Genomic DNA, 72,089 nt, shown 5'->3' with positions numbered 1-72,089 from the left:
AGAAGAAATGGCTGGAGAAGTAGGAAGAGATCCTGAGGAGAGCAGCCTTTCCAAAGCCAGGGAAAAAAGAATTTCAAGAGGAATGATCAGCAAGCCAAGAGCTGAGAGTGTGTGCCTTCAGTCATGGAATGTTACTGATGACCTTGGGAAGGGCTGTTCCAGTGGTCTTGGAGCAAAAACCAAACTTGTGTTGATGTAGAATCAGTGGGAGGTAAGAAGGTGAAGATGCTTTGGAAACGCTGGCTGTGAACAGCAGAGGTGTGTAAGGTGGTAGCTAAAGAGGATTGTGGACTACAGGGAGGGCCCGTGTATTATTTAGGGTTCTACAGGACAAGTATGGTAATATAATGGATTATGAAGGTGTAGAAGTTTCATGATCTGCTGTCTGAAATCTGGAGACCCAGCAACTCTGCTGATGCACTTCAGATTCATTCTCTCTCTCTCTCTCTCTCTCTCTCTCTCTCTCTCTCTCTCTCTCTCTCTCTCGTAGAAACTAGGATTAGATCCAGGGGCATTCTACCTCTGATCTATACCACCAGCAGCCTCCAAAGTACTGGGATTACAAATGTTGGCCACCATACCAGGTTTTATTTTTTATTTTGAAATAGGGTCTTGCTAAGCTTCTGTAGCTTTCTTGGAATCTGTGATTCTTCCGTCTCAGCCTCCCAAGTGCTGGGATAATAGGTATGTGCCACCACAGCTCCTTTGTACTTCAGTCCTGAATCTGAAGACCAGAGAACTTGAAGAGCTGTTGGTGTGAGCCCCGGAATCTGAAGGCCGGAGAATCGGAGCTCCAATGTCTAAGCTCTAGAGACTGCTCTTTCTGATCAAGGGGGAGAGAGTAAATTCCCTCTTTCTTTGCCTTTTTATTCTACCAGGCCTTGCAATGGATTAGATGATGACCACCCACCTTGTTGAAGGTACATCTTCTTTACTCTATCTATAGATTTAAATGTTAATCTCTAGAAATGCCCTTACAGACACACCAGGTTCTACCAGCTATCTAGGCATCCTTAGTGTAGTAAAAAAAAAAAAAAAAAAAAAAAAGACAGAATTATCACTGCCAGTGTGATTGTTTTATTATTTTATTTTATTTTATTTTATTTTATTTTATTTTTGCAGTACTAGGCATGGAACTCAAGAGGCATTCCAACTCAGAGCTAAATCCCCCAGCCATTTTTTTTATTCTTTTATTTTGAAACAGGGTCTCACTGAGTTGCAAAGGGCCTCAACCAAGTAGCTGAGGCGGTCCATGAACCATGATCCTCCTGTTTCAGCTAATCCCTAATGATGGAATTACAAGCATGCACCACCATGCCTGACTTTGTTTTATTTTTAATGGAGGAGACTTGAGTATATGTGTGTCCTCAGGGGAAATAGATAGGAAGAGGTACACATGGAGATCACAGGGGAATTAGTGATGGGGAGAAATTCCTGATATGGTAGCAGGACATGGGACCTGAGCACAGGTGGGAAGTAAGGTAAGCCTTGGACAGGAGAGGGCCCTTTCTTTGCCTGCAGACTGCATCTAGCAACAACTCTTAGACAAGGAGAATGACCAGAGAAGTGTCGGGTGGCACATCAGTGGCCCACAGTCTAACATTTGGCAGAGGTGATCCACACAGACAAATTAGAGTTGCCTGAACTTGAAATAGCTAAAATAATGAAACTCTCAAAGCAGCATTTTGGGGGGCTCTGACACACATTCGTGGTGACCCGTGATGGTTCGGGTGGGATTGCTGGTGACCCTGAAGTGCTACAATATGCTACTTGCCTAGTACTAGTGAAGATGGCACTGGTGCCTGGAGAACAGGACCACTTGGGAGGTGCTCTTCTCCCCAGGGGGTACTGGGCAGGGGTTCCACTTTGGGGACTGACTGCAAGCCTCCCTTGATGGGGCCTTTCCTTGCTGGCTACCATTTTTCTTCATTATTTCTGCTATATCACCCGTCATGTTGTCAGTTTCCTCTCAGAACCGCGATAAATGGCGCCTCTCATGTGGTGTCCTGAGGGGACACCTGTTATTTATTTCGATGATGGGCAAGATGCCATGGATAATTAAGAAAAATTGTGGGCTGCCCACAGCCAATCCGCAATTCTTGTCAGCTCAGCCCCACAGTCCTTCACCCCACGTTGTGGCCATTTCCCCCGCTTAGAGCTCTTGAGGCCTGGAGACAAAGAATGGGTATCACTCATGTCCCTTATCCTAAAAACCATCCCACCTGCTCTTTCAGCTCCAGTACCTGGGGAGTCATAGGCCTGAGCTGAAACACCTCTTCTCAGTCTCAGTCCTTCAGAAGCGACACTTAGTCTTCCCCTTCCATCCACCCTAAGACACTTAGAGACACCAGCAGAGTGGTTCTCCCTCATGTCTTGGCAGGAAAGGAAAGGCCACTTCTCTGGCCAGGGCTGCCCGGGCACAGTGACCTACATAACCCAAAAGTGCTTTGCTTGCACCTGATGACCAAACTGAGTTTAGAGTGAGTTTTCTCAAAACAACACCTGTCCTCAGGGGCGTGGTGACACACATTTGTAACCCTCAAACCTGGGAGGCTGAGACAGGAAGATTGCAGGTTCGAGGTCAGCCCCACAAGTTAGCAAGACCCTCAGTAACTAAGTGAGATTGTGCTTCAAAATAAAAGATAAAAAGGGTCGGGGGTGTAGCTAAGAGGCAGAATGTTCCTGGGCTTAATTCCCATACCAAAAATAAATAAATAAATAAATAAATAAATAAATAAATAAATAAGTCCCATGTCTCAGGCTACACCTAGTCTGTTTCTTTGGAATTCCTCCCATATTTCCAGGCTACCTTATGAAAGGTGGTGGGAAGATTTTGTGCCTGGGTAGATAAAATCTTTGTAGGAGAGGCAACCTCCTGTCTCTGGGACCCAAATGGTAGGAAAAGGGATGCCGGATGGAATTGGAAGGATGATATGGAAGTAGGGGACATTGGTGTGAGATACTGAGGGGTCTGCTTGAGTTTTTCTCTTCCAGGCTTTCTTAACAGAGGGGAACTTGAACTTCTGGGAGGCTTACCCAGATATTTCCTGTGATTGTGGTATCTTGGGTATTTTGGAATTCCTGGCAGAAGTTTTCTTTGAACTTCAGGTGACCCAATTGCCTGGGTGCCTAGTGGATTCTTCCTGGTCCTGGATAAAGGATGCAAAAGCTGGAACTCCAGAGCAGGGGGAGGGGTGGAATAGGTTTGTCTGGAGGTTGATTTGAACACAGAGTGAAGGCGGCAGTGGTGTGTGCTCCTAGGTGAAGATCAGAAATGGAGCACCCAGCCTGGAACTGAGAAATCAGGCCCATCACACCTTCTCCCGCTGCCAGAGCTGCACAGCTCCTAGCCCTTACTGCTGGCCAGACTATCAGGTGCTGCCCTAGAAGAAATTACATTGTATGGCAGACTGGATAACTTCAGAGCAGGCTGTTTTCTTCACACTAGGACACACTACAGCCACCCTCTACTATCTCCTCTTGGATTTCACATTGTGCCTGCTCTAACACACAGCCCAGGACAAAAGTCCACTGTGTGTGGCTCCCTCCTCCTGCTCACCCCTGGCACCACTCCCTGCCCCCATCCAGCCAGGACACACTCCGGGCAGACACCCGCCCAACCAACCACAGAGATGTGATCTGAGGTTGGCATTCCAAGGACGACTGCTTCAGGAATTGCAAATGTCTCTGATTAAAACCAGCGGGGTTAATCTGAGCCCATGTTGCTACAGTACTGAAGGAAATAACAGTTTGCCGGGTCTGTCTGACTCCCCAGGTCCAGGAAAAGAAATATTCACAGGAAGAAAAGGAACTAAGGATCTAGGGAAAGCGAGATCCCTCCCATGAATGTGCGCACTTAGACTCCATTCTGCCTAGGCTCGCCCAGTTCTGATGACATACAGCCTCCTGCTCATCCACACCTACACCTGATCTCACATCTGCATGGCTTCTAGGGCAGATGCAACTTCTAGAAATCACTGAGAAATCTCAGTAGCATTCTGACATTCTAGACTCATCGTTGAGATTAAGGTTACTCCCACCAGAGTCATGACCAGCCCAGGTAGGTCCTGCCGCCTGGGATCAGGAGTCTTCAGGCAAGAAGGGCATGCTCAGGATGAGAAAAGAGCCCCTTACCATCCTTCCATGCCTAAACCTTCTGAAACCTGCACCCACTACATTCTAGTGTTTAGACAATGTTGCCTCTAAACAGTGGCCAGTTCTTGGGAGGTCAATTGTTAGGCTGAACCGGTTTATAGAGAACAAAGGGAAGGAAACATACCAGAGATGGACCCAGATGCAGGCACCCAATGTGCCTGGACAATTCTAGAGTCAGAGACTCATCTGGGGGGCCTGAGACTGTGCTTCCCATTGTCATGAGTTTTTTTTTTTTTTTTTTTTTTCAGTACTGGGGATAGAACCCAGGGACATTCTACTTCTGACCTACACTCCCAGACCTATTTTTATTCTTTATTTTGAAACAAAGTCTCACTAAGTAGCTGAAGCTGTCCTTGAAACACAATTCTCTTGTCTCAGCCTCCCAAATGCTGGGATTACAAGCCTGCACTATCATGCCTGGCTTCCTCATGAGTTTTTGGCATAAGTAATACAGAGTGCAGGGGAGCGCATAGTACAGTAGTACAGTCCCTTTCTGGCATCTGTCCTGTCCCAGAGTGAGCCTCCAAATTCCCCAGGCTGCAGGGATAGTTCCCTGGCCTCTCTCTGCCATTCTGAGCTTCTAGGATACCAGTGGCCTGGTGGGTATAGCCATGCTTAACCAGTAGGAAGTTCTCCCAATAGCTTCCCCGAGATCCAGCCTGCTTTATAGCCTTCATGAACATCTGTGTGATAACAGTGTACACAGGGTCACAATTTAGGTGTAGATGCAGAGTCCTCTTGGATAATTTTCTGCATCTCCATTTTTCTGGAAAAGTTTCTCCAGATTTGGGATTCCCCATCTAAGTCCCTCATTTCTTCTCTCTTAAAGAAATCTGTATCCTAGCCAAGCATGGTGGCACACACTTGTAATCTCAGCACTTGGGGGGTTGAGACAGGAGGATCCTAGGTTCAAAGCAGCCTCAGCAATTTAGTGAGACACTCAGCAACTTAACATGATTCTGTTTTAAAAATATAAAAATAAAAAAGGCTAGGGTATAGCTCGGAGGTTGAAAAACACCAGGGTTTAATCCCTAGTATAATACCAAAAAGAAAAGAAAGAAGGAAAGAAGGAAAGAAAGAAGTCTGTCTTCTTCTCTCGGTGGGGTTCAGTTTCAGAGAGAAGATGAAAATTGAAGTAGGCCTTCACATGTATCTAAGAGTCCACTGGGTAGATGGTATTTATTCTCCCATCATTCGCACACATTCATGCCTGATTCTGAATGCCAAGTATGGTGCAGGCCTTGGATTTACAAAGATGAGGTCACTGACTTCAAGGAAGATACAATTTAATGCAGGCGACAGACAGAAAAAAATTAACTATGATAGAAGGCTGGATGGAATATGGGCTAAACAGCAGCATTTGAAATGGCTTCTGCCTTGAGATTCAGTATGCTGCTGTCTGTGTCTAGGCTGAGCCTCTGGCTACCTGAGGAGGTGCCTGTTGCTCTTTAGTCTTTCTGAATTTACTCAATATAACTCAGCCTTTAATTCTTCCTTGGAGAGTCTGTTGTATTCCTATGCCAAGAAGGCCTGGATGTGGTCTTCTTTCAACCAAATGACAATAATTGTCATTCGTAAATGCCTAGTACTTCACAAATATCGTTGGACCTTGGAGAAGTCATTGTGTTAATAAGTGAGAGAACCTGGACTTATACCCACATATGTCTCATCTTACATGCTCTTACCACTATATCATTTTGTTTCTGTGTTTCTGAAAACACTTTGGGGTTGAATTTACTCAAAACCAGTTTGGAATGAGATGGGGTATATATGATCATTTTAAAAGTCTCCTTTAATCTTTATAGCGATCTTATGAGTTAGAGAATGATAAATACCTTCTTGGAAGAGTTGAGACTTATCTTGTTTAAAATTGAAAGAATGATAGTAATGCCATAGTGCTTTAAATTTGCCAAAGAGCTTGCACACACATTATACTACTTTATCCACTTAACCACTTACATATACAGTCAGGTGGCACCCACATTAGTTACCCCAAATATATCATCCATTTAAATAACTCTTATTCATGGCAGGCATTCTTCTAAGTACTTTACATATATTAATTCATGAGAACTTATAAGGAGTCATAATTATGATTACCATTTTAAGGATAAGGAAATGGAGACAAAGAAGGGTTAAGTAACTTGTCTTGAATTACAGAACCGGTGAATGCCAAGCTGGGATTTGAACTCAGGCTGTCTGCCTCTTAGTGTTCTGTGGTACTGAGGAATATTCCTTCAGCTGCTTTTTGAGTCAGGTTTCCTGGCTATAAAGGTCAAGTTTTTTATTCTTGTTTCCAGCTAGCTAAAGATCCGAAGCTTGTATGCTTGACTTACTTCTGAGGCATTTCCAGGGACAAGATGGACTGTATAAGTTCTGAATAATTACCTACCAGACAGGGAGAGAGATAGAGATAGAGATAGAGATAGAGATAGAGATAGAGATAGATAGAGAGAGAGAGAGAGAGAGAGAGAGAGAGGGAATATTAGGCATAAAGTTGTATAAAAGCATGATAGTAGGGGAAGCAGTATTCAGTAGGATTGGCTGTGTTTGCAAAGGCTAAAATAACAGAGTATGGAATATAACTTGGAATCAGATTGGACACATCTTTCGTGATGCTAAGAAATGATCGAGTTGCACTGAAGGATTTTAAGAAGGAAGTTGGCATTACCAAGACTTTTATTGTTTAGGAAGATTATTCTTGAGTTAGTAATGGAGGATGAAACAGCAGAGGGGAGCAGGCTGGCAGCCATTATGAACCTTTTGCAATGGTTTAAACAAGAAACAATGATATTCGGGCATGAGGGTGTGATACCCTCAAACCAAGGTAGTTGTGCAGAGGATGAGCAGAGGGGCCTGACTCTAAGGCTATTAAGGAGTAAATGGACAAGATTTTATAACTGGATTTGAAGAGAAGGAGAAGGAGATGTGCTTGTGTCTCAAGTTTTTGTCTTGGCTAACTTGAGAGATGGTGATACTATTAACTATGGGACTACAGGTGTAATGAGTTTAATGGAGGAGATAATCAGTTCGGCTTTGGAAATTTTGATCTTGAAGTGCTCTGGGGAAATCTAGTTATGTGTACTTAGGAATTGTAGGTGTTTCTTACAAATCAATAAACCAAAGAACATCTTTATGCAATAAAATCAACAAAGAAAAAAATGCATTTTTCAAGGGACAATAAACAAATAAATGATTAACTTAAAATCATAAAATGCCACTGAAATGATGTGAAAAAAAACAATAGATGAAAATAAAAACAGTGCTATTACTCTTTTTGTAAGTGTTTGGAACAACAAGTACTCTCATCCACTGCTGGTGGGGAAATGGATTGGTACAACCTTTTTCAAGGGTAATTCAACAATATTTATGAGCAACCTTTAATATATACTGAAACCCAGATATTTAGCCACAGGTGCCCATTGTCATGTTGTTTATGATAGTAGAAAATACTGTACCAAGGCAAATATTAAAAAATTAGAAGAAATTAATATAATTTTGATAGTCATTATGAAATGCTGCAGAACCATTAAAATGATATTGTACAATTATATTTAGTGATTTGGAAGACAAAAAAGAGCTGCCAAGAAGTACACAGAATATGACTACCATTTTAGTGAAAGAGATAAATTTTTACCAAAAATTCAATACATTTGCACAGAAGAATTCTAAAAGGTTAACTGTATCTCAAACTATTATTAGTGATTATCTCTTTGGAAGTTGAAATTTCAGGATTTTACCCTTTGGAATTTTTTCTTTCTCTTTCATACTGGGGATTGAACCTGGGGAATTCTACCTCCGAGCTACATACCCTGACCTTTTTCTACTTTATTTAACAGGGTCCTGCTAAGTTGCTGAAGCTGGCCTCATGCCTGTGATCCTCCTGTCTCAGCTTCCCAAGTACTGGCAGTACAGCTGTGTGCCACTGCACTGTGTCCTGCTCTTTCTTTTCCTTCTTCCCCCTCCCCCTTCCTCCCTCTTTTTTTCTCTGTTGTTGTTTGTTGTAATCCTCCTCCTCCTCTTTTCTTTTTCTTCTTGCTTATCTACACTTCTCACTTTTCTATAAAAAACGTATAATTAAAAAATAATTTAAAAATCCAAAGTATGAGGTGATCAAAGCTACTTTTACAAAATGAAAGGATAGGAAGCTGAGGAGGTGGTGAGTGCTGAAGATGAGGAGATGGAAATCACTGGCCTACATACAGAGTGAATGAAATCAATCGGGGAGAGAGCGAGTCCTGGAGAAGAGCAAGATAGCAGAGTCAGTGAAGGAGCCGGAATGGTGTGAGAAATAATGGTAGAACTGTCATGTCCTGTGACAAAGATTGACTTCTTAAAGAAAGAAGTGATACACCAAGTGCCATGGGCATGCAAGTTCCTAACACTCTGAGCCTCATTATGATGTGTAATTACAATACATATATACATACACACATATATACATATATATGTGTATATATAATGTGATCAACTGTGTGGAGGACAAAGAAGAGATCCAGTATGCTGAAAGCTAAAGGGTAGTCACTGGACATTCAAATGAGCAGGTCAGAGCATCCTTAAATGGAGTTTGAAGAGCATTTGGAGGCAGAAGCCACATGAGTCTGGGATGACTGGCAAGTACATAGAGAGGACTTGGAGATAGCAGGTAAAGACTAGTCTTTGAAAGATCTTGGCAGGCAAGAAGCAAGAGGTCAGTACCTTGTAGGGGAGGCAGAGCTGATCAGTGGGATTTTTTTGTGTGTGTGTGGTCCTAGGGATGGAACCCAGGGGCCTCTACCTCTGGGCTACACCCCCAACCTATTTTATATTTTTATTTTGAAACAGGGTCTCATTAAGTTGCTGAGAGCCTCACTAAGTAGCTGAGGTTGGCTTCGAACCTGTGCGATCCTCCTGTCTCAGCCTCCCAGGTACTGGGATTACAACCATGTGCTACCACGCCCAGTCTAGGATATTTTTTAATAGAAAGAAACACAGGTATGTTTTTTTTTTTTTTTTTTTTTGTTAAGTTGAAGGAACTGTCATCAGAGAAGAAACTGAAGATGTCAGTGAAAGTGAGAGTAATTAACTGGACAAGATTTGAGGGTAGAGGGAGAGAAAAGAATAAGAAACATAAGTGAAGGATTGGCCCAGGCTGGTGGAGGGTTTGTCTTGGAAGAGGGAAGGGTTATCCCTTTTCCAGGGTTCCATCCAGGAAGGCATCCTGGAGGCTGGGCTGAGCTGCCCACTTCCTCCCTTCAGGACTGCAGGATTTACTGTCCCAGTTACTGGGCATTTTCCTCTCCTCTGAGAATGGCCTCTGTTGCAAAGAGTTACCTCAAGCAAGGCCACAGCCCTTCCTGGGGCTGTCAGCGTCTTGCTCTCAGAAGGATCCGATACTTGCTTAAAAGCTCTGTTGGCTCCAGTCTTGGGATCCTGAATATTTTTTCTTTTGAACTTGTACTTTACTACATCTGATGGAACCATGGAACATCTGTGTGAGCAGAGGAAGCAGGAGCAGGTGCACGTGGCCCACCCTGGCTGCCTCATTTGGATACAGCCTCCATGGCTATTACACAGCTTCCAAACCTGCTTTATTTGTACTCACTCGGAACCTTGCTTAGCTCTTCTGCACCGTGGGTCAACACACTTCATACCAACGTGACCATAACTGAGTAAGCGGGACACTGACAACCCAACCTGGCCTTACTTTCCCTTCAACCAGAAACTGCACTGGGCCCAGAAAGAAGACAATGGCATCATGAGAAACAAAACAACCAAGAAACCCTATCATAGCAGCTTTCTTTACTCCCATTGCTTTTCTAGACTAGCCACCCACTTCTGCAGGAATGATGACTGTGGAGAGTGGAGAAAGGCAGGGTGACCTGTACTTCCTTTTACTTTCAGTCCTTCCTTACCACTGACCTGAATGTAAGGAGTGGTGATTGAAATGCATACCAACAAATAAAATTTAAAAAAACAATTTGTTTTGTGCAGCATTCCACTATTCTGATAAGAACAAGTACAAAAGTACATACAAGCTACGAAGTACCAGTGATTTTGTGCACGTCTGCATGTTTAAAGTTGCATTTAAAACTGGAAATGTGGCCAGGCCTGGTGGTGCACGCTTGTAATCCCAGTGCTTGGGAGGCTGAGACAGGAGGATCGCACAGGTTGGAAGCCAGCCTCAGCTACTTAGTAAGGCTCTCGGCAACTTAGTGAGACCCTGTTTCCAAATAAATTATAAAAAATAGGGCTGGGAGTATAGCCCGGAGGTAGAAAGCCCCTGGGTTCCACCCTCCAGTACCACAGAAAAAATAAAACTGGAAATGTGAAATATAAAGATAAAGTCTGTGCTAATAATTACAAATGCTGACTTAGAATAACAATTGCCCTTGGTTTGTCTTATAAGTAATAAAAAAAAGTTGAAAAGGGGTCCTGAAGATTGAACCCAGGGCCATTCTACCTCTGATTTATATCCCCAGCCCTTTTTACTTTTTATTTTGAAGGAGAGACTTGCTAAGTTGATGAGAGTCTTGCTAAACTGCTGAAGCTAGCCTTGAACCTGTGAGCCTCCAGTCTCGGTTCCCCATGTACTGAAATTACAAGTGTGTGCCACCATGCTCAGCTAATAAAATATTTTTAAAGAAAGTTTTTGTGTAGCAATATGTGTAGTGGCATCTCCCCTGCTTCTTGAACAAGGGCTCTGCAGTTTCATTTTGCACCAAGCCCTGTAAATCATGTGCCTGGCCCTGGCTGGACAAATTACTCAGCCTCCTGTGCACACTGATGAAAAGATGAGAAAAATTAGTACACATGCAAGCCTTCCATAGGGCTTAGCACACGTGATGCTCTGTGTTTGCACCTGGATTAGGGAAATGGCTAGAGGGCTGACTCTGGAGCAAAAGGAAGGACCGGAAGGGCTGACAAGAGAAGACTGACAGGGTTGGAGAGACTGGAAGCCGTGAGCAGGGAGTCGTGGTGGACAGATCACAACTTGGGGTAGGAGACAAGTTTATTTGGCCTGAAAGGGCTTGCCAGTGGGACAGTTTTCAATGATGAGAAGATCTGTGGTGTTGCCAAGGAAGTGGGTCACTTACACAGAATGGAAGTTCAATTTGTTGAAGCAAAGGAAATCAAGAGCCCAGGAGTTTCAGTTATTAGATGAGTCATCCACTTGGAGAACCACAGCCATTTGGGATGACGACAGAGATTCGGGTGGAGAGAAGACTTAGGAGTGCAGGGCTGAAGGTCCACAGGCATCTGTGAGGGTGATGGGGGTCTGGAAGTGGTGACAACGCAGGATGGGAGAGTGTCTCAAGAATGGAGGATGCTGGATCTCAAAAGGCTCTAAGGGGGAGGAGCTATTCAATAGGGCTATTTGTTCCAGCAGGAAACCTGGCTTCAAAAGGCTGAAAACAAGAGAAGATAAAATCCAAGAGAGGAGATGGCTACAGAGGCGCACACCTATAATCCCAGTATGTGGGAACCTATGACAGGAGGATCATGGGTTCCAGGCCAGCCTCGGCAATCCAGCAAGACCCTGTTTCAAAATAAAAAATAAAAGGGCTGAGGGTATAAGGTAGAACACTGGTGGGCTCAATTCCCAGTACTAAACAACAATAGCAGCAACAATTACAGCAATATGTACCCAGAACATTTTGGGGGGTATAAATAAAATTAAAATTGGTTTGAGATTGCCAAGTTCTATCTAATGTTTTTAGGGTATCTTTACATTTAGTCAACACTCACTTGGGTTTCCCAGGTCTGAGAGGGGAGGTGAAGACTGAGCAGCCTGGTCTTCAGTCTGTTGTTGCCACCTGGGAGTTCCCTATGGGTGAGCCCATGTGGATGAGCTGATACCATCAGTGCCAGGTCAGCTCAGGAGACCTTCTCGAGGGTGACTGAGGCCCTGGTCAGTGTGTTCAGTTCTCTCTAGCACACAGAGCCCTCCCTCTGCAGAGGATCCATTTTCTCTGAGCTCAGGAATCTCCTTTCCTCCTGCCTTCCTGAGAAGCTGGCTGTTCTCTCCTGAGTCAGAGGCAGGCCCTCCTCAATTAGCCCTTTCCTTCTCAAATCCTCCTCTATAAAGCCACCAAGCTTCTCCCCCACATGAAAAGTCCTATGTAATTGTCTCTAAGTTTGTTGTTATTGTTTGCATGCCTATAATTCCAGTACTAGGGAGGCTGAGACAGGAGGATATGAGGTTTGAGACCAGCTTTAGCAACCTAGTAAGACCATCCCCCATATACTTAGTGAGACCCTGCTTCAAAAGGACTGGGGGGGGGGGCGCCAGGCATAGTGGCACACGCTTGTAATCCCCGTGCTTGGGAAGTGGAGACAGGAGGATGGAAGCCAGCCGTGTGGCTTAAGAGACCCTGTTTCCAAATAAAAAAGTATAAAAATAGGTCCGGTAGTGTAGCCTGGAGGTAGAAGGGTTTCCAGGAACCCCAGTACCACCAAAAAAAATAGGACTGGGGGTGTTGTTCAGGGATAGAATACCCCTGGGTTTGTTCCCCAGTACTGAGAGAGAGAGAGAGAGAGAGAGAGAGAGAGAGAGAGAAAGAGAGAGAGAGAAAGAAGAAGAAGAAGAAGAAGAAGAAGAAGAAGAAGAAGAAGAAGAAGAAGAGGAAGAAGGAGGCAGCAACCTGGCAACTTCTCCTTTCTGCTATTTTTATGTGTATTTCACATATTCATATATTTGTATATTTTCATTTATTCCTATTTCATATTATTTTCATACAGAGTTTAATGATACTAACTGAGTAAAGAAATATAGATCTCAAAGACACAAAATCTAAGAGAAGAGACAGAGGAGGGCTAGGAGGAGGGAAGGAAACACCTTTTCATACCTTTGTGCTGAGCCAACTGCAGAGAAACACAAGACACAGGTAAGTTCTGAGTGGTTAGCCTGCTCCTTTAATGTCTCCATAAATTGCCCTGCTATGTACAGATTCTCTGGAATGGGGCATGGTGTTGGTAGATCGGGGACTCACTTGGGAGGGGAATGTAAGAGAGCCTTGGAACTTCTTAGGCGTCACAGGAGCCTGCCACTGTGGTGGGAACAAGGCTGCTGAGCCCCAGACAGGAGGGAGAAGACCAGACCTCCACCATGGGCTCCCTTAGAGGAGCCAAGTTCTCACCACGCCCAGTGACCTTCCTGCAGATCCCCAGAAAATGACATTAAGGCCTATGGCTCTCTGTGCTTGGGCATACAAATGGGTATTGGAAAGCCTCTGCCTGAGGTTGGGGATGATAAAGAAAATGTGTTTCTGAGCTAAATGCAATGTGCAAAGTGCACCAGCCTTCTCAGGATTACTTAGGACCCAAGGGAGAAGGCAGCTGGGGACGGGGATGGGTAGAGGAACTGGTGCTGGGAGGCCTGCGGCCACAAACTCAGGGCGGACCCTGCGCTTTCTTCTCACTTTGGGTTATGACACAGAAAAGTCAAAACACTCTTTTGTCTCTTTTTTCTTGTTTTAATGGGAAAAACATCCCCCGTGGGTTTCTATCTCCTAGTTAACACGTACCATACTACCTGAGCTCTTAAATCAGGGCCAGGGTCAGGGAGAGACTAGAATCATTGCAACTGCTGCTGCCTTTGCCCCAAAGCCACATCTTTCATTTTTTATTTTTGCTCCATTTATTTTCAGGAGTGGTAGCAGGTGTGTGCTTTTTTTTTTTTTGTGGCTGCGTGTGTGTGTGTGTGTGTGTGTGTGTATGTGTGTGTGTATGTGTGCTCACGAGTTCACGTGTGCATGTGTGTGTCTTACAACTCTGGCAAGGGGCATTAGTGGGGAAATCAATATTTGTTTCAAATGTGAAATTTACAGGAGGGGCCTGGGGGAGGACAGCTAAGTCCAGGCAGATGATTGGAGCATTTGGAACTAGGGCCCTCCTTGGAGAACAGCCAATATGCACCTGTAGGGGGAGGGTGTACCCCAAAGGAGGGCTGTTCCTCTGGTTCCTCTGGCACAGATTGAGGCCCAGCAAACTGGGAATAGTACCCCAGAGGGCTACACAGAAACTGGCGAGGAGCCTGTGGGCAGGTGGGGAGCTCAGGTGAGGCTGGTAGGTGTATTGGGCAGGCCTAGAGGATTTCATTTGGAGAAATGAAGGGGTCAGTAACTCTAAACTTCCTAAAGGATGAAGACTGGCACTGGGCTGGGATCAATATTCAAATCTGGACCTCGCAGACAGTGGGGCCCCTTGACATAAGTTAGGAGGTAGACTTTACTTCAGTAAGACTCTGGTACTTTGACACAGAACTCCCTGCAGAGACACAGATCCAGGGACAGGTTCCTTCTTAGAGGGAGGGACCAAGGAAGCCCACAAGGTCACTGGAAGATGTTGGAAGCCCGGCCTTGCGGGCAAAGGTCTGGGCCATTCCAGCAGAAAACCAAAGTGAGCATCTGTCATGCTGCCTGGGTGAGCATAAGTGGGGCCATGGATCCTGGGGAGCAGAGGACCTGAGTTTAGCAGATGCCCAAGCGTGGTATTCGGACCATGCTTCCTGGGACCTGTGGGGCTCTCACTGCCCCACAGCAGGGTCACTCCCAGTCAGCCTCTAGGAAGCACAGGCATGCAGATTAAAGGCCTTTCTCTGAATAGGACTAAAAGCAGGAGGGGCTGATAGAGCCAGGGAGAGGCCTCATCAAGAAGGAATGACAGGAATCCGTGTCCCTTCTACAGGTGGAGCGGAAGAGCATGGAACTTGGCAGTAGCAGTCCTGAGCTCTGCCCCTGGCCAATTCCAAAGTCACTTTGGAATCTTCAGAAAATAATTTAACCGGAGCATACCTCAGTTTCTGTATCTTAGGAACATCATATTTCATGGAGATGAATCTCTAATTTAGGTACATAAAAATACTCTAAAGAATTATTTGAATCCAGTTTTGAGTTCTCATTCTTCTCAGCAAGTTGAAAATTTAATCTTAGTCATCAATGGAGACTCTTTACCTTGGGGCTGTGCAAAGGCTCTGGGGTTTTACACAGTGCTAAGGATAAGCCTTTTATTCATTCAATGAATAGTTTCTTGGCACCTACTTGATCCAAACACTGCTCTAGATGTAAAAATATATGAACAAAAGAGGTAGAGTCATGCAGGTATGATGACATTCATCTGTAATTAGTGAGACTCTGTTTAAAAATAAACAGTAAAAAGGGCTGAGGGTATAACTTAGAAGTAGAATGACCTTGGGTTCAAGCCATAGAGAGAGGGGGGGGTTTGAGATCATGGTCTCCAGGAGTTTACATTCTTTAGGGGATGGTAGGGAAAGGAGGTGCTAGTTTATGGGGACAGGCAATAGATATATAAACAAATGAATCAACCAATAAATACAGGATGATGATTTCAGGAAGAGGTAAATATTGCAGGTCTGCAGAGTCCAATAAAGAACATAACTGTTCCCAGCCTGCGCTCTGAACCACTGGAGAGACAGATATATGAGTCAGGCAGTGGGGCCCCGAATGCCAGCTTTATGGCTAATCAAAGCTAGGCTGGAGGATGTGACTCAGGAATACAGCAGCCGTGGGTTTCAGGGCGCTGCACCCTGGAATTAGACCGATCTGCATATCCTGTCTTAGGCAGGATGATCAATCAACCACAGGCCTCCCCCACAGGGGCAGAACCTTCGTGCCAAGCCTTCTTCTTTGTCCACAGCAGATCATCTTGAAACAGACCCCTCTGAATGAGGGAGAGCCCAGCCATGGAAACCCAGCACCTTCTCTGAACCTGTCAGTCAGAGAAGACACCCTGCCCTGCAGAGGAGCCAGACAGGCTGGGGAGAGACCAATCCTTCAACTGGAAAAATCTCAGGAGTGGCCCTCCTGACCCTATGGAGTGGACAGTGTGGAATAACAGGCTGGAGTGAGGTGGAGGATGTGGTGGACATTTTCACCAGAGTGGGTGGGAAAGGCTCTCTGAGAAGGTGACATCTGATCAGAGATGTATCTGACCATGTGAATGCAGTATCCCTCAGCATCTGCCAGGATTGGTCTCAGGACCCACATGGGTACCCAAATCTACAGATGCTTAAATTCCTTATATATAAAATGTCATCATAGCTGGGTGTGGTGGCACACACCTGTAATCCCAGTACTTGGGAGGCTGAGATAGGAGGATCTAAGGCTCAAGGCCAGCCTGAGCAACTTAGCAAGACCTTGCTTTGAAATAAAAAATAAAAAGAGTTGGGGTATAGCTCAGAAGTAGAATAGCCCTGGATTCGATTCCCAGTATGAAAAAAAGTCTTTGTGTTTGCATGTAACCTGTGCAACCCTCCCATATACTGTAAAGCACTTCTAGATTACTTATAATACCTAATACAATGTCAGTGTTATACTGTATTGTTAAGAGAATAATGACAAGAAAAAAAATCTTGTACAGAAGCAATTTTTAAAACATTTCCAGTTCGTGGTTGGTTGAATCTGTGGGTGGGGAATCTGCAGATAAGGAAGGCCCACTCTGTGTGGAAAGAGCTCGAAAGACGTGGCTGGAAGTGCAGGGACAGTGAGGGCAAAGCCTCTAAGGAGGGAGAAAACTTGGTTTTGTTCAAGGAGTAAAACCCCAGGCAGTGTCTCTGGAGTAACAAAGCAGGGGGGACAGAGGACAGACTCAGAAGGCCGGAGCTGGCCCAGGTGGGCTCTCCCTGAGCCCAAGAGGAGTCTGGAAACGACTCTAATTGAAACCGCAGCCCCTATGTAAAAGCCCAAGTACAGTGAAACAGTCCTATAATCCCAGTACTTAAGAGGCTGAGACAGGAGGATTGCAGGTTTGAGACCAGCCTCAGCAATTTAGTGAAACTGTTTCAAAATAACAATTAAAAAATTATAAAGGGAAGCTGGAAACTTAGCTCATGTGTAGAGTGCCCCTGGGTTCAATCCCCAGTATCCCCCCCCCCAAAAAAAATGCAGCCCCTTGGATGTTCTAAGTGGGAGAGAGTCTAGGGCTGGGGAAAGAGCCATCCTAGAAGAGAGTTCCTGTTTCTCAATTCCTGGTCTAGTGTTCTTTGTATTACCATGTTGTTTCCACATGCCGTCTTTCCCCAAAGGAGAGGGCCTCGCTCTCCCTGCCCTGTCTTGCTCCAGCAGTTGTGCTAAAGATGAAAAGGCAGAGGCTGGGATGGCGCTTTGCCAAATAAACCACACCTTGCCAGCCCTTGCTTGGTTGTTACAGGTTGTGGCCAGAGGCTGAACCTGAGGCTGAGCAGCCTCAGAAGTAGGAAAAGGAGGAGGAGATCAGAGACTCAAGAACTGAAAGACACCCCAGAGATATAGAATCCAGCCAATATCCCCATTTACAGGGGTTCCCCACCCAGCAAGGCAGCCTGGACAGATAGTGGAAGACTTCGGGTCCCTAGTTTAAAGTTCTTTCCATTGCACTATGTTAAGATATCCTTGTTTTTCTAACATAGATGCCATCCCCTTAAAGACAAATAATGCATAAACAAATGAGTATCATAGCTAGCACATGCTGGTCATTCCAGGGTCTCAGGAGGCCAAGGCAGAGGATCAAGATTTGGGGGCCAGTGTGGACAATTCAGTAAGATCCTGTCTTGAAACAAAATAAAAAGGGCTGGGATGTAGCTCAGCAGTAGAGTGCTCGCCTAAGCTGTGTAAAGAAAGCCCTGGGCTCACTCCCCAGTACTGCAACACCCCCTTCCCCTCAGTAAAACCCATAAGCCTTCAAGGAGTATCTGTTATGTTTAAAGATTTTCTATTTGTCCGGTCTCCACACTCCCTACCTTATATATTTTCTTTTTTCTCTCCCCTCTCTTTCTCCTTTCCTCCCTTTTTCTTTTTTAATCCACTCAGTGTGGAGTTTAGACAGGGGATCTTGAGTCCCTCTGATTCTCAGTTTCCCTTTCTATAAACAAGCCAGGTAATTGTCCTCTCTGTGGCTGGGTGGTTGTGAGCCTTAAAAGAGATAACAAATGCAGAACTCTCTGTAAACTGTAAGGTTTTACTTAGCTCTAAGGAGACCTGTTTTTATCATTAGCTGATGGCAGATAGGAACTCTGCAGGCAGGACGAGCAGGCCCTGCTTACCGAATACCCTCTGCACTTCTTGCCCGGCCCTCTCCCCCACCCAGCTCCCAGCTTGCAGCCCTGGCACACATCTTTCTGCCTTTGTCTTCTTTTTCCCCATTCTGCCTGGACAGTCCCAGTCTGAGGAAGCTCAGCCCAGACACAGCCAGCTGCTGATAGTCAGCAAAGTGCCTGGTTTTTGAACCCAGTTATCTCAGTGAGCTTGCCTGGGGCCCAGAGAGCAGGACAAGTTTGGTCCTCTCAAAATAGGCGGCCCCTCTGACACTCTGGCTGACCCCACCTTATGCAGGATTTCAAATCTATGCAAGAAAGCCAAGAGGAGAAATTAAAAATAAAGTAGAGCCAGGTGTGGCGGTGCATGCCTGTAATGCCAGTATTCAGGAGGCTGGAGCAGGAGGATCACAGGTTGGCAGCCAGCCTCAGCAACTTAGTGAGGCCCTCTGCAACTTACTGAGACCCTGTATGAAAAAAATAAATAAATAAATAGAGCTGGGGAGTGTAGCTCGGAGGTAGAATGCCCCTGGGTTCAGTCACACACACACACACACACACACACACACACACACACTCACTCTCAACCTACTCTAATTTGGTTTGGATAGATTCTTTGTTGGAGTGGGGGGAGGGGTGTTTCCAGCACTGCAGGATGTTTAGTAAGATGCCTGGTCACTAGATGCCATGTTTGCGGAAAGCAAAACTTTCTAGAGAAACTGCCAAATATCCCTTGGGGTGAGAACCCCCAGTGGAGAACCATGGGCTAAGAGTGGCGTAGTTGCAAATGCAATAGCAAAGTAAATGCCCATCTCAACCATGGGTGTATATTTAAACTTTTTTTTTTTTTTTTTTTTTTTTTTTGCTGCTGCACTGGGGCTTGAACCCAGGGGTATTCTACCTCTGAGCTACACTCCCAGCCCTATTTTTTTTTTTTTTTTTTTTTTTTTTGCGGATCTGGGGATGGAACCCAGAGGCATTTGACCTCCAAGCTACACCCCTGCCCATTTTTTTTTTTTTTTATTCTTTAGTTTGAAACAGAGTCTCACTGAGTTGCAGAGGGCTTCACTAAGTAGCTGAGGCTGTACTCGAACCGCAATCCTCTGGCCTCAGCCTCCCAAATGCTGGGATTACAAGCATGCGCCACCACTCCTGACTCCCAGCCCTACTTTTTATTCTTTATTTTGAAACAGGGTCTCACTGAGTTGCAAAGGGCCTCACTAAGTAGCTGAGGCTGTCGGTGAACCGCAATCTTCTGGTCTCAGCCTCTGTATGCTGAGATTACAAACGTGCGCCATCACTTGTGGAATAAACTGTGTTCCTAATGTGGTGTGTGTGTGTGTGTGTGTGTGTGTGTGTGTGTGTGTGTGTGTACGTGCTCGCTCATGTGTATGTGTGCAATGAGTGGTAAATGACGGCAAGAGTTTCCCTAATGGAATGCAGATTTGTTCCAATGTGATCATTAGTGAATAATTTGAGCATAGTGCAGATTTTGCATTTGCTTATATATAATTTTGCCCCCCCCAAAACACTAGGTGAATAGAGAAAGTGGAACCCAGCTGCACTGAGACCCAGACAGCACACACAACACACACAAGAGTGCCTTCCTTTAGGGCATAAAAGAAACCACATCCTTTTTACAATCGGCCCCCTGTCCTTTCCTTTCCTTTGCTGAGTAGGTGGGGATGGTCTGGAGGCAGAGAGGCTGGGTGGAATTGAGTCTGAGGACCAAGAGACTCTCTGGATTATTAGGGAACTAGGATGAGGTGATGAAGGAATTAGTGGTAGGTGGTAAAAATGGATGTCTTAAACCAAGTGGTTGGAAATGAGAAATCCCAAGAGGATTTTTTAACAATTAGAGCAACAGTGGGATGGGCTGCCTAGAAAGAGTGAGTTTCTCATTTCTAGATGAACTCAAGAAATGAGAGTGTAGTAGACGGGAGAATAGAAATGAGTAGGAATTTTGACTCAAAGGCCCACCTGGTTTTTTCTGACTTGAAGATCTTATATTTTAGTTGGGCACAGTGGTAGAAACCTATAATGCCAGTACTTGGGAGGCTAAGACAGGAGGATAGAATCAAAGGTTTGAGGCCAGTCAGAGCAACTTAGTGAGACTCTGTTTCAAAATAAAAAAATAAAAGCCAGGTGTGGTGGCGCACGCTTGTAATCCTCGCGCTTGGGAGGTGGAGACAGGAGGATCTCGCAGGTTCGAAATAAGCCGCGCTGGCTTAAGAGACCCTGTTTCCAAATAAAAATATAAAAAATAGGTCTGGGAGTGTAGCCTGGAGGTAGAAGGGCTTCCAGGAACCCCAGTACCACCAAAAATAAATAAATAAATAAATAGGGCTGAGGGTATAGCTCAGAGGCAGAACACCCCTGGATCCAATTTCTAATAACACACACACACACACACACACACACACACACACACACACACATGCACATGTCCTATAGTTTCATGAAAGTTGCTGGAGGTGATGGCAGTTGTGAACTGGATATTAGGAGGACTAACTTGGGAGGTCTGAGAGTTCATTGAAGAGGTGGTAGGAAGACTTACAAAGGAGAAGACTCTAGAAGACTTGTAGAGGAGAAGACTCTTGCACTAAAAACCTAGTGCTAAAATATTGGGGACCTAAATTTGAATGCTGAGGTCAAGAGTCAGAAAGAGTGGGTCAAGGGATGTTAAGGAAGATGAATCTGCAGGATTTGGGACTGATCAGGCTCAGAGGCAAGGGAGGAGACAATGAAGACACACAAGGCAAACAAACAAAGACAACCTCACTGTTAGCTGGGCGTGGTGGCTCACGCTAGTAATCCCAGAATTTGGGAGGCTGAGACTGGAGGATCACGGTTCAGGACAACCTCAGTTACTTAGTGAGGCTCTTTGCAATTCAGTGAGACCCTGTTTCTAAATAACAAATAAAAATGTAGGGCTAGGGGTGTAGCTCAAAGGTAGAATGGCCCTGGGTTCCATCTCTAGTACCGTAAAAAAAAAAAAAAAAGAAAAGAAAACCTCACTGTCACACCACAGATGACTACAAAGAGTGTCAGCTGTGTGTGTGTGGGGGGGGAGGGATGATGACGAGTCTGGTTTTGTGCTATAGAATTTTGGGGATGAAATAGAATGCAATCTGCATATATACATATACATATATATTCTCCAAAAGGTGTGCAGTTCACATCTTGGGACTCTAGATAACTTTCTAGTGGGAAAAAAAAAAAATCTATGTGACATTCTATTAGAAGCCAGGTCAGGGTAGAGGTGTGGAATCATGGGAGAGGAATTTAAGAGTCTATCAAGATAATAGTATCTGTAGCTCATTTTGTACCAAGGTGGCACTCCTAGGGTCTACACACAATGAATGCTGCAGGATGGGAAGGCACCCAAGTAGAAACATCCAGAAGGCAGTTGGAGACACCAGACTGGAGCCAAGGAGAGAAGCCAGACTGGAGCCTGGCATGCATATGACAACATATTTCAAAGATAAGGGGGTGCACAGGGAAAAACAGGGGCCACCCCTGAGCCTTGGGCAGGCAAGGTGGGAGAAGAAGACAGCAGGCAGGAGGGAGGAGAGGCTGCTGTCACATGCTGCAGGAGGTCCAGGGGAAGAGCTCTGAGAGCCTGGCCTGCCCTGAGGTTTGGATGGCAGGCAAGACAGGGAGTGTAATTTTACAGATCGGAGAGGACAGAGTCTGTGCAGCAGCGTGCCACCAAATCAGCGGGCAGGAAGGAGACAGAAGCAGGGGGCAAAATTGACAATCTGTGAATGTAAGGTGAAATTTGGAGGTGTGTGGTTAAAATAAGTGGTTTAGAATGAGAGGTCTCGAAAAATATAGACGAGCTGTTTGGGGAAGATGTCTTAAAGGAGATTGAATTTGAGTCGGTCCTGGTCCTAAAACCAGAATGAGACCTGGCTGGGCAGAGAGAGGTAGGTGGGAATTAACATGTGTGTATCTGCTTTTTGATAAACTTTGGGAATCCCCGGGTCTGCAAACTTGACTTGAAAGGCCAAGCTTTTGGAACCAAATAAGTTAAAGTGGAGGAAAATGTTTTGGATTTAACCTAATGCTTTCTGCCTTCGGGGGTCCTCTGAAAGTTGGAAGAAAGTTAAATAGTAGTTAGTGATTATCAGTTGATGACATGCAAATTGTCAGGTGGTTGAAAGGTCAGCCTTTGGGGTCACTTAGGGTGCTGGGAGTAAGGCCTGGGGCCCTTTCCTGCCAGAGTGTGATGCATAACAATACCTCTTTCAAAGGGTTATTGGGGGTTAATGAGATAAGGTATGTAAAATCATTGGTGCAAATGACCATCAGACCACCCAGCTATATACTAACTTTTGAGAGAGAGAAAGTGAGCTGTAAGTGAGGCTGCTTAGCTGGGGTGGAGCAGAGCAGAGCAAAACGCCTCCTCCCCCAGCCTACTTTTTAAGGGTTGAACGCAAGGCTGTGCCTGTAGTGCATTCTCTCTCCTCCCTCTCCCTCTCCCTCTCCCTCTCCCTCTCCCTCTCCCTCTCCCTCTCCCTCTCCCTCTCCCTCTCCTCTCCTCTCCTCCCTCTCCCTCCCTCTCTCTCTCTCTCTCTCTCTCTCTCTCTCTCTCTCTCTCTCTCTCTCCTCTCTCCAGATTCACATTAGGTGGGAGTGGGGTGGAGAGAAGGGCACAGAGATAAATAAGGCATGGCTTCTGTCCTTGAAGTGCCCATGCTCCTGGCTGGTGGGAAAGGTACTATGTAGACAGGTAATTAAAATAAAATGTGATAAGTACCAGAATAGACTATAAACAGACTGTCATGGAGGCACAGAATGAGAGAAACTATCCCTGGGAACTTGGGAAGGGCTGCGGAGAAGAGGCGGTGTCTTCCTGGGTCCTGAAGAGTACAGTGATGTTTGTCAGGTGGAGAGTGGGCGGGGAGAAGGTGCTCCTGGTGTCAATCACAGGCTGCAGAGGCGTGGAGACCTCTGGCAGCCAGGCATGGCTATTTAGAAACAGGCAGACTCCTAGCTCATCACTTAGGGAGCTTACCAAGAAAAGTGGAGCCGGGCGTGGTAGCACACCTGTAATCCCAGAATTGGGACAGGAAGATAGCAGGTTCGTGGCCAGCTCTTGATAACTTAGTAAGTCCCTGTTTCAAAATAAAATGAGTCTGGGGATGTAACTCAGAGGTAGACCACTCTTGGGTCTAATCCTCAGTACCATAAAAACCAAAATAGAGTGGGAGATAAAACTGAAAAACAGCAGGGCTGAACAGCCATGGAATGTTTGAGTAGCAGCCCAAGGAGCTTGAAATTCATTTTCAGCAGAAGTCATTTGGGAGGAGAGTGAGATTTAACTTTATTTCTATTCATTGGGATATAATTCATATATTCACAATCCACCCATTCAGAGTACATGATTCACCCCAGCACAGTGCCACATGCTTGTAATCCCAATACTTGGGAGGCTGAGGCAGGAGGGATTGCAAGTTCAAGGCCGGCATCCGTGGGGAACTTTAGCGAGACCCTGTTTCAAAGTAAAAAATAAAAAGGGCTGGAGGTGTAAGCTCAGTGGTAGAATGCCACTGGATATAATTTGCAGAACCATAAAACAAGATGAAAACCAAAGCATACAATTCAGTGATCTTAAGTGTACTCACTGAATTGTTCACCCATCACCACAGTCAATTTTTAGGACATTTTCATCACCTCCAAAAGAAAACTGTAGCCTTTAGTGGTAAAACACCCTTTGTTCCAGCCCCACATCTCTGCCCTAGTCCTCGATAACCACTAATCTATTTTCTATAGCTTTGCCTGCACTGGACATTTCATAGAAATGGAGCCGCATATCAGGTGGCCTTTTGTGGTTGCCTTTCTTCACTTAATAAAGTGCTTTTAGTGCTTCTCCATGTTGTACCACATATCAGCCAGTGCTTTCTTCTTTTTTTATTGCTGAATAATATTCCATTGCACGGACAGGCCACATTTTGATTATCCATTCATCAGTTGGTGAGCAGTTGGTTTGTATTGGCCTTTTGGCTATTATAAATGATGTTGCAGTTGATGTTCATGTACAAGCTGTAATGTGTTTGTTTTCATTTCTTTGGAGTATATATCTAGGAGTGGAGTGGATTGGTGGATCGTATGGTGACCCTGCTGAATCGTTTGAGAACCTTACCCAAAACAGCTTCAGTATTTCTACCCCCACCAGCAATGCAGAAGTAAGTCTAACTTCTACACACCCTCGCCCACTCTTATCATCTATCATAGGTGTCTTTCAGGAGTGTTGCTGGGGCAGCGGGTTGAAGGTAAGCAGGAGTAGGGAGAGATGGACTAGGAGGCTGTTGCAATAACCCAGCAGGAGCAGGAGAGGCAGCTGGCCTGGCTCACGCTGTGCCTGCCTGACCCTCTGTGTCCTCACATGGGGATGCAGGGGAGCCTCCGACTGTGAGGAAGCTTCCATGGGTGGTAGCAGGTGCCCTTGGGGACCCTTTGAGGCCAGCAGAAAAGGATTGCAATCCAAGAAGAAATATATTTCTGGTGACTACTGGAGACTCTTCTCCAGGCCCAGCCGGCAGCTGTGTGGCCCTGGCTTCGCTGTGTGACAAGCTTTTCCTCCTTTCACAGTGTGCCTGTGTTGGGGGGTGGGGATTAAATAGCATTCCCTTTGAGCAAGAATGAAACCAGTCTATACTCATTAACAATGGAGAGCAGGATGCTGAATTCCATCTGATGGGCTCAAGGCCAGTGAATGACACTCCCTGGGCTGGCTGAGGGGAGACTCAAAAGCAGCAGCTTCAAATGTATAAAGCTCAGTGCAGAGAGGTCCTGGCTGTTGCGGGAGCCGGAAGAAGAGTGCCGCTCTCCTCTGAAGTCCTCGCTGCCTTGCCAGGATTCTCCACGGCCCTGGGGTGGTCCCAGTGTCTCCTCTGTGCAGCGGGCACATGACGGTTTTCTGTTCATCCACAGATTTCTCTCTCCCTGCATAGAAGATGCCCGGGAGATGGAGCAGTGTCACTCTCAGCATTCATTCATTCAACAGATAGTTACGGATTCTCCACCATGTGTTGTGTGCTTTGTGCTAGGTCCTCCAGATGCACTGAGCAAATCTAACAAAGCCCCCGCTGCCTGTCAGACGACTTGCAGTCCATCCAGGTAGCAGCTCTGTAAAGGGAGGGGAAGAGGGAGAGGCAGACACGGACAAGATCCGGTGGAGGGAGCAGGAAAGGAGGGGGGACGTGCATGTGAGGATTCAGGCTTGGGATGTAAGGCAGTCACTTGCCCTTGAATTAGTTAGAATTCTTTGGCAAAACCGTGCTCCTAGGAGCATCAAAGGGCTGTGAGGCTAGAGGGCAGACTTTCCCCTCATGAAACAAAATGGAAGAGCCTATGCGTGTACTTGCGTGATCAAGCGCATGGGTGGGGGGATTCCCTCCAGACATGAAAAGCCAGAGGTTCCTAAAACCCTTTCCCTTCCACCTCCATCCCCCCCCCCCACCTGCCAGAATATCTAGCAGGACAAAGGGAAAGGAAAGGAAAAGGAAATTGTGGGTCAGCAAAATCCCAAGTTTATAACAATAAAGCACACGCCAATGCAATGAAGTGTGTAAGACAAAGACTTCCCTTTAGAAGTGAGAGTTAGAAAGTGCAGGGGATCACAAAAAACAAGGGAGCGACGCTTCTCTCCCAATTATTGTGCACTCTCAGCTGTATTTTGTTGACCTCGCTGATTTCAATCAGCTTTCAGCACACCCAGCCTTCACCTGCTATGAATCAAAACCTGGAGGGCTCTCTGTTCTCCGTGCTCAGAAAAAAACCCTTTGATAAGGTTGTTATGGATGCAAGGCAGAGCGGGCTGGGCTCGGTGCTTTTCTTAGGCTGGCATTACACATTTATGATGCAAACCAGCAAAGAAGAAGCAAAGGCTGAGGGTGCATGGTCTGGAGAGGGGCTACTCCCAGGTGGTGGCAGGTAAGAGTTTTGACCTGGGGGAGTAGACACCCCTGCTGTCTATCATTGTTCAAACAAAAGGCTGATGAGAGAAGGGCAGTTGCTATGGTAGGTTGTGATGGACCCTGAAGCTTAGTGAAGGGTTCCCCTCCTTATCTGGGCTCCTGAGTGAATTGACTTTTTTTTTTTTTAAAGAAATGTGAATGCATTGATAATTCTAGCACTAGAAGACTCTTTAGCTGAACAAAATCTCTGTGAAGGCACAAAAATATTTTATATCTCTATATATACCATATATGTATATACATATATGTGTGTGTCCGTGTATATATGTTATAATATATACTTTTATAACATATGTGATAATGTAATACATAATTACTATATATATATATATATATATAGTTTTGCTTTGTTCTCTAATTTGTTCCAAAACCTAGAAAAGTGACTTACTCTCCCTAGATATTTTTAAGTACTTGCGTACCTGGCCTGGGTGCCTCTCTATTGGCTTCGACCATCTCTTTTGGCTTTGGTGAATTTAGGGATATTCTGAGCTCTAGGCTGCTATAGTGACTGGATGCTCGGGTGGGTGGGGAGGATGACAACGAGCCTGGGAGACAGATGGTGGAGGAGAATCAGGTGGCCCAATTAGCTTGTACTAAAAAATACAGATGCTTTTATGTGTCGCACCCATCCTACAACCCTCTGCTGTTCCCAGGGTAGAGAAAGGGCCCTCCCGCCTCACTTTCTCGAAACAATGAAAACTCCTTAGTATAATTAAAAAACAAAACAACAAAAAGTGTCTTTATGTCTACCAGGCTATGTGTAGTATGTCCTCTTTTTCCTATTCAAACGCTGACTTTTTAATGTAAGCTTTGTTTTAACTTCTAATACATTTGCTTTCTCCTTTGCAAAACAGGGTTAAATAGTTAATCAAGTAGTTGAGAAGAGTGAGTCAATGTATACCAGCTCACAAGCCCAGGCTCTTCCCAGTACCATTGCCGCCCACGACAGCTAGTATGACTAAGACCACATACTGCTCCTAGACACATTTGTGTCTAGGATCACCCTGCCCTCGTGATCCAGGACCAAGGCCAGAAAAGAGAAAGGGCAGATTGCCATTGCTTATTCCCGGGACCCTGACATTTCCCAAGTTGGGCTGGCATCCTTCTCTGATAACAGGGAGATTCCCTCCTGATCTCTTCTCAAGTCTCAGATTGGATGGTAATGCCCATGACCTGGATTTCCCTATTCTTAGTGAAGCCATGCGCTTCTCCCTGGTAACCAGGTCTCTTCTTCAGCCCTTGCATGGTCCCCTCCATAGCTGGAATCACACAAGTTCCCCCTGATACTTTTTGCATATAGCACAGCCACTCAAAACAGACATTGAATTCCATGATCCTCTGCAGGGCTTGGGTGGGAAAGCTGGTTAGGAGCCTTCTGGGGAGGAAATAGAACAAGACAGCAACAAAGTACACCGTACCAGGCAGTGGTCGGGCAAGTAAGATGCAAAGGCAAGTTGCCTGTGCTCATGTTCTCACTCAACCCTCACCAGCGTGTGTACTGGACATGCTTTGAAACCTCTGCCTGGGATGGTTTCCTAGTCTAATATACAGTTGGTGATGAGCCACTCCACATGTCTTTATCGATCACTTCTCTGCACCAGGTACTGTTACAACAGCATCAATATCATGAACTGTTCCAAAGAAGACATGAGATGGCATATGTTTGTACTTAGCTAGAGCACATACCTTTGTGTTAATGATTGTTATTATTTCACATAGTGTCGATTTCATTTTATTTTTTTGGTGCTGAAAATTGAACCTAAGGACATCCTATTTCTGAGCTATATCCCCAGCCCTTTTTATTTTTTGTTCTGAAACAGGGTCTTGCTAGCATGCTGAGGCTGGTCTTGAACCCATAAACCTTCAGTCTCAGTCTCCCTAGTACTGGGATCATAGGTGTGCACCACCATGCCCAGCTGATGGCAAACTTTTGGAACTTTTAGGACCTGTTATTGGTTGCTTTTTGTTAAAGAGGGCATTTGGGATTGGAGTTATCCAGAACCTAAGTGATACGGTTAGCGGATCTGTCCACCATTTGTTCCCTAGGCACTTGCAGGTACTCAAGAATTACTCAAGCCTTGGATTTTTCCATTGTCTGTTTCTAATACACTACTAACTCCTTCCTACTTATTTGTTGTCTATGCATTTTTAGAGAAAATGTCATTATTGTAACTGTAGCAATGATGTGACACCATGCATTTAGTCTGTTGTATTGATTACTCCTTCTTTCCTTTTTTTTTTTTACTTAATTTCCTTTGTGGTGATTGAACCCAGGACCATTCTACCTCTGAGCTACACTCTCAGACTTTTATGTCTTTTTTATTTTGAAACAGAGTCTCACTAAGTGGCTGAGGCTGGTCTTAAACTTACAATTCGATTGTCTCAGTCCAAGTGCTGGGATTATAAGTGTGAGCCACTGAGCCTGGAAAATTCTTACTGTTTTCATGCTATAGTGTGCTAGGATTTGGGTTTGGAATGTTCCCTCAAAGGGTCATGTGTTGAAAGCACTCAATCTACCAAAGGCTTAATAATTTGAATAGATTTATTAGGGGGTAATTTAGGCAAGTGGGGTATGGTCAGAGGAGCAAAATCACTAAGGATGTGGCCTTGGGGACCATGTCTGTCCCTGGTCCCTTTCTGCTGTTCCCTCTGCTTCTTGCCACCATTGAGTGGAGCTGAGATCTACTCTGCCATGTCAGCCGCCATGATGGCTGCCTTGGAGATGGGCAACTATGATGTACCTCTGAAACTGGGAGCCAAATAAACTTTTCCTCTTCTGTGTTATTCATGTGAGGTATTTTGGTCACAGTAACAGAAAAATTGCACTAAAATAGAGTGCTTCATTAGCTCAGATGACCAGGAGTGTGTCCAGCTGGAGTGAGGCTGAAGATGATGGCAAGTCCCCTCCATCTGACCTAAGCGGGTTCTGTTTCAAGTTTGGAAAGGTAGGGATTTATCCTCCCCCATTGCCTATAACACCAGGGCTCTTTGTGGAGTACAGCTTTTCAGAATATCTCCTTCATGCCAAGTATGGTGGTGCATACTTGTAATCTTAGTACTCAGGAGGCTGAGACAGAGGAGTACAGGTTCAAGGTCAGACTCAACAACTTCGGAAGACCCTCAGCAACTTTGACTCTTATTAAAAAGGGATGGGAGTGTAGTTTGTAGCTCAGAGGTGGAAGGCCTCCAGGTTCAATTCCCAGTACTGCGCATGCACACACACACACACACACACACACACACACACACACACACCTTCATTGTAGACTGAAACAATATAGTAGGCTATGAATCAGTTTGGGGACCAAATAGACAATGATTCAATTCCAGGTCTACCATTTGGAGAAAAAGCTGAGTTGATTCCTATATCAGCTTCACTTTGCTCTGAGAGAAAATGGGGACAACAATCTATGTTCCAAAGAGTTATATGAAGATGGGGGCGAGTGCCTGTAGTAAGATGTGAGGCACAGCTAGGAAATCTTACCTCACGTTGGTCTTCTCACCTCCAGCCTCCCCACAACACTGTGTCCCTAGGTTTCTCTGGGGCTGAGCATTACCTTCCTTTTCCCTCTGAGTCCAGAGTCCAGAGCTGTTGTGGAGTATGTACGTGTTAGGGGAAGGGAAGGGGGTGGGGAGAGACAACTCCGAGCTGGCTCCTTCTCTGATCTGTCCTGCGGGAGGAACCTAGCACAGCAGCCCCACGTGGCTCACATAATACCGTAAGTAAAACACAAACAAAGCAGAGGTTGTTCTGCTTGTCAGCCTCCGAGACCATATGGAGCTGAGACATGATTGTATTACCTCTGCTATACTGCAGTCAAGCTAAACAGAAAAGCCATAATAAACTATTCTGGGGAGGTCCCTGAGCTCCGTGCACAGAGCACAAACAGATAAACAAGAGGGTGGCAGTATTTTTTTTTTTTTAAGGGAAGGAGCTACAGAGAAAAACAAGGGAGAGAGTGAGAAAAAAAAGATGGATGAAGAACAAAAAGGAAAAGAGTGTTTTGGTCAGCTTTTTCATCACTGTGACCAAACACCTTACAAGCGCAAACTAGAGGGAGAAATGTTTACTTAGGACTCATGACTTTAGAGGGTTTGAAGATTTCAGAGGTCAGTCCATGGTCAGCTGGTTTGTGGCAGCAGAAATCTTAGTGGCAGAGAAAAGCTGCTCACAGTCATGGCAGCTGGAAGCAGAGAGAGAAAGAGGAAGGGCCTAGGAACATGTATAGTCCCTACCGCCCCATCCCTAATGACCCACCCCATCCAGCCATGGTCCACCTCTGATCCTTGCTGCAATGGGAAGATGCTTTTAAGCCATGAGCTCTCGGGGGACATTTGGGACCCAAACCATAACAGAAAAAGAGTAGAAGTAGATGAGTAAGAGCTATGATCCTACTGCACTGGGAATCGCTTCACTGCGGCTTGCTTCCCAAAAGATTTGGTTTCACCAGGGAAATGGTAAAATCTGATTGTAAGCTTGGCTTCACCGTGGCGTATGTCTATGTTTCTGGGGTAGTTGCAAATATCGAAGAGGACAAGATGCAGAATAGCACTCAGGAATGTTGGAACAGCTTGAAATTGCCCAACAGGTTTCTTATCCCCTCCTCACTTGTGACCCTCACCCCATAATTTCAGTCCAAATAGGTTGATAAGAATCATATTTTGTGATACTCCCTAGAATCTTCTTTTGTCTTTAACAGGAGTGGGACTTAGTAGTTGGGGAGTGTGTGTGTGTGTGTGTGTGTGTGTGTGTGTGTTTGTGTGTGTGTGTGTGTTCAGGGAGTGGGGTAGATTTGTAGCGGAACACATGGTTCATGTAGATGCTATAATACCGTTGTGATTGGGCAGGCTCTATGCCCTTGGGTATCTTCCCAGACCTTTGGGAAAACTGGAGAAAAGAAAACAAAACAAAACAACCCCACAGCCACGAGATGCTGCTTTTGAACAAAGCTTTACAGTAGAAGGATTCCCAAAGTGGACACAAACTCACATGGAAATGTCTGTGAGGTTAAAAAGAAATTCCCTGTTTGAATGATGTTTATTCCAGGTGTGAAGGGCAAACCCCAACACTGTGAGAACTGTTATCTGTTTTGAAAGTTTATACAATTATTCAAAAACAATTCAACCACCACCAGTAATCAACTCCCATATAGTATTTCCTCTATGCTCAAACTTTAAAGCCACTTTTTAAACCACTTGATTTATAGAAGTCATATAGTGCGGTGGTTAAACATGTGGGATTTTGATTCAGATGAACGTGGTTTCAAATCCCAGCTCTGACACTTATCCACCATGGGACCTTGGGGCATTCCATGTAGGATGATGAAAGAAACAGTGCCTGGGGTGATAGCCTGCATCTAGTCTCAAGAGTAAGAGTTAAGGTTAGAATGCAACGGTTAAAGAGCAGGAGGTAAAAAGGAACTGAAAGATTATTTGATGGATAAAAATATCTTAAAAGGTTGAGCATGGTAACATATTTCTGTAATCCCAGTTCAAGGTCAGACTCAACAACTTAGCAAGGAGGCTGAAATAGGAGGATCACAGGTTTGAGACCACCCATCACAACTTAGTAAGACTCGCAGAAACCTAGTGAGACTCCATTTCAAAACCATAAAATTTAAAAAGGGATGGGGGATAGATCCAAGGTAGAATGCTACTGGGTTCAATCTCCAGGACCAAGCGCGCGCGCGCGCGCGCGCACACACACACACACACACACACACACACACACACACCACAAAGAGAGACTAAGAAAGAAAAGAAAATTATTATGGTAGATTGATCATTTGGAGTATTTGGTTGTCATAGTGGGAGGAGAGCAGTTGGCTCATATAAAGGAGAAAATAAAAAATAGGCAATTGTAAACTCCAGGAAAAAAAATGTTCAAGAAACAAACAATGATAAAATAAAAAAAAAATCATGGTAAACTACCTGACTACCTGGCTCAAGAGTGAGCAATATTTTCATAGTCACATGGTATAAATACAGACTACTGATTTAACCTCAAATCCTAGTATAATTACATAAATGATAAGGGGAATGTTGGAAAAAGAGGTAGTAGTGTTTTAGAGAGCAAAATTCTCAATGGCAAAAGAAATTTAGTAGAAACTGCCTAAAACTGATAACTCTATAGCAGTATAAATATGTCATTTAAAATATTGGAATTAATAGGTTATAATGACACATACTTGTAATCCCAGTGCTTTGGGGTGCTGAGGCAGGAGGATTGAAAGTTCAAGGCCAGCCTCATCAATTTAGTGAGACCCTGTCTTAGATTAAAACAAAAATAAAAAGAACTGGGGATGTAGCTCAGTTGTAGAGAATCCCAGGGTTGATCCCCAGTATCAAAAAACAAAACAAACAAAATAAAAAAACCCAAATCTTTAATGCTAGAAGTAAATGCCGGTAGAAGTACTAAGAGTTGAGAGAAGGTTACTCTATCTCTATGGGACTGGGGAGGTAATGAAGGGTAGAGCTATTGTTTGATGTCTTTTAGTATGTTTCATTTACTTTTAGTACTGGGGATTGAATCTAGAGATATTTTACCTCTGAGATATACCCCTAGATCTATTTTATTTTTAACTTTGAAACAGGGTGTCACTAAGTGCTGAGGCTGGCCTCAGACCTCAATCTTCCTGTCTCAGCCTCCCAAGTAGTAGAATAACAGATGTGCACTACTGTACTTGGAAAGTATGCCTTAATTTTTTAAAAACTATGAGCATAGATTACTTTGTTAAAACAAAAATTAATTTTAAAATACAGTACATATAAAATGCTTATCATGGTGCTAGGCACATATTAAGACCTTAATAAAATTTAGTCATTATTATAAGACTGGAGCTGGGCGTGGTGGCACATGTTTATAATCCCAGCATTCGAGAGGCTGAGACAGGAGGATTGCGGTTCTCAGACACTCAGCTACTTAGTGAAGCCCATTGCAACTCAGTGATACCCTGTTTCAAAATAAAGAATAAACAATAGGGCTAGGGGTAGAGCTCAGAGGTAGAGCTCAGAATGCCCCTGGGTTTCATCCCTGGTACTGCAAAATAAATAAATAAATAAATAAATAAATAAATACATAAATAAATAGACTAGAATGGCTATGAAAGGTTTATTTAGTATATTATCTTGCCTTTAAAGAGGACACACCTAATCTCCCCCACAAGACTTGCCATATTTACCACAGGTTAAATCCAACAACTATGTCAGTATTAAGAGCTGTGTAACATCGGCAAGACACTGTCCCATGGTCTATAATGATCTCAGTAATATAGAATATCAGGGCCACTTTTGGGTCCAGTTGCCAAATAGAAAAAGTTGCTTGAATGGTCAGACTTGCAGAAGGCTGAGCGATGACTTTCCACATACACCCATATCTTAATCCCAGAATTTGTAAATCTACCTTTTATGCAAAAAAGGGACTCCAACGATGTGATTAAATTAAATCTTGAGGTGGCCAGATTGAGGTGGATGACCCTGATGGACCTGTTGTAATTACAACAGTTCTTACTCTGTGTGTGTGTGTGTGTGTGTGTGTGTGTGTGTGTGTGTGTGTGTATGTTGGGGATTGAGCTTACAGGCATTCTACCTTTGAGCTACACTCTCAGCCTTTTTATTTTTTGTTTGGAAACAGGTTTTTTCTAGGTTGCTGAAAGCCTCCTTATATTGCTGAGGCTGTCCTCCAATTTACAATTCTCCTATCCTGGGATTACAGACACAATCCACCATGCCCAGCACAACAGTTTTTACAGGATGGAAAGTGTCAGAGTCAGAGATGTAGGAGGCCTGATGACAGAAAGAGGGACAGGAAGGCTGAGTGTTGGAGTTGAAGGGAGAGGCCAAGAGCCAAGGAATAGAAGTGGCCCCTGGGGTCTGAAAATGTCAGGGGAACAGAGGTTACTCTCAGGGTCTCCAGAAGGGATCAGCTGAGGGACAACTTGACGTCACCCAGTGAATTGGCCTTCATGAGGAAAGCAAGTTGTGTTTTGAGAAACCAGTAAACTTAAAACCCCCATGTTTTCCTTCCCTATCTTTTCACTTCTACTTCTCCATCCAATGTACACCACATCTGGTAACCAGAGACTCCCTGGGAAATGGGAAACTTTATTTGCATTAAAGTGTTATGAGTTGTTTATGTCTTTCAAGAAAAATTTACATCTTGAAAATAGATTCCGTGAAGGGAGCCTCACAGGCAGGGGGCTGTTTTTGCTCATACTCCGAATCTACCACAGTGCTCGGTGAATAAATGATTGCTGGAAGAATAAATGAATAAGTGGCTGAGTGAAAAAAGGAATAAACAACGGAACAGGGACCTGAGACTCAGAGAGAGACTCCATCGCTGCTCATTAGTCAAAGATATTTAAGACTCCTTACCGTTAAGAATGTCTTCTTGCTGCCTAATTGAAATCCCCCAAGCTGAATTTTAAGTGCTGTCTTTTTTATCCTCAGTGGATTTCATGAACATCTGGGCATCAACCAACATGTATGAAGTGACTCTTGGTTTTCTTTTTCCAGGAGAAATCTTCCCCATTCCACGAACTGTTCACACTGGACCTCTTTTTGTGGTGGTCAGAGCAGACCAGTCTCCATGGTGGGCTTTGTTTTGGCTCTCTGACTAAAAGCGACTGCAATGGGGAGGGGCTTCTATTGTGTTGTGATTCCCTAACCTTTGCACACAGTTGTTAAGGGACTCAGGGTGGGTGGGGGGTGCTTTCCTGTTTTTATAGTAGGCTCATAGGTTAGACACAGGGGAACAGTCTGAGCCAAGCAGCGTGTCTATAACCTGTGGAGGTCACACATTAGGTGGTTAAAAGCATGGATTTTAGCCTCTAATATATCTGGTCCAGGCATAATTTTCTCCCTATCTGTGTGATTTGGGGCAGATCACTGAAACCCCCTAAACGTCAACACCATCATCCAAAACCCTGGAGCCTTACAATGCTTTGTGAGGATTAAATTACATAATATAAGAAGCGCCCCCCCCCCCCCCGTACTGGAGAATGAACCCAGGGGTGCATTCTACCTCCAAGCTGTACTCCAAGCCCTTTTTAGTTTTTTACTTTGAAACAGGGTCTTGCCAATTTGCTCACTAAATCTCACTAAATTTGCTCACTAAGTCTCACTAAATCGCTTAGGCTGTCCTCAAACCTGTGGTCTTCTTGTCTCAGCCTCCTAGTACTGGGATAACAGGCATGTGCAATCCTCCTGTCTCAGCTTCTTAAGTACTTGGATTATAGGCTTGTATCACCATGCGCAGAGTAAGGAACATTCTTTCAAAGCCTTACAAAGTGCTTGCTAAATGTTAAGTATGGAGTCCTTGCCTTACGATAGGGTTATAGCCCAATTAACCATTTGTAAGTTGAAAATATTCTAAGTGGAAAATGTATCTGATTCACTAATCTGCTGAACATCATAGTTGAACAATGGAGTGCTGGTCATTTCTCCTTGTGACTGTGTGGCTGCCTGGGTGCCGGAGCTTGTCACTGCTCTCTAGCATTGCTAGGGCGTCATATAACACATATTACTATCCCAGGAAAAGATTGAAATTCAAAATTTGAAGTACAGTTTCACGGAATGCATATCACTTTTATACTCACAGAGCCAACCCAGCAATAAATCAGGGGCCATCTGTATTTTAGCAAAGACTTTGGGAATGGATGTTGGTGAAGCTAGTTTTTCCCCTCCATGACAGCCAGGGACATTCAGGGTGGGATGGGGTGGGGAGGGTTTAGGTGAGGTTATCTTGTGCAAGAAGTATCATGAATTCATTCATGTATTTTACAAGCATTTATTTTGTTCCCTAAAGGAGTCCTCGGTGCAGGGAATTAAGCAACCCTACACTGTACTGTGTGACAAGAGGCTCTGGAGTGGCCTCCAGAGTAGGAGATGCTTGAATGAATCTTAGAAGATGAATAGGTACTTTCTAGGAAGAGATAATGGCATTCCAAACATGAGAAACAGAACACACAAAGCTGCTGAATGTGAAATGGCACAGGTCCAGGGCAATGTCAGAGGGAAGTTCTCAGAGGGATCTGTACTATTTCCAGTTTTCTGCTTTTTAAACGTATGGTAGGATTGTACTTCTTGACCTCCTTAGGGTGGGTTCGACTGTATGACCTTGGACAATGAATTGTGAGCAGAAGTCACATGTGCCAAAACATTTTATTGTTGACATAAGATCTTTGTGAACTCTCTTTTCTTTTATTACAGAGACTGGCAGTGTTTGGAATAGTGGTTTCTCCATTAATCTAGGCCTGGAGTGAGGATCCCTGGTTCTGTTCTATACTATATTGTGCTTTTTATAAAATAGTACCCTTTGTTGTTGTAAGTCACTATGACTTTGAAGTTGTTACTGCAGCATTACATACCCAATCCTGACTGGTAAAGTCAATATAGTCTGGTGAATAGTAATGTGTGGGTTGGTTGATTATTTATCTTTACTTTTCTCCTCCTCTACCAAGAACCTCTAAAGACAGTTAGAGATAGAATTAAATAAATTTCAAAGACAGCCTTGAATGGGAATGTTAAAAATGAAGCCTATTAATGTGTGTGGAGAATTGGAATTTCTACCCAACATTTTTCTTTCTTCTTCCTTCTTTCTTTCTCCTCTTCTTCCTCCTCCTCCTCCACCTTTTCTTTTTCCTCCTTCTTCTTTCCCTCCTCCTCTTTCATACTGGGGATTAACTGAGAGCCATTCTACCTCTGAGCTACACTCCAGCCTTTTTTTATTTTAAAACAGAGTCTTGCTAAGTTTCTGAGAGTATCGATAAATTGCTGAGCCTAGCCTCAAACCTGTGATCCTCCTTTCTCAGTTTTCCATGTAATGGGATTACAAGGGTATACCACTGTGCCTGAATTCTACCCAACACATTGTCTATGGAGAGGGAAGGTGTTATTTTTAGGGATTGGCTCCAAGTATGGCTCTTTGTTCTCCTTGAGTTATTGCCCAGTGGTTATCTAACAGTGTGGCTTCCTAAAGCTAGGGCCTAAAGTGACCCTTCATAATAATGACAACTGTCTCCTTTGCAATTCTCTGTCCAGGGCAACGTGCTTTCACATATTTTATTTCTTTGTTATATTACAACAACCAGCAAGGCCGTTGTTATGATTAGTCCCATTTTACAAATGAGGGAACCAGAGGTCAGAAAGGCTGCATGGCTTGTGCAAGATCACACAATTAGCTAATTTTAGAGATGGGTTTCAGCTCAGGCTCTGCTGATACCAACCTGTGAACTCTTTCCATTCAACCACTTTCTCTCTCCCTTCTCTTGCCCTGTGGATGGTTCAGCCTGCCGTTCTAAAATCACTAAGAAACATAGAGTTTTCAGTTCAGTGATGGCCTCAGGAACATGTGAAAAATAAAATACCAAGTCATGGAAAACCATTATCCAATCCTTCATTCCATGAAGGAATGTGAGGAATATTGTTATGACATCAAAAATATTTTCATAACTGGGCAGTATCTACTGGTTCGTAACAACACAGTCCTGTATGTTAGCTTTGAGGAGCTCAAGTCTTCCTATCCCAGAGCTTTTGCTCATTCTGGAACCTTGGGCTGGACTGTCCATTTTCTGTATCTCTTTGGTCTAGCTCAAATGTCTCTTTCCCCAAGGAGTCTTTTCTAATAACCCAGAATCCATTTCTGGCTTGGTTTTTAATACCTAATGTCTTCTAATATGGACAATTGTGAACATGTTTGACTTCCTCACTAAAGTATAAGCTCTTGGGTAATGGGGATTGGGACTTACTCCATTTTAAGGAGTACCAGGAGGTACTTTTTTTTTTTTTTTTAAAGGAGGTATATATTTTTTCCCGGGTCTGGGGATGGAACCCAGGGGAATTTTACCTCCGAGCTACAGCCCCTGCCCTATTTTTGATTCTTTATTTCGAAACCAGGTCTCACTGAGTTGCAGAGGGCCTCACTAAGTAGCTGAGGCTGTCGGCAAACTGCGATCCTCCAGGTCTCAGCCTCCTGAATGCTGGGATTACAAGCGTACGCCACCACGCCCGGCTAAAGGAGGTATATTTTTAAGAGGACCAGGATGGTAAAGAAGTAGGCCCTGATTCTAGTACTCTCTTTAGCTAGTGCCTGTAGCCTTTGACAAACCATATCATTTCTCTGGGCCTCAATGTTCTCTTCTGTAAAATATGAGGGTCAGGATGGAGGCTTCATAGGTCAATGATCTCCCTCAAACTATGTGTGAACATTTTTATCCATGTGCAAATCCAAAATATTTATCAGATTATTAATGGGTTCTGTGATCCAAGAAAGTTTACAAAGTCATAGATGAAAGAGTTTGTTTCCTTCAAGCTCAAACATTTTAAGAATCTGTTTTTAAAAATCCATCAATCAATGGAGCAGAACAGAGAGCCCAGAAATAGACCTACACTTATATTATCATTTGATTTTTTTGACAAAAGTGCAAAAGCCATCGAGAGGGAAAGAAAAATCTTTGAACAATTTTGCTGAAACAACTGGGTATTTATATGGAAAAAAAAAACTTACCTTAGCTTCTATCTCAGACCACATACAAAAATTAATTTGAGATGGATCACAGACCTGAATGTGAAAGCAAAAACTATAAAATATCTAGAGGGAAACCTAGGAAATCTTCATGATTTTGGGGAAAGTAAAGGTATCTTAAGACAATGAAGTTAATAATTATAAGATAAAATATTATAAATTTGATTTTATCAATACTGTAAACCTTTGCTCACCTAAAGCCACCATTAAAAATATACATAAACCACAGACAGGGAGAACATATTTTTAAAATATATCGCACAAGGAACTGGTATTCAGGATGTATAAAACAATGAACTGGTTTTCAACTCAACAATGAAAAGACAGACAACATAATAAATAAAATAAGCCACTGATTTGAACAGAAACTCCACTAAGGAAAGTTTGCAAATAGCCAATAAACAATCATATGAAAATTCAAAGCTCAACAATGAGGTAACATTACACAACCACTAGAATAGCTCAAGTTAAAATATCAATAGCATCAAATACTGGCACAATATTTGGGGTCCACTGTAATTCTTGTACGTTGTTGGTGGCAGTGCACAGCCACTTTTCAAAAAGGTCTGGACTTTTTTCTAAGGCTAAATAAATACCTATACTATGACACAACATTACCATTCCTAGTTATTCATCTAAGAAAAATAAAAGCGCATATTTAAAAGAGGTCTGTAGAATACTCTCACCAGATTTATTGATTAGAATTCCAACCAAGAAACAGCCCAGGGGTGCATCAACAGGAGGATGAACGCATGGAGAGATACCACTCACCACTAAAAAGGAACAAACTACTGATATGTGCTTCCATATGGTTGAATCTCAAAAATGCTATGACTTGTGCAAAATTTGCACATAAAATGCATGCTGTATTATTCCACTTACATGAACTTCTATAGTAGGAAAAACTAATATATGGTGAAAAAATTTCAAACAGTTGTGGTCTCTGGAGATAGGAGTGGGGCATAATTGGGAGGAAACTTTCTGGGACAATGGTCATGTTCTATCCATTGATAGGGTTTTGGGTTACACAAACATATGCACTCATCAAAACTCACTGAATGATGCACTTAATATTTATGCATTTCATGGTATGTAAATTTTACTTAAAAATAAAAACCATAAACAAATATTGAACTCTAATGATTTGCAAGCTGAAGTGTTTAAGGGCGAAGTGCACTGATGTCTACAATTTACTTTGAATTGCTTCCAAAAGCATAAGATAGGCTGATGGGGGATGCATGAGATGGCTAGATGCAGGGGTGCGTGATGAATATAGCAAAATGTTGATTGCAGAATCTGAGCAGTGGGCTCACTGTATAATTCTTTGAGCTTCTCTGTTATGTTTGAATACTTTTATACTAAAGTGTTGGGAGAAATGCTCAATCAAAAATGAAGAACTGACCAACCAGCCCACCCACCAACCAAGTAATCAATTAGTAAGGCAGCTAATAGAGTGTTTTCCAAACTTTACTCATGGGTCACACCCTGTATCACTACTTACAGAATTTAATACTTAAACCTTATTCACTTTTTTTGTGTGTATATGTATGTGTGTGTGGTACTGGAAACTGGACCCAGGGGCATTCTTTCTCTGAGTTACACAGCTCTTTTCTCATGTTTATTTTGAAACAGGATGTCACTAAGTTGTTGAGGCTGGTCTCGAACTTGCAATACTCCTGTGTCAGCCTCCCAAGTCCTGGGATTACAGGTGTGCAGCAGTACATCCTGTTTTGATTCCCTTTTAAAATCTACACCTATCCTGGCTTTATCCTGGTAAATAACATCTGTGAGGTTATGTGTGAAATAGTAATTATATTTTTATAATATGCTCCATCTACATTCTTATAAATATCTAAATATTGACTTCAAAATGTTCACTCTATGCCATATAAAATTATTTCTTTTATTCCAGAAATTTGCTTGAAATTCTGATCTCTGCTTTGCACTGCGGGAGACCATTAGAAGTAGATCTTATGGTCCCTGACATGCAAGAACTTTAGGGACTGTCCCACAGATCTGTGAGAAGGAGAGGATAGATAGTACAAACTGAAGCAGCATCCTGGCCAGGACACAAATGGCCAAGAAATGTCTGCGGCAGGCCTTGTCCCATGGAAGACAAGGATAAAAATCTCTGGTGACCTACAGGTCAATGGCCTGTCTCCTTGCTGGAAGCTTTGGACTGGCAGCTTTGCCATAGACTTGAAGAAGAAGAAGAAAAAAAAAAAAAAGCAAGCACAGAAATTACCCAGTCACTGGCCCCGGTGGCTCCTCGCCCGCCCTCCACCCGCTACCTATTCCACTCTTCTCAATTGTCAATTAAAATCAACCGCCTGGTAGTCCATGGCCTGGCTTCAATCTATCTTGGCCGGGAGGATGCACACAGATTTGTGGCAGTGCCCGAAAGTCCTTGCTCAACCTTTTTAATATCTGAACAAAGCAATCAAACCCGATAAGATCTAGCGAAGGCAAGATCACTCTTCTGTCCCTGGGATGGAAGCTTATTAGTCTGTGGTCCACATCATCAGAGTTATTGTGCCATGTTAAATTTATTGGTACTATCTCACCTCATTAAATACTTAAATAGACCTGACAGGACAGAAAAACGGGCTTTTGAATTTTTTTTCCCTCGATCCAGAGGAAAAGCTGGTGTTTCCCATGTCCCGTTTCTCCTCTGTTACAGCTGTTGGCAAAGAAACACGTAGAGCAGGGCATGCACTGCACGGACGGTTTCGGCTGGCTGTCTGGAGACTCCCAGGATACTCCAACCCTGTCTGCGTGAGAAAAGCTCCCTGTGCGTACTTTGCATGTGTGTGTGTGTGTTTGTGTTTGCACGCTCGCGCGCACTAGCAAATGGGGTGAAGAACGGGCCGAGGGCGATTACGGTGTTCTTTCCCTTTGCTGAGTTACCCAAATCTGTCTGACTCCATTTTCTAAGAGGAGCCTTGCCAGTCATTTTGCCAGGACAACTGCCAGAAATAAAGGTCAGGGTGACTGAGGAGAAAGGAAACAAGGGTATGTGTTGGGGGTTGGGAACAGCGAGGGAGGCACAAGACAGCCGCTCCCAGGCTGTCTTCCAGCTCCGGGGCTTGTGGTCTTTATTTAGCAAATAGCCCTCGTACTGGCCACGGTTGGACCCTGGCCAAGGCCAGGATTTCCCCAGATTTGGAGCTAGAGATCTTGGCAGGCTGCTGAAGCCTTGCAGAGAGCCACTAGCCTGAAGGTTTCAAGCAAATTACTCCTGATGCGAGGTGGGTGTCAAAGAATGTGGATGCCACTTGGTCCTAGTCCTCGCCTCAGCCCCCTCAACGATACCCCCAATTGTGTGTGTGTGTGTGCACACATGTGTGCATGCATGCGTGCACTTGCACGAGTTGGTGGCGGGGGAAAGGCAGAATAAAAATTCTGGGACTGGAGAAACTTTGCAAGCTAGAAAATGCTCCTTTCAGGCCTTCCAGAAGCGGTCGATGACTTTTCTTCATTTATCAAGCCAATTTTCTTCTCAGCCAAGGTGATTTGGGACACAGCCTCCCACATCCTCTTCCTCTCCCCATGTCTCCACCCGCAGAGAAGGCCTCTCTTCTCCAGCTGTTTCCCTCTCCCAGCCCGGGTCCTCGTTTGCACCTTGTTAATAAGGTGGGCAAGGGGCCAGGAAGCAGCTCCCGGGCGCCTTCCGTTCCTAATGTCCTAAATGGCCATGACACTGTGCTTAATTTCCGTTTTAGTGCTACTACTGGCAGGACATCAGAGGGCTGAGACCTGGGTCCTGTGACAGTATCTTCCACAGCAGCCATCAGCCTCCCTGTAATTAGATGCCACTTGGAGCCTGCCGTCCTGCAGTGCTGGGGCTCCCTGCACTTATGTAACTGTCCCTCTGCTGAGAGCACAGGGCTCTTTACAAGCTCGGAGTCTCCCAGTGTTAACACAACTCTAATCCTTTGCCCGCCTGGGAGGGAAGGAGGCCATGACCAGATGGGTTATCAATGTTATCAGCTTAGAGTAGTGTGGGACTCGTAAAGCCCCACGCTTGTGCAGAAAACCTAGATGGTTGACATTTACCAACTGGGCAGCATTGCTCTTTACCATTTTGGGAATGTTCCATAGCGGACTTGGGGAAGCGAGATGGTCAGAGCCTTGGTAAGGGGTCTCTGTTACCTTCAGGGAACATTACTTTCTTTCTGCCAACTTGAGCTGTGGGGTAATGAAGGAGTGCCAACCAGGACAAGATTTTGGGAGGAAACTGGAGGTCTGCCTGTGCATGTAGATATTAAGATCCAGTTTTGTTGGAACTGAACGCTGGTTTGGGTGGGTGGGGTGGGGGCAGAGAAGGGGAGGAGGTGATTAATCACTGCCTGGGTCACAATATGTCTTCATTTAGAAGTCACAGCATCAATTATTTTGAATTACTTCCTCCGTGGCCTTAAATCAAGGAGTAGTCCAGAGTGGGGCTCAGCTGCTTGAGGTCTTGGGAAGGCTGGCAAAATAGGGAGGGTCATTTAAAATAAAAATTTTTTTGGTACTGGGGATTGAACCCAGGGACATTCTACCTCTAAGCGATACCCCTAGTCCTATTTTTTTTTTTTTGTGTGTGTGTGTGTGTGTGTGTGTTACTGGGATTCCTGGAAACCCTTCTACTTCCGGGCTACACTCCCAGACATATTTTTACTTTTTTTTTTTTTAATTTGGAAACAGGCCGGGTGTGGTGGTGCACGCTTGTAACCTCCACGCTTGGGAGGCGGAGACAGGAGAATCGCACAGGTTCGAAGCCAGCCGCGCTGGCTTAAGAGATCCTGTTTTGAAATAAAAATATAAAAAATAAATCTGGGAGCATAGCCCGGAGGTAGAAGGGTTTCCAGGAACCCCAGTACCACAAAAATAAATAAATAAATAAATAAATAAATAAATAAATTTGGAAACAGGGTCTCTTAGGCCAGCGTGGCTGGCTTCGAACCTGCATGATCCTCCTGTCTTCGCCTCCCAAGTGCGGGGATTACAAACGTGTGCCGCCACGCCCGGCTCCCCTAGCCCTATTTAATTAATTAATTAATTAATATTTATTTATTTTTTGGTGGTACTGGGGTTCCTGGAAGACCTTCTACCTCCGGGCTACACTCCCAGACACACACACACACACACACACACACACACACACACACACACACATATATATATATATATATATATATATATATATTTAAATTTGGAAATAGGGTCTCTTAAGCTTCGAACCTGCGCGATCCTCCCGTGTCTGCCTCCCAAGCGCGGGGATTACAAGCATGCGCCACCACGCTAGGCTTATTTATTTTTTTATTTTGAAAGAGGGTCTCATTTAATTGCTGAAGTTGATCTCAAGCCTTCAGTCTTCCTGTCTCAGCCTCTCAAGTACCGGGATCACAGGTGTGCGCTACCACGTCTGGTTTTTGGGCGCACATGGACGGTGCTGCTTCAGATCAGCCTTTTCCTCCAGAACTCGGTGCAGAACTGACACTAATCAAAACTCAAACTAATAACACCCTACGTGGGTGAAGCATCTTCAGAGGATCCCAGCGTCTTTTCTGACACTGATCCTCTTGTCTTTACTGATACCTTGGGGAGGCCAGAGGGAGGGAGTGGGGACTCTCCTGCCCATTTTATAGTTGGTCAAACATCCACACACCAAGTCAGAGGCTGTGATTCTCTGTTTTGAGTGTTCTTCAGAACAGGGTACCCACCCCGTTGGTAATAATTACTAATGATGCTTTTTAAAAATACGGATCCCTGCTGGGTGTGGTGGCACACACCTGTCATTTCAGTACTTCGGAGGCTGAGACAGGAGGATCACAGGTTGAAGGCCAGCTTTAGCAATTTAGGGAGACCTTCAGCAACTTAGCAAGACCCTGCTTCAAAATTCAAAATAAAAAGGGATGAGGATGTAGTTCAGAGATACATTGTCCTTTGATTCAACCTCCAATACCAAAACAAAACATAAAACCCCACAAAACTTGTCAGGGCTGGAGATGATATCTTCAAAATCTGGGCCCCATTAGTAAGGCAATACAGGAGGCCTAGGAATCTGAACCGTGGCCTTTCTTTAACACAGCCTGCCTCCCAGTAAGGACGCATGTGGCAGGTGGACTCAGAGTGCTGGAGAAGAGGAGATAGATTCAGGTCCAGCTGTCCTCTGTCCCCTCTGTGACCCCCGAGTCTCTGTGACTAGAAGGCATGATTTTGGGTAAAGTAAGCTCTAAGGTCATTTCCTTCTCTGATATTCCAGGATTCCTTCATCTTTAGGACAAACTATTTATTCTCATACAGCCTAATGTTAGGGGAAAATATTCTGTTTTAGGTAGAGAACAGAGTCAAAAGACCCTAACTATCACTCACAAGAGAGTCTGTTTCTTCTTTAGCCGAATAGTCTCTCTGGCCTCTCTCCCTCTTTGTTCCCTCCAATCCTTTGTCCATCCCATGAGATAAAGATGGAATCTGGGAGCAGATTACCCTATCCTCCACCAGGCACAGCCCACAGAACTTATTGGACTCTACTGTTTAGGCCTCTTCCTCCTCCTTAGTATTGAGGATTGAACAAGGGGTATATAACTATGAGCTATACCTTCTAGCCCTTTTAATATTTTTATTTATTTATTTATTTTTGTTTGGAAACATGGTCTTGCTTGGTTGTCTAGAATCCCGTTAACTTGCTAAGGCTGGCCTTGAGCCTGTGATCCTCCTGTCTCAGCCTCTCAAGTACTGAGGTCATAGGCATGCATCTCCATGACCCAATTTTTCTGCTTTTCACATAGTGCTTTCTTTTCAGACTGGAGAATTTCTTTTGACTTCCTCCTCTATTTCTGAGTGTCTGATCTGCAGGTGGCCCTTCTCAATTTTCAGAATATAAATTATTATATTATGCTCGCAGAGACAAATGTTTCTTCCCTTCTTGGTCCTTATGCTTTTTTGACTCTCAGCTCAAAGTGCAGGGAACTCTCAGTGAATCTTGTAGGCCCAAGTCCTCAGCAACTTCACGGTATGAGGAAGAGTTAATTGGCAAATAGCTACTGTGTCTCTTAGGCTGGTTCCCTGGCCCCAGTGCCAGTGGAATTTCTGAGTTATGTCCAGAAGTTAAGAATAATTCTGGGGAATACATTTATCAAGTAATTAATTAATTTTGGCATTGGGGATTGAACCCAGGGGTATTCTACCTTTGAGCTACACCTCCATTCTTATTTATTTATTTATTTATTTATTTATTTATTTATAAATTTTGAAACAGTCTCGCTAAGTTGCTGAGGGTCTTGCTAAATTGCTGAGGCTGACATTGAACCTGCAATCCTCCTGTTTTGGCCTCCTGTTTCAACCAAGCCTGCTAATAAGGGGTATTTGGCCTTACACAATAGAGCTGTTGCTTGGTGGTGCATGCTTTTAATCCCAGCATTTGGCTAAGACAGGAGGATCGCAGTTTGCAGCCAGCCTCAGCTACTTGGTGAGGCCCTTTGCAATTCATTGAGACCCCGTTTCAAAATAAAGAATAAAAAATATTGCTGGAGATGTAGCTAGGAGGTAGAATGCCCCTGGGTTCCATCCCCAGTACAGCAAAAAAACAAAAAACAAACAAAAACAAAAACAAAACCACACACACACACACACACACACACACACACACACACACGAAAACAAGAGAAATAGAACTCTTATTTACATTTGAACTTTGAATGACATCTGCTATAGCTTCATAAACAGTGGTCTTTAGGAAAAAAGCTTGAACTCCTAACATGACTTCTCTAAGTCAAATGATAGGGCATCTGCTTGATGGACCCTGTGTCCCTGCCATGGTACTGGGCATTGGCGCTCCTGGGAGACACCCCCAGAAGGAGGCAGAGGACTTTCCACTGAGGAATGCACCTGGAGGAAGGGCATGCTGCTCCACTGTGTCAGGGAGTCATGGTAGGATGAAGGGCAGCTGGGTCTGAAATACACCAGGGAGGCCAAAGCCCAGTGGGAAGGCCCTTGGAAAGCTGTAACATTTGAAAATTTCACCCACCCCATGGCTAAGCTACAAGTCAGCGGTGTCTGCTTTGAACTTAATATACTAGACACTATTTCCTTTTCCTTCCTTAAATAATATTGTTTCTGCTACCAGTCCTTATGCACAAAGGGCTCACTGGGGTGGGAAGTCTTCCTAGTATTTTTTATGAGAACATGGCTGGATGCAGGCCTTTGATGGTGGTGGATTTTTTTTTTATTTTTTATTCTTTTAGTTTATTGACCTTGTCTATATACAGTACAATTTGTCAAGGTCTGTGTTTTGAAGCAGAGATTAAGAAATCTGAGAGTTTATGCCAAATTTATTGCTACCTAATTTATTTCCTGATTCATGCATTGATTCTTTGATATAGTGATTGATAGATTAATGATTAATTCATTTATTTTTCAAAAAACACCATTGAATTTCCTTCTACACATTCTTATCCAAGAAAATCGAGTGGACTGTTTCTCTTCCTTCTAGTATGTCTTTTCTTGGTTTTCTTCCAAAGCAATTAAGAGGAGGTGGAGAGCAACAGGGGAGAGATGTCAAACTTTACTCCTCTGGGACTCGCATCCTTCCCAACAAACCAGTCCCCAGAGAAGGAGAGGGCCTGGAACGTGGAGGGAGAGGGAGGCCGTACTTGGGGTCTGAACTTCTTTCTGATCCTTTGTCCTCTCCTCCATCTTTCTGGTCTTTCCTCGTCCCTTTGTTCTGAGTGTTTCAGCCTCAGGGTGGGTGACTTGCAGTCAGTGGCTTGATTAGCTTGGTGGGTTCCTGGTCAGGCTTTTCTGCCTTCTTCTCTGAAAACCCAGGGAGTTTGAGGCATCTGGTGCTCCGGTCTCCTGAGAGCCTTTCTAATATTATTTCATTTCTTTTAACCTTTATTAAGACAAACATTGAACAGAGAACAGTCTATACTCCCAGTAGAGATACTCTCCATTTCGATATTAAAAAACAAAACCAAACTAAACCACCCAACCTGAGGCCTGGAGGAGAGAGAGAGAGAGGAGAGAAGAAAAAAAAAGGAAAGAAAAAAAAAGAAATATCCTAGAGATATTTTTACCTTCAAAGATCCATCACTCATTACCGCATATCACAGACACGTCTACAATCTCATCTTCTTACAATTCTCCGTGAAATAAGTGTAAATGGAAAATAATACCCCATTTTGAAAGTTCAACAAAATGTCTTTATCTACCAAATGTAGCCCCAGCTGTCTCATTTTCAGAAACAAAGCCTGATTTTAAATAGCAGCTCACCACCCAAATAAACACCGGCAGCTCTTTCCAGCTCTGCACAGAGAGGCTGCCTTGGTACCCTGTGTAATTGCCTATCTCTAGTTCACATGGAGCAGCCTTCTGAGGTAGCCAAGCACCCCGACTTCAGCAGCTCTCGGGGTCCCTCCTTTGAGGTGGGAGCAATGACAGAACTGGCAAACAAAAAAGCGGCTTCTCCCTCACCATGTGGGGAGACAGTCGCCTAGGTTACCAGCCCCCTTCAAGAACCCTTCCCACTCCAGACCTGAGCATGCTTACGGCTTCTCCTGAGCAGGAGAGAAGACGCCTCACTCTGGAGCTGGCATCTGATTTCCACTTTGATAGACCAATGGTGTGGAACAGACTTCGTTCCTCTTAAAGAATGAAAGGCACTTGGATGTACCAAGAGGAGGGGCAGCTCAGCCTGAAGGGCTTAACCCCACCTTCCCTACCCAGCTCCTTGACACTGCCTTGTGACTCTCGGTGCCTCCGCCTCTTCCAAGCTCGCATCTCCCACAGTTTAAGTGACTGTGGGAATTTCAAACCATGGGTCCCAAACCAAGCCCTGCTCTTTCCCTTCCTCTGGTCTTCTCTACCTCCATTAAAAGCAATTCTGCCTATTCAGCTGCTCCGGTTAAGAACACAACAGCATGGTTCTTTTTTCTGTCTCGTCCCACTTCTGGTCTGACAGCACAACCTGTTGGTTCTACCTACCAAGATGGCTGGAACTTGACCTGTCCTCTCTGCCACTGCCACCATATTTATGAGCCCAGCCCTGGCCATTGCTCTCGCTGGCTTTCACCCATGCCTGACTCAGCAGCAGGCTAAGGTGGAGAAAGTCCCAGAGCCTGGAGGCAAGCTACTCAACTCAAACCTGGCTCTGGTGCCTACCAGCCGGGGTGGTGAGATACTGACAATTCCTCTCTGCGTTTCTTTCCTTATTTGTAAAATGGCAACAATAATAGGAACTTCTTTTGTGGTTGTGATGAGAACTAGATGAATTAATATGCACAAAGAATGGAAAATGGCACACAAGGAAGTTCTACAGATGTCTTAGCTGTTATAATTATTGTTGCTATTATTATTTGATACTGGAAATTAAATCCAGAGTCATACTACCTCCAAGCCACACTCCCAGCCCTTTTTAAACATTTTTAAAATTTGAAACAAGATCTTGGTACATTGCAGAAGGTCTCACTCAGCTGCTGAGGCAGGTCTTAAACCTGTGATCCTCTTGTCTCAGCCTCCCGAGCACTGGGATTACAGGTGTGTGCCACCATGCCCAGTAGCTGTTATTATTATTGATATAAGTTTCCCAATATAGCACCAGAGTGATTATATTAAAATATAAACCAGTTGGGCATGATGGCACATGCCTGTAATCCCAGAACTCGGGACGCTGAGACCAGAGAATGGCAGGTTAGAGGCCAGCCTCAGCATTGTAGCAAGAGCCTCAGGAACTTTAGTGAGAACTTCAGCAAATGGAGATCCTGTTTCAAAATGAAAAATAAAAAGGGCTAAGCTGGGCATGGTGGCGTACACTTGTAATCCCAGCATTTGGGAGGCTGAGACAGGAGGTTCGCGGACAGCCTCAGCTACTTGGAGAGGCCCTTTGCAATTTAGTGAGACCCTGTTTCAAAATAAAAAATAAGACAATAGGGCTGAAGTGCAATGCCCATTGTTTTTCAATGCTGAGGTAAAATGCCCCTGGGTCCCACCCCTAGTACTGCAAAAAAAAAAAAAAAAAAAGGCTCAGAGGTAGAATGTCCCTGGGTTCAGTCCCCAGGAACCCCAAATAATACATACATATATACTTTTTTTTTTTCAGGTCTGGGGATGGAACCCAGAGGCATTTGACCTCTGAGCTATACCCCCTGCCCTATTTTTTTTTATTCTTTATTTTGAAACCGGGTCTCACTGAGTTGCAGAGGGCCTCACTAAGTAGCTGAGGCTGTCCGCGAACCGTGATCCTCCAGGTCTCAGCCTCCCAAATGCTGGGATTACAAGCGTGCGCCACCATGCCCGGCTATACATATATACTTATGTATTAGACCATGCCTTTCTTCTGTTCAAAACCTTCTACTACACCCTTGAGGATGAAGTCCAAAGTCCTTTCCAGCAGGACTCTAGAGAGCTGATCTCAAGACTTCCCCTTTCTTTGCATTCCAGCCTCCTGGGCCACCTTGCCTTTCCTGACACACACCAGGCAATTCCTCCCAGAGGCTCTTGTTACTTTATCTGTCTGGGTCACTCTTCCCCACAGAGCCACATGGTTTGCTTCCTCACCTCCTTCAGGTCTCTGGTCAAATATCACCTTCTCAGTGAAGCCATTCCTGACTGTCCTATTTCAAATGTAATCAGAAAAATCTCCATTCCTTTTATTATCATGTATTTTTCTCCATAGCATTTATTACCATCTCATATACTATATGTTTTACTTATTTATTGAGTTTATTCTCTGTCTCTTCCCATTAGATAGTAAGCTCCATGGGTGAATAATTTTTCTTTTTCTGTCTGTTGTTCACCGAAATATTCCCACCAGTAGAATAATTCTTGGCTCAAAGTAGCCCCTCAATATGTATTTGTCAATGGGTGAAGATAAAGACAGTGAAACCTGTTGAAGATGGCCTTTGAGGTCCATATCCTCTGGTTGTCTAAGTCTCTAATTACCCATGGAGCAGAGATGTTTGCAGGCATCCAGAAAAAGTTAAATGACGTTTTCAGAGCCCATGAACACAGGTAGCCGAGACAGTTCTGGAACCCATAGTTTGTGACAATGACTTCAATCCTCTTCCCTTCTTGTTGAGCCTCTGCTAGCCCTGGATTTGATCCAGACATGTTTGCTAAATGGATGCATGGATGGACACATGGGTGGACGGATGGGTGCCTGAATGGACAAGCACACTTCCCTCCTCCTTGGGAAGCGGGCAGTAGGTGGTGAAACGCGGCTGGTCTGAGCAGAGGCCTGGAGCCTGCCTTGACAGGCACGGGGCTGACACAGAGCCCAGAGTGGTGGGCAGGGCCCGTCAGTGCTTATGCTGAGCCATGAATCACCCCTGAGGATTCAGGAGCTGGAGCCTGTCAGGGGATCTCAGATGGAATTGATGTATCGAGGTGTCACTCTCTCTGAGTTGTTTATTGGAAGTGACACCGAGGGAGATTGACAGGCAGTCACCGGACAAATAGGCAGATCACAAGCTCACAGGGATGCCCGGTGGCACCTGCTGTGTGAGAGACTGGAGGTGAGCCTCTGGTGAGATCTCTGCGAGTGTGGCCAGCAGATCCATGGCAACGGGAAGGTGTGGGGAGTGCCGCGGTGGGACAGAAGTGACCCCACCTTGGAAACTCATGGCTATGGGGGATGGAGGTTGTTAGCTCTTTTGCTCTTTTGTCTTTATAGCCAGCCAGCTGGGCCACTCCACCTCAACCCTTGGGGTTTCCATGAAAGGGGCCTATGGCTGTACAGAGTGGATTGGCTGCCACCCACCTGACCTGCCACTGGGCCAAGGAACGGGGGCTATGACTCTTTGGACTTGTACTAGCCTTTATCTCCTGTCAACACAGTTGTGATGGCTAGTGGTCACGGAACCTTGCAAAGGGTACTTCATGTTGAGCCCTTTACCTGCCCTATTTTATTTTACCCTCATAATGGCCAGGGGAGGCAGGATCTATAATCCCTGTGTTGTAGTTGGAGAAATAAACCTTTAAAGGTCAAGTTACTTCTTCCTCTGGTCAATGGCTGTGCATTCACTGTGGCTGAACCAGGATTGTGATCCAGGTATCTAGGCCTGAATGTTTCATTCTTAAGCCCTGAGCTTTACTTCAAGGGAGGTAAGAAAGGTCTTATCCCTCTACTTAGGTTTTCAGAGTCCACCCCTGGCTATCCTTTCTCCATACTCTCCATTACTCTATCTAACCCAAACCCATATTCCTTCTGATTCCCATTCTTGTCAGTTTCTCAAAAGGTCTTTTTGTCTTCATTATCTCTACTAGTAAGAGCTAATGCCTCCCTAGCAGGCACTGTGTGCTAGGTACCACTTTAACTTCTTTACACACGAGGGAAAGTCTATTATTGTTCCTACTTTACAGACAAGGACAGAAGAGAACAGAGAATTTAAAAGCTCCTCACTAGGTTGTTCCTCAGAGCTGGATGTAGTGCCTGGCTTGCAGACAGGGTTAAATAAATATTTGCTAAATAAAGAAATGACTGGCCTGAGCCTGGCATGATGGTGTATGCCTGTAATCCAGGGTTCTCTGAAGGCTGAGGCAGGAGGATCACGAGTTCAAGACTAGCCTGGGCAACTTACTGTTTCAAAATAAAAAAGTAAAAGGGCTGAGAGTGTAGCTCAGTTATAAAGCACTTGTCTAGCATTTGAAAGGCCCTGGGTTTAATCCTAGTACTGAAAAAAGGAGAGAAAAAAAATTACTCATCTAGACCCCTTGTACCCATTTTCCTCATCCCAAATTTATCTCCATGTTTATTTTTAGTCCACCTCTTTCCCTACCCTTATACCCAATGTAAATCTTCATAGTCCTCTGTTGGTTATGAGTGCATCTTAGTGCAAAATTTAAGGGAGGACTTGACAGAGTGCAACTGCCCCCAAACATATTTACCATTTGAATCAGAACTTTTATTTCTAAGAACTTATCCTAAAGAAATAATCAAGCCAGGCCTGGTGCTGCATGCCTGTAATCCCAGAATTTGGGATAATGAGATGGGAGGATTGCAGTTTCAAGGCCAGCAACACATGGTAACTTAGAGAGACCCTTTTTCAAAATAAAATATAAAATAGGGCTGGGGCATAGCTCAGAGGCAGAATGCCTCAGTGTTCAGTTTTCAGTACCATATCATCATCATCATCATCATCATCATCATCATTAAACATACACACAAAGAGCTAAGTAACAAGTTGTCTTTTGCAGTATTTTTTAAGGTGCCATAAAACTGAAAATCCCTGAAATGTCCAGTAATAGAGGACCTATAAAATAAATACACATTTCCTTTTATATTTATACAATAGACTACTTAGGAGTCATTAAAATAATGAAGATATATATCTATTGACATAAGAAATTAAATGAAGTAAGTAGGTGATAAAATGGTACACCCAGAATAATTTGATTTTTATTAAAATTGTATGAATATAAATATATGCATCGAGAAATGTCTGAGAGGACATATATCAACCTGTAGAGAGTGATTATCTTCAGGTAAGTGTGGTGGGTGATTTTTATTTTCTTCTTTTCACTTATTCATTTTCTAATATTCTGAAAAACACTTGTTCTAAAAGAAAGAAAAGTACATGTTCTCTAAGAAATATTTTCTGATTACTTCCTTCCTTCCTTAGTCCTTCGTAACTAGGTGGTCCCACACATTGGCACTGGGTTGATGTGTGTGCTATTGGATTGATCGTAAGGGACTAGCAATGTGTCCACAGAGCATGACTTTTATTCCCCTTATGAGCTCCTTGAAGGCCATTCCTCTCTTCAATATATATATTTTAAATTTAGTATAGGACACTGTACATGGGAGTGCTTAGATTTTTTTTCGCCTCCCTCTTTAGCCCCCATCATTTATTCTTAGGATGTAGAAAATCAAGGGTGTAGCATTCACCAACCCTCAGAGAAGAAAGGGGATGAAGCCATTTCCCAGGGCCGGGCAATGACCCAAATTAGCCATGAAGCCAAAGGCAGTAAATTATCCAGGGACCTCTGAGGTCATGCCCTGGCCTCCTCCCACAGCCACCCTGACCTGCATAATGGGCAGCGGGCAGTTATGATTCATGTGGAGGCCAGCTGGGCTCCTGCCAGCCCAGCCTGAGGAGGTTCCACAGTTGCAACTGGAGAGGCCTGAAAATATAGTCCCCCAGGGACAGTCTGGGCCATGCTCCAGGGAGGCTGGGGGGCCAGAGGTCTGGGGGTTCTTAGAATTGAGACTGGAGACACATGGCTGCCTTGGCCTTCTCCTGTCTGTGCAGTTGGAGCCCCGGGGAGAATTCTACAGCCATTACCCAGCCAGACAGAGCAAGGAGAAATAAGTTTAAAGCACCGGAAGGAGGACTTAGATAATAATAATGTAGTGAGTGGCTGGGGCAGCAACTGTTGCGATAATATTATCTCCCATTTGTACAGGATTTGACTGCTCAGAATGCTCTCACACACATTATCATATCGGACCCTCACAACAACTGTATGAAATCGTCTTTGCCCATATTCTCGAGCCAGAGAGTTGGAACTCAGAGAGATTAATCAATTTGCCAAAAGTCACACAGCTCGTAAGAGGCCAGGTCTTCTGACCTGGGAATGACAAAAGGAGATCTGTTTGAATGCATGAGAGGACACATAGCTGAAGGATAAAAGAATTTCATAGTCATGATTTAAGAATAGAGGACTCCTTACCATGTTTGAAGGAAGACTGAACAGACAATCTGGCTGAGGGAGAAATGAAATGAGCCCCGAAAGTCCAATCTTAATACCAGGGCAGCCAGGAAGGCAGGAAGTCCATGACCGTGAACACCAGAGTGGGAGTATACGCCTACAAACACATCCCTGGTAGCAGAGGGGCATGGAGACTTTGCTCCCATCTTTACAAGCCAGTGGATGAGATGATGAGGCCAATAATGGAATTCCTGCCTAAGCTCCAGACAAGATCCTGTGGTGGTTCCATGTGAGGGCATGAGCAGGGATGTAAGGAACTAGAGTGCAGGCAGGGTAGTACTAGTGCTTGAATTTAAAAAGAAAAAGAAATCTCTAAGTCTGTCCTTGTGAGCTCCATAGGGAATAGCAAGGGACTTGGGTGAGGAGTTTCTCTACCCATTCTCTGATCAAAGAGGATATATCAGGTGGTCCACATCTTCATCATAAAGGGCTCTAAAAGCAAAGGACTGGGTGGATTTTGTCCTTCCTTCACCTTTTATTTCCTTCCCAGTGTGGTGGAGAGAATTCTACTGGACTCTCAGTCCTTTGCTCCAGTAGAATTCTTCCTGCCCTATGAAGAAGTCATGTGGCTTGATGGTTCTTTTCTTGACCTTTAAAAGCATCAGAAATGCATCCCAGTTGTGTCCAAGTTCAGTTTTGAGTCATCTTAGCTTCAGGAAGAGTAGTGTTCCCTACCCCCATCCTAAGTGCTTGGACAACTGCATTTCAAGGAACTTGTATTGTTTACAATGATGAAAATAGAAACTACTCCAGGGATTTCAACAGGAATTATTTTATACAGGGAACTGGTTAAAACGAAGGACACAATTATTTCTCTGGGTGAATAAAGGGGAGAGGTGGGGATTATCAGAACCTAGAAGTCTAAGAGGGAACCTGAAGACCTGGGACTTAGACCTAAAGGTGAAGGTACTGCCTGGCTGCTGCTGGGACCTTTGATCTGGGAGGAGGTTGACACTGACTGAAAAAGTCAATGAAGCTGGAGATTGGGAACAACTGCTAATTCTGGGGCACAGAGGCCTTAAGATAGCAAGATGCTGTAAGAAACAGCAAGCCAATGGGGAAGAGCAAATCCTGTCCCATCTCCCTTCTCTAGCTTTCTAGTCTCCCTATAATTTTTCCTATTGAAGAACCACACCATTGCCAGCTGGCAGAGGAAGAATGCAATTTGCGGTGTTCCAGGCTCAGCATCACCAAGCAGAACACAGAACAGTGGTTTGGAGTTTAATAACTGCCACCGAGCCTATCTCAGAGGGTGTATCAATGGGGGAATGTGGGTTCCAGACAGACACAAGGAGCCGGAGAAGGCAGTCTGGACTCTTCTAGCCCATGAACTTGGCTAGTTCCTTAAGTCACTATATCTGATCTGCCAGTTCTTAGCTCTCTATGACAGGCCCTAGAGGTTTAATGCATTGCATTTTTTCAATCTGGGAGGGAGGGGCACATCTTCATCTTTATCCCTTTGGGATCATCTTGACCTTTTGCCCTTTGTTCCAGACTGAACAAAGCCTACTTCCAAGTGATAGGAAAAAGGGAGATTCAAGTGTCAAACAATAATAGCAAGATATTATCAAGTAGGTCTGTGATTGTGTCATATAAAAAATAAAATACACACCAGTTAATCAAAGCACTACAGACACTTTTAAGTAATCCCACTTTGGCTTTGCATAACTCCATATACTGCCAGCAGCACTCTTGTCTACCACCAGAGACCATAATATACATCAAAAATTCTCCTTTAAATTTATTTTCAGTAAAGATTGGTCTTTTGAACTGCGGCAGTGAAGGCTTAAGGGTACAAAATCTCCCTCGCCTTTTTCTCTTTCTTTTTCTGCCTCCCCTGTCTCTCTCTTTGGTGGGGCGGTGGTGGCTCTGGGGCGGGGGATGGGAGCAGCAGTGGGTTCCACACATCTCATCGAACCTTCTGTCCTCTGCATGGATCAGTTCCTCTCATCTGCCACTTGATTAAGACATTAAAGCAGGAAGGTGAAGGAAGGTTGAGCTGCAGGAGGAGGGAGTGAGAAACAATTCTTCTTTGTTCCCTCTGGAGGGAGGCGCTGATGGCTGGGCCCAAGGATGGGCTTGGGCTACCAGAGTTGGTGCAAACTTTGTGCTTTCTGAGCATCTCTGACCTTGTGGAATGTCACACACTGGGTATCTAGCAGTGTTGAAGACAAACCCATGCTAAGGTGGGACCCTCTTCTGCTGCTGTCACCAAAGGACAGTAGGTAGGACTCAGAGGAGGACTCTGGCAGGTCAGTTCACTCTTCAAGAGAGCACATCTTTAGAAGCTAAACCCGAGTCCTAGTTTTAACTGGAATTTGTCACCTAATACCTGTGTGACCTGATATCAGTTTTTATAGTTATATATGCATTTTAATATTATGTATGTGAATGTGGTACTGGGGATTGAACCGAGGAGCATTCTACTTCTAAGCTTATACCCTCAGCCCTACTTTATTTTTTATCTTGAAACACAGTCTCACTAAGTTGCTGAGGTTGGCCTTGAACCTGCAATCCTTACCTCAGTCTCCCAAGTACTGGGGTTATAGGCATACTCCACCATGCCTGGCTTATTTTAATAATTTGTAAGTATATGGCTTGTTGACATTGAGTTCATGTACATTGTTGTTCAACTATCAAACTATCACCACCATCCATCTCCAGAACCTTTTTTATCTTCCCAAATTGAAACTCTACCCATTGAGCCCAATTCCCCAACTACTCCCCTCAGTCCTTGACAACTGCCACTCTAGTTTCTGTCTCTAGGACTCTGACTGCCCTAGATACTTTATATATGGGGAATCAGGCACTGTTCGTGTGTGTGTGTGTGTGTGTGTGTGTGTGTGTGTGTGTGTATGTGTGTGTGTGTGTGTGTGTGTGTGTGACTGGCTTCTTTTACATCATATATGCCTCCAAGTTTTATCAACGTTGTAGCAAATGTCTTTCTACCCTCTCCCCATCCCTGGCATCCCTGAAGTACTGGGGATTGAATCCAGAGGTATTCTGTCTTCAAGTTACAACCCCTAGCCCTTTGCTCCAGACAGAATAAAGCCTATTTCCAAGTGATGGGAAAAAGGGAGATTCAAGTGTCAAACAATAATAGTAAGATATTATCAAGTGGGTCTGTGATTGTGTCATATAAAAATAAAATACACATCAGTACATCAGTTAATCAAAGCACTATAGACACTTTATTTTTTATTTTGGAGGGTCTTGCTAAGTTGCTGAGGCTCTCCTCAAACCTGCAATCCTCCTGTCCCAGCCTCCCAAGTCCTGGGATTATAGGTCTGCATTACCACACCCAGATGGCCTGTGTCTTTGCTGTCAGTTTTTATTCCATGTATATGAGAATCAGCAGCTCATATACTCTGCTTCCTTGTCCTCCCTCCAACAAAGAGTGGGTTAAATGAAACCTATATGGGGAAAGATGAGAACATCCATAGACTCTTAGAGCTGGAAAGCATCTTAAATATCGTCTGGCTCTACCTTGCAGCTTTAGAGGACACCCTTATTACTGCCTCTGAGTGAAGGTAAGCTGATCAGGCACTGATCCTCCATATTTAAAAGCAGTGTAGATATTTTCCTCATATGTTTATATCTATTATTTCATTTGATCCTAACAATCATTCTAACATAGGTGCAGGCAGGTCGTATTTTCCTGCAACCAAAGCCTGAGGTTGGATGAAATTCCTGCTGAGCAGTTGCGATAGCGTCTCACTTCCCATCTCTGGTCCTTGCTACGGTAGCACACCACTTCACACTAGCCCAGTTCTGCACTCCTGTTTGTATTCCATTCCAAAGCCAATGTTCATTGAATGCTTTCCTATTTTTTTTTTTTTTTTTTTGTGGGTCTGGGGATGGAACTCAGTGGCATTTGACCTCTGAGCTACAGTCTCTGCCCTATTTTTTATTTATTTTGAAACAGGGTCTCATTGAGTTGCAGAGGGCCTCACTAAGTAGCTGAGGCTGTCCGTGAACTGCGTTCCTCCGTCTCAGACTCCCGAGGGCTGGGATTACAAACGTGAACCACCATGCCCAGCTTCCTATTTTTTGGAGTTAGGACCTCAGACTATCTAGCCAGCTATTTGACTAAATAGTTAGCTTCTAGATCACGGTCCAGAAAAAGAAAGGTGCTAATTAGCTGGGGTTGAGGTCAGGGCTCACAAAGGGACCGACCACACCGGAGATTTCCCAGCATCATCAAGGTTGCCATCTTGGGAGTCAGCAGATACTTTGTGGAGTCTGAATTACTACTGCTACCATGACTACTACTACTAATAAAATAATTGTCTTCCCTCTTGTCCTATAGCAGTGTGATTACAGATTTCAGAGGAGAGGGATCTCTGCTGCCACTTTTTCCTGCATCTGTAAGAGACAAACTGTTCACCAATACCCTCTGTCCTTGACTGACTCTCCCAATATTGAACTTTCATGGAGAAAGGAGGGCCCACAGGCTTGGATTTTCCCCACCCATTTTTGCTGTCAGCAGAGACAGGGGTGTGAGTGCTTTAGGGGCTTTGAGGGGCATCCTAGAGGCAATTCTCCAGGGTCTCTAATTGTTGGGTGAAATTTAAGAAGAGCAGACTGCCTCCCATCTGCCAGCCCCAGGGGTCCTGTGCTCACAGATGGTGTGGGAATGGGTGAGGGCAAAGGTCAGAGGGAAGTATGTCCACTGGAACATCAGAGGAGTCTAAATAAGGACTGTTCTGTTTGCTATCCATGTCTTCCTTTTGATCTCCCCAAAGGAACACAACCCTACAATAAATACTCCAGCCTTAAGTAAACAAGCACAGGCTTCAGCTGCGCACAGGTTCCTGGGATGGAAAATACAGGTATATTCCTCTAAAAGATGTCCACAGGATATCCACAATAAAAGGGATGAGAGACTGGGCCAAGCAGCCAAGTGGTGTTGGGGTGGGAAAGTGGTACAGAAACGGCATCCCAGGCCCCGGACTCACAGGGAATGCAGGATTCCTGGCAATGTGGAAGGAGAGGTCGAGGAACACCGATGGTGGGGCTTGGGTGAGCCCAGGTCTGAGCCCAAGTCTTCAGCTTCCTTCCAGCTACCCCAGCTGCACGTTCCTGAAAAGCGGGCACTTGTATACGGCATCTCCCAGCTCAGACATGAGTCATGCCAGCTTATTTTAAGTCCTGACCTCTTCCCAGGAAGGGAATTTGACATGGAAAGCCACGTGTTGTGAAGCAACTGTGGACCTGGGCCAAGGGCAACAGCGACTCCCTACAGCTCAGTGACAGCCTCCATCCCAGAAGCCGGGTGTGAGCAGGGGTAGGGAACAGCTGTGGGCCCTCACACCCTCTCCATCCTGGTGTGGAACTGCGGGGTGCCAGCAGCTCCTGTGCTCACTGAGATGCCACTAGAGGCGAGGGAAGGAGAAAGCAGGCAGGGCGAGGAGGCCCTGTGCTTTTCACTTTCTGGGGCTCTGGCCTTGCTTTTACAGACTCTGCTAAGTTGTCCCGAGTGGCTACCCAGTCCTTTGGGACAACTGGACAGAAGGAGTAAGAAAGGTCATGCCCACTCAGCCAAATGTATTTAAGTCTTTTAATAATTTATATCCCCATTTCCATACCCAGCCCCACTTAAAGAGGGATTCCAGGGAAACCTAAAAGCTTTTCTGATTGCACGGGCTGGTCCAACATCATAAAAAGTTCTCAACTGGCCTTTCTCAGAATCAATGGCTTCAACGCCTATGAAGAAAAACGAATAGTTCCAGCTTGTAGTCATTGAAAAGTCACTTAATATTTCTCAGTTCAAGGAGCTATACTTAATGGGACACAATGTTTTTTTTTTTTTTTCCCTAAGCAGTTGGGGAAAAAAAAAGCCCTTGACATCACATTAATAATGTCAAGTTTTATTGGCTCTCTCATTTGATATGGTATTAAACTTTTCAGACTCTATCTCAACTGAGGTACAAAGTTGTTAAAATGTGGACAGATTGGAGCAGTACAAAACTGTGCTGTGGAAGAAGCGCCTGTCTAGGTGAGTGGAGAGAGATGGAAAGGGCTGTGACATGGGGCTTAATAGATCCTGCTTGTGGGAAAACTCTGGGCTCACTTGTTCAGCCATGTTTCTGTGCCACCATAATGGTGTGCATCAATGTCCTGGCTGATGGTCTCAGGAGCCTCAGCAATGCCAAGAAGAGAGGCAAATGCCAGGTCCTTATTAGGCCATGCTCCAAAGTCATCGTCTGGTTTCTAACTGTGATGATGAAGCATGATTACATTCGCAAATTTGAAATCATCGATGACCACAGAGCTGGGAAAATTGTTTTGAACCTCACAGGCAAGTTAAACAAGTGTGGAGTGATCAGCCCCAGATTTGATGTGAAGCTCAAAGACCTAGGAAAATGGCAGAATAATTTGCTCCCATCCCGTCAGTTTGTTTTTATTGTATTGACAACCTTAGCTGGCATCATGGACCACAAAGAAGCAAGACGAAAACACACAGGAGAAAAAATTATGGGATTCTTTTTCTAGAGATGTAGAACATATGTACAAATAAAAGCCTCCATGGACAAAAAAAAAAAAAAAATTTGGTTACACCAGTCCCTTTCCTTCCCAGGATCATCATCTTTCTGAGATTGTTGGTGCAGGCACCTCAGAGGGCAGTTGGGGATTCAAAGCCACATGGTGCATGGAGTTTCCCATCAGCCTCTGCAAGCCTACTTCTCTGGGCAGAATACAGCAAATCATCAAGGTAAAGGCAGATTACAGAGACAGCAGGAAAATCCCAGCTTTGCTCTCTAGCCCCTTCCTTGGGAACAGAATAACAATAACAACAGTAGCTGACACCTCCTAGGTGCTACCACGTCATTCTAAAATGCCTTTCCATAGCTACCTTTCTGGGCTCCTCATAGCAGCTGAATGAGTTAGATACTATGGTGATCACCATCATCTATTTTAAGATAGAAAACCGAGGAAAGGAAGCGCCACGTAATTCACCCAAGTTCTGTGGCTACTAGTGGACCTGGGAATCCTATTTAAATAGGGGGTATTTTTTGTTTGGTTTTGTTGTGGTTCTGGGGTCAAATGCAGGAGTGATCTACCTGTGAGCTATATCCCCAGCCCTTTTTATTTTATCTTTTAATATACTTTTATTGGTGTATTGTAATCACACATCGTAATGAAGTTCAGAGTGATAGGGACATAAAAACATACACACAGTACTTGGTGAACTTCAACCCAGCTCCAACTCCACTCCTTCTCCTTTCCATACATAATATTGGGATTGGTACTGATAATTTTGTCTATGTACATAGCATCAGTTGAAGTGTTTTTTAATTAAGTCTTCCCCCCACACATCCCTCCTTTGAAGCCCCTCCATCACTCCACTGAGTTTCTCCTGCTTTAGCTGGCTCCCTTATTATATCCCAATTTCTTCCTAGCAAGACAAAGTCTAAGTTACCCAGGCTGGTTTTGAACTGGTGATCTTCTTGCCTCAGCCTCCCGAGAGGGACAGTTGTTTGAGAGTTTGTGTCTACCACCCTTCAGTACAGCGGGAGCCACTGTAGAAGAGGCCAGGGAACCTAGCCTGGCCTTGGTGCCTTCTCTTCCCTGAGTACCCCTCTTTCACCACTGTCCCCGGGGCACCTGACGGACAGGGAGTAGGAGGTTTCCAGTAGGTAGCAGCATTGACTTAGCCTGTCAGGTGCAAAACCATAAATAACATATTTTAAGCAAAGAACACCCCAGCAAACCAATAATGCATGTCTAAAGCCATTTTGATGTTGGAGAGCTACAGTAATACTTTTATGCTTTGTTTAAAGAAATTGTTTGCAGCATATTTGTAGTGAAATCACTCCAAAGAGTTTATTTTGGATGATTGATTTATAGGAATCCAGCTCACATACCCAGAGGATGACACTTAAATCATATCTTCTTTTCATTTATAATAGGGAACAAAATGATCATATTTTGACAAGTCTGATCATTTTGGGGGTTGAGCAGGTTCCCTCGGTGGGCTCAGACTACAACTCGTAGAACTGATAGAATAATATTACGTCTCATTAAAATCAGCCAGGGCTGCTTCTTCGGATGGCTGCCCCAAAGAAAACAAACCTATCTGTGGTTTATCTTGCAGTAGTCAGTCTTCCTCCCGATGCTGAAGGACACAACTGGATATGTTTTCAGCTGTGGTCATCAAAGCCTGCTGGGTTTGAACACACCCTTAACATGCCTTCCCCAGTGCGATGCTCACAGATCTTTCTGCCTCTTTTTCCCCCCACGGATGCTGCTGCAGCTTTTGACCTTCTGACCTTCTAGCCCCACGGGGGTCTCATCACATTCCCAGGCCCAGTGGGATCTCCATGGCAGGGGCCTAGTGGTGTGACATCTCCTGTTTGGGTGCTTGCCCCCTGTCTAAACCAGATGAGTGGATGTTGTTTCCAGATTCACAGCTGAGTCAGGAGCCACCTGAGAAACAGCCCCAGAATGTGTCCCGGCTGCAATGTCTGTGCCTGCTCCCTGGGCTTTTCATGGGGCCGAGTGGAGGGCTCCTGTCTGCCTTCTTTTCCTTCTAGAAAGGGCTGGGTTCCCCCTCTCCTCTGAGTCTCTCCCTCTGGCAGGGGCCTGGCCCTACACCACTCTCACTTCTTGGGGAGAACAGAGTTCAGTCTGTGACAACCACACAGTGAGAAGACCAGGAAAGTTCCCCTGGAACAAAACCTCGCCAAGTTCTCGGGGTCCGTGGCAGTCTGTGTAAGAGTAGTACAGCGAAAGATCTTCCTTCTCTCATCTTCCTCTTTCATCTTCCCTAATCCCCTCCCCTTGACTTATCTTTTTTCCCTCTTTGCCCCAGCCCCCCTCCTCTTTCTATTCACTATCGAGAACAGCCAATTTAGCGGGCAGCCATAGGCTCCGCAGAAGTCCCTGGGATCAGTGGCTACCGGGGAAAGGCACAGCCAGAAGGAGAAATCAAAGATGCAGTGAACATTCCGATCCTGCTGAAACCCAAGCTTTGCACCCTATTTGCATTATTCATGTGTGACACCGTCACCCCTTCTCCACACTCTCCACGGAGCTACCACAGATCCCTGAGTCTGAGCGGCTTTGAAAGACTCACACCATGACACTGATCGATCTTTAGCTCTCCAAACGGCCCGAGGGGGCCATGTTCTGGCCTGGCTTGGGGACAGGTGCAGGCCAGGTGGCGTGAACCCTCAGCCACACTCCTGTGGCAAGACACTTGGAGCAGACGGGGCCGGTTCTCAGGAGGTGCACAGCTCCTGATACCTAACCAAACGTTCCAAATCCCAGACAAGCAACTGGCCTCTACAGACTGTTCTGAATCATGAATTATTGACCTTGGGCAAGTCATCAGGTTTGTCTGAGCTTTGGAACAGCATCCCTAAAACTCAAAGTGCATGATGACCACCTTACAGGGATACCATAAGGAATAAATCAGTTAATGTATGTGAAAGTGCTTTGTAAACTGTAAAATGCTACATTAATAAAAAAAAAAAAAGAAAAAGCAATTAAGAAAGGCCGAGCTGTACTGGGCATTCACAATGTACTGGCCATTATGTTCTGGGAACTTGCTTATTTAATCCTCACAAAAATCCCTCTGAGGTCAATGCTATTATTTTAATAAAGTTATTTTTTCAACAGATGAGGAAATTCAGGCAGCTGGAAGAGGTTATGGGACGTCTAGAGCTGTTGTTCCAGGTCAGGTCTGGCTCTCCTGCCCACTGTGCAGGTGCCCATTTCAGACAGGGAGCAGCTGGTGCACTTAGCTTTGCACACAAACAAAAATGTAGATTTTCCAGGCACCAAATATTGTCCCCTCCCCAGAACATTCCTGGATTGGAGGTATTTAGATGTCCTGGCCTCTGTGACTCCATTTGCACCAGTTTTCTACTGACTTGAATGAGTGGCCCAGTGACTTTTTACAAGTCTGGCTGGGAAGGGTTGGCTTGGGATTCATGGACCAAGGACATTTCAGAGCCAACCTGGGTCTCTGCCTCTGCGGATCCCAGGGCTAGTCTTTTATTATTACCTCCTTGTTCTGGAACTTATCTAAGTGAGCATCCCCTTGGCAGGAGTAAGTTACTGACTCCAAGAGCTAGCACGGAACTTTGGGAGAGCTAAATGCAGAGAGAAGAGGAGGTTGTAGTGCAACCCTTTGATGGAGCCAATGAGAGGTCTTTGTGGAGGATTAGAGTGACACGACACTTAGACACTCAGCCCTCCTCACAGGCATGAGTTTGGAATAATTACCCAGGGCAGACTCACTCAAAGAGGCCGTAAGCTGGCTTAGGCTTTTAGAAGGCAGTCGATGACATTGTTATGTATCCGTCCCAGGGCTCAGGACACTGCAGGGTCGGGTATTAGCTGATTATCTGATCCTGTCAGCAGAGAGCTTTCAGAGAGTCCAAAGAGGCAGTTCCCAGATCTCCTGGGGAGATGCTAAGCTTAGTCACCTGCAAAGAGTCCACTGTGGATCTGTCCCTGGAAGGTGTCCCGGGTACCAACTGAATCTGTGGAAGGTGACTCTGCGCGTTGAAATGCTGTCCAAGCTTCGGCTATGGGAGATTAGGTGACAGAAATCTGTGACTTTCCTCTCTCCTCGATGGGAGCCACAGATCCTTCTTCCTTTCTTTCCTTCTTTTTCACTTTCTTTCTGGGACATTCTACTTCTGAGCTACACCCACACCCTTCTTATTATTTTATTTTGAAACAGATTCTCTCTCAATTGCAGAGGCTGACTGTGACTTCCAAGCACTTGGATTATAGGCGCATGCTACCTTACCAGACCAGACCCTTTTTCTTATGAGAGCTTTAACACGTTGCGTCTACACAGACACCAGAAAAGCTTTTCATCTCCAGCCTTACTGTGTGTGTCGGAGGTTATGGATGGAGGGGTAGGACAGGAGGGGCACAGGGAAGAGCCATTTCTGTGGCAGAGTTCACGTTCAGAGCAGGAATATGTATAGGTGGACATGAGCAGCTATTCTTTATACTCAGGACTGGCTCAAATGACAGCAGGAGAGACTAAGCTTAGATATAAAGAACTAGTTTTTTTTTTTTTCACTTTTAAAAACCAGAACATTTATTGTGACTAATTGTTGAAAATTTCAAGATGTACTGGATGCTGCAACAGCTGCCCTCTTGGGTTTAGGTGTTGTTCCTTCACGGAATCCATGCCTGAATCTGCGATATACAATTTTTAGATGTCTCATTCGAACAGTCCCGGTGGTGTTTCGTCTTGTGTTATAACTAAATTTTATTATTTACCATATTAACCGTTCTAATAACTTTCTGATATTATCTCACCTAGTTCCTCCAACTACCCTGTGAGGGACATGAGAACATTAGATTTCCAGTTTATAGGGGAGAAAGCCTAGGTTCGGATGATTGCAGTAATCTACCTACAATCAGCTTGAAAGTGATGAAGGCAGAATTTAGGTCAGATGCCAGAGTCCAGGCTCTCAACTGCTGCTTCCTGTCTCTCCCTACAAAGAATTAGGAAATACCCAGGTATCTGTAATCCCAGTACTTGGGAGGCTGAGACAGGAGGATCACAAGTTCGAGGTTAGCCTCAGCAACTTAGTGAGACCCTGTTTCGAAATAGAAAATAAAAAGGGCTGGGGGTTTAGCTTGGAAGTAGACTGCCTCTGTGTTCCATCTCCAGTACCAAAAACAAACAAACAAAACCAAAAACTAACTAACTAACTAACTAAATAAGAAACTTCTGGATGAGGCTGGGCAGGGTATACAGAGTGGCACTGTCACTAATGCGGACTGATGTGACTTTTTGCTTCTTCCCAGCCATTTTTTCCATGGGGAGGGGCGAGAGAGGCTCCTTCTGGGAACACAGTCCATCCCAGGTGGGCTGCTCTCCGCGCAGCATCTGACTCCCATCTTTTGAGTTGGGTCACCGATCACCAGGTCTTGCCAGGGAGTCACTCACCTTCCACCTGGCTGAGTTCCATTTTGGTTCTTAGAGTCTCCTTTGCAGCTCAAAGGGTTTTAATCTGGCCCAGGAGGCCTTGTCAGTTTCAAGAGCCCCCCCTGACCTTTTAATAAACATTTCCTATGTTATCAGAATTATTTCCTAATTCATTCCCTTCTGTCCCTGAATATCTAAATCCTATTTGAGTTAATGCCCTTCATTTTCATTTATAAAGACAGATACAAAATAATTATTTCCTATCTCCCTAGTTTCCTTATCTCCCGTCCTAATAATGCCTTCGGCAGACGAACATTTCCAGTCAGTTGAAACACTTTGAGTGTTTGTTTCCTTTTTTTTTTTTTTTTTTCATCTTTAAAGAAGAAAAATAAAAATGCTTTCTTGGGTTTCGTCTCTCCTCCCCTCTCCCCTCTCTGCCTTTCCAGCTCTTCTTCCCTGGCCCCTCTCCGTGGCTGCCCTCTCTCCTCTCCCTCCCTCTCTCAGCCCCTCTCCTGTAGCCCGGGCAGGCCTTTCCTGCCATGCCCAGTGGGCACCTCTCATTTTCCTGTCAGGGTTGCAGTCTCTGCAGCTTCACATCTGAGTTTCATCCCCCCTGAGCCTGCCTCTGAGCTCAAGTCCCCCCCCAGCTAGTAAAACTGGTTTGGATGAACAGATACAGTCTCAGAAAGAAACATTCTTTGGTTTCCTCTTATGAAAACTAGTGAGCAGAGAATCCACAGTTCCCTTCTCCGGGCAACTCTTTGAAGTGTTTGATTGAAAGGAGAGGGGGTGGCTAGGAATGCAGGGTAGCGCTGGGAATTAGGAGTCTCGGTTTAACTAGCAGCCTGAAACCAGGGACACAGGCTTCTTGGGCCCTCTCTCATTTTTGCCATCTGGATCAGGGCAACATTGACTAGTCTGGTCTCTTTCACCCTCTTCTCTTTCATTTCAGGATAAAACGGGACACACAATTTAAATCCAGGGTTTGGGAGAGAGTCATCGACAGGAGCAGGCTGATTTTCAGGGGACCAGTTCTGTTTTCAGCAAAGAACTGTTTAAATCTAACAAGCAGTGTTTGCTGAGTACCTTCTATGCTATGTGGCAGGCAAATAAATGACCTTATTTGCTTCTCACGAGAACTCTGTGATCCAGGTGTCATTCCTTGTGCCACTGAGGAAACTGAGACTCAGAGAGACCAAGTGACTTATCCATCACACTAACCCAGCAGTGGTGCCGTCGGACCTCAAACCCAGATCTTCCCTCAGGCCCCTCGTTCTTCAATATCCCAGCCTTCAAGAGAAAGGACATCTGTCACTCTTCCAGCTTTAAAGTCTTTGTCAAGGCCAAGGAGGAGCTGTGAAGCACTCCTCTGTGATGCTACTAAGGATGAACTCCACGCCTTTTAATCATTGGGAGTGAATGCAGATTATGAGGAAAAGCCACAGAAGAAAACTGTTTGAATGCCTGGTGCTAGGAGAGGTCAACAGCTGGTGATGGGAACTCGGGCTGTCTCCACATCAAATCCCTTCGCTTTGTATAGTCAAGGAAACTTTATTGGCTTTATATAGTCAAGGAAACCTGTCTAAGATGGAGGCAGGTCTTATTTGCCTTCTCTTGACTCAGCATCTGAGCCTGGCTGGTCCAGCCATAGCTCCCAGAGAGCTTAGCTTCCCAGGAGCTTCCCAGGAGCTACCTGGGGGCAGCCCAGGGAGACCAAGAAGTTGGTACCTCCCTTAGGAAGACAAGACTGGAGGAAGAAGAAGGCCAGCAATGGCCAGAGGTTCTCCTGTAAATAGGCAGGCACGGGCTAACACTTCTAGATTTCCAAGCTCTGAAAGGGGTAACTGTCCCTGAGCCCCTGAATCCAATGAGAGGTGTCCATTTCCAGCTAGTGGACAGAGCTGGCCAGCCAGTGCTGTCTTTCTTTGGCTTCCTGAAAGGCCCTGGCCTCAGGGACCAGTGTGACCTTGGTCTTTCTTATTACTAGGGTCCGGTGACATACACAGGGGCCTTATAACATATCATCAATATGATCTTTGTGTGGTTCATGCAAGAGGGCAGGAAGGATGATGTCAGGGAGGAGTGTCTCCAGATGGAGACAATTTGCAAAATGATGTTCACTGAGCAACTGTTTCATAAAATGGGGCCCTGATCCCCAGACCTAGCCAGTCGAGACAACATCTTCCATGATGTTTGAAAGGTCATGATAAGGAGCCTCCCTGTCTCTTTGTTTATTTTTTTTTTTGACTCTACTATTACAACTATTCTCTTGATTCTGGGGAGTACCTCTAAAATAGATATACATAACTTACAAGGAGAAACATGTCAAGCCATGGCCATAATTGGTTTTATGTGGAGCCATGATGGAATGGGGCTCCAGGACAACTATGGTTTGGTAGTTATGGGGTTTCCTAGCAATGGGGCAGGTGGTAGATTTTGAAATAATCTGAGCTGCTGGGCACAGTGGCCCATAACTGTAATCCCAGCACTTGAGTGGCTAAGTCTGAAAAATTGTAGTTTTGAGGCCAGTTTCAGCAACACAGAGACCCTCAGCAACTTAGAAAAAAACTCTTTCAAAATAAAAAATAAAAAAGTTTGGATGTATAGCTAAGAGGCAGAACATCCCCAGCAACAACAACAACAAAAAGAGGTTACCTGAGCACATATTACTAAAGTAGGGGATCAGGACCTTGTAGGGGGAGGAAGGGGAGAGGGCTTGGGGAGGAGAGGGGCAGTCCTGCAATGTGCCCTCCCAGACACAAAAGAAACTTCATCAGCATCGCATGCTCCTGGCAGCTGCTCCACGGTGAGGGGAGTTGGCACACAGTGCAGAGAAGAGCAGACATGGTCTGGGAATCACCAGAGCTGGATTATTCCCATCCCATGGTTCCTTCTCAGAACTTCAGTTCCTGGTCCATAAAGTAAGGGTGGGTGTGTGACTACCAGTATTTTCCAGTCCTCACTTTATTCGTATACTATTTTTGTGTGGGTTTTGTCAGATCTTCAAGTATTTTCCTTTCAACTAGCTTACTTTTAAAATTTGTCCTCACTCTAAAAATACCATCCATAAATCATGGGTTTGCTGTGGAAGTCATTCCTCGTCTAATGTATATTACAATGAACTTCACTATTAATTTTCTCTAAGCTAGTCCGTGTACTACTTCAAATTCTCTTTTGTACCACCCTTTGAGGGCCTCCGATCGCAGGCCTCTGCACCTTTGTGATGCTGTGATGCATTGGAGGGAAATAATTTTTCTTCTTTCAGAAACAGAGGAGACTTGCAGAAGCTCTGAGTCCTGCTGGGAGAGGGAAAAAGAGCCGTATGCTTCATGGATGCTCAAACCAGACTGAGAGGAATGACAAAGTTATTGCTAATTGTGGCCACTCTATCAGGCAGTATTGGTTGGCAAAATGACTCCTAGAGTTGTTTTGAAAGGAATTACCATACTGGTAAATAATTTTGACTTGAGTAATTTTTAATGCTAAAATTTGCTAAATGTACTTAGAGAATTAAAGAAAAGACCCAATGCCTCCATTAAAGCTTAATAAGGCACTTTTGTAATTAATAATCACACCTGTGATTCTAAGCATGAAGAAGAAACATGTGTTCTTGGTTTTATTTTCCCCTGAAGGGTGGAATTATTTCCCCTCAGTTCCCTGGGACCGGGAACACCTAGGCTACTTCTCAAGGATGCACCCTCCACTCACCCCTCAGTCTGGAGAAAGAAGAACTATCAAGGTGGAATCTTATATCTTGTATCCTGTATATTTCAGGTCGGCCCTTCCGATTCCTTCCAATTCCTCCTGTGTCTTGTCCTGGCTGTGAGAAAGTGGCAGGATTTTTTTTTTCTTTTTCATTTGCACTTCAGTTTCATCGTCTATAAATTAATACAAAGTGAAGTGGCCTGAGGACTGTCATATTTGAATACTGTGTGTATATGTATATGTGTATGCATATACTTATTTATATGTAAGCTACTGTTACATATTTAAGCAAATACCGACACAAAACTACTTCAAATAAGTTAATTTATTTTATTTATTCTCATTCAGTAAGTACCTATTAAACACTATCATTCATTCATTCAATCTATCCATCACTCTATCCACTAATTCACATTTTTAGTGAATATGTATGGAGTATCACTTATGTGCTAGATACTGAAGATGCAAAGAAGTGTATGAGAGTTCTTGCCCTTCAAGACCTTATAATATTTTATTATTAAAAGTATTTTGCAGCTGGGCGTGGTGGCGCACGCTTGAAATCCCAGCATTTTGGAGGCTGAGACTGGAAGATCGCGGTTTGCGGACAGCCTCAGCTACTTAGTGAGGCCCTCTGCAACTCAGTGAGACCCGGTTTCAAAATAAAGAATAAAAAATAGGGCAGGAGGTGTAGCTCGGAGGTCGAATGCCCCTGGGTCCCACCCCCAGACCCGCAAAAAAAAAAAAAAAAAAGTATTTTGCCAGCCGGGCGTGGTAGCACATGCTTGTGGTCCCAGCATTTGAGAGGCTGAGACAGGAGGATGGAGGTTCATGGACAGCCTCAGCTACTTAATGAGGCCCTTTGCAACTCAGTGAGACCCTGCTTCAAAATAAAGAATAAAAAAAAATAGGGCTGGGGGTATCTCTCGAGGTAGAATGCCCCTGAGTTCCATCCCCAGTACCACACATACACAAAAGTATTTTACCCTAGCCTGGCATTGTGGTGCACACCTATAATCCCAGTACTTGGGAGGCTGAGCTAGGAGGATCGCAGGTTTGAGGCCAGCGTGTGATAACTTAGACCCTCAGTAACTTAGCCAGACCCGGTTTCAAAATTAAAAGAAAAAATAAATGGCTGGAGGTTTAGCTTGGAGATAAAATGCCCCTGGGTTCAATCCTTAGTATCAAAAACTAGAAAGATATACATTTGTCACATGATAATTAACTAACAATACAGCCTAGCAGGACCAACAGGGCTTCTGGATGATGCAGATAGTAAAGTCTAAAAAGTAGCTGTTTCAAGAATCCAAGATGAGGAGGGACATCTTTATAGAGTGAGGGATTAAAAAAAAAAAAATTGAGGCCTGGGGAATGTAGCTCCCCAGCCTTCCTCTTCCCCCAAAAAAAAGAAAGAAAGAAAAAGAAAAAACCCAAGGAAGAGAAGACTTCAGTGGAGTGTTAAGGGATGAACAGTGTTCAAGCTGGCAGAGATGATGGTAAACGGGAAGAACTGTACATTTTGGATAGACCATCAGCTCAGCCATTTACTGAGCGCTGGGGTCTCTCTCTCTCTCTCTCTCTCTCTCTCTCTCTGTCTGTCTCTCTTTTTGCCAGTCTCATGACCTCTCTGGTCTTTTATATTTTTCTATGCAAATGAAAGTTGGATTGGTTGTTTCTGACTATGATTCAGTGAAAATTCAGTATGGGGGCAGGGAAAACCCCGTGTGACCTTGGAGTGACCTTGTCTGACAGGCGGAGTGGCACCAGAAGGCAAGGGCTCTGTGAGAGCTGAGGGGACGTGGCCTAGGGGTCTCCTCCGAATTCTCTTTGTTGGCCCTGGATGCTACGCAGTGTCACTATCTTGCCAACCACCGCCTATGGCAAATTCTGTATCCTGCTTGATGCAGCATTTGGAGGAAATTTTTCTACGAAAACAAAAGTTTTTGCTTAATTATTCAGCACACTCATGCGTTTAAAAATACTGTCCACTCTCTAACTAGCTGTCGTTTTAACAAAGCTTCTTGGCTCCCAAGGAGCTGGGCCCCCATTGTCTGAGGCTTCCTTATAAAGAACTGTGGGCCAGGCGTAATCCCAGCTGTCCCTGGGTTTCCAGAG

General features: G+C 44.5%; 1 protein-coding gene across 1 annotated transcript; it reads left to right on the top strand.

Annotated features, from left to right (window-relative positions):
* Positions 1-60,469: 60,469 nt before the first annotated feature.
* LOC308276098 (small ribosomal subunit protein uS8-like) lies at positions 60,470-60,936 on the top strand (the record flags this gene model as incomplete). The annotated part of the gene is made up of 1 exon (XM_080714693.1): positions 60,470-60,936. The coding sequence occupies one exon, from the start codon at positions 60,470-60,472 to the stop codon at positions 60,860-60,862; it is 393 nt and encodes a 130-aa protein (XP_080570819.1). The 3' UTR covers positions 60,863-60,936.
* Between the last annotated feature and the right edge of the window lie 11,153 nt (positions 60,937-72,089).

This window comes from Muscardinus avellanarius (assembly GCF_963383645.1).
Source record: "Muscardinus avellanarius genome assembly, chromosome: 1".
NCBI classification, from domain to species: domain Eukaryota; kingdom Metazoa; phylum Chordata; class Mammalia; order Rodentia; family Gliridae; genus Muscardinus; species Muscardinus avellanarius.
The sequence above is the reverse complement of the archived record's forward strand: the minus strand, read 5'-3'. Positions and strand labels throughout refer to the sequence as shown.